Source organism: Haematobia irritans, chromosome 4 (genome assembly GCF_050003625.1).
Source record: "Haematobia irritans isolate KBUSLIRL chromosome 4, ASM5000362v1, whole genome shotgun sequence".
NCBI classification, from domain to species: Eukaryota; Metazoa; Arthropoda; class Insecta; order Diptera; family Muscidae; genus Haematobia; species Haematobia irritans.
In genome coordinates, this window is record NC_134400.1 from 80157313 (window position 1) to 80209594 (window position 52282).

The 52282-nt window shown below is 35.9% G+C and overlaps 2 protein-coding genes across 2 annotated transcripts; one reads left to right on the top strand and one right to left on the bottom strand.

Annotated features, from left to right (window-relative positions):
* Positions 1-2263: 2263 nt before the first annotated feature.
* On the bottom strand, positions 2264-5547 carry LOC142234305 (uncharacterized). The gene is given in 5 exon segments (XM_075305405.1): positions 2264-2811; positions 2879-3044; positions 3103-3474; positions 3538-4102; positions 5287-5547. Coding segments are annotated over 5 exon segments (1578 nt in total). The 5' UTR covers positions 5319-5547; the 3' UTR covers positions 2264-2368.
* A 16325-nt stretch (positions 5548-21872) lies between these two features.
* Positions 21873-41218, top strand: Fie (Fire exit). The gene is given in 5 exon segments (XM_075308691.1): positions 21873-22205; positions 22275-22484; positions 22486-22660; positions 39772-39908; positions 40545-41218. Coding segments are annotated over 5 exon segments (732 nt in total). The 5' UTR covers positions 21873-22085; the 3' UTR covers positions 40635-41218.
* Positions 41219-52282: the final 11064 nt, after the last annotated feature.

The window sequence follows — 52282 nt, forward strand, 5'->3', positions numbered from 1 at the left end:
TTTACAAAGTTATGGACTTTCTCCTTACAAAGCTCATGTCCAACTGGTTGATTATCTTAATTGTGTTTGTGATTTTGTATTAGATTTCTGTAAATCTGTGCACAGTGGTCTGTGTCGGTTTTGAAGTTCATGAGTTCGTCAGTGGGAGTATTTATTATATGCAGCATTTCCAACTAAATTTTTGACCCCGGCGGCGGCGGCTTGACGGCTAAGCCGATAAAAAATTGTCTGTTCGGCGGCGCAAAATTATCTATTAAAACATCAATTTGAAGTTTTCCGAATTGTAATGAGATTAGTTGTACAACCAATCTTGCAATCAAATTTACATGTCATTGAAATTTTTTAAGCTAAATTTTTGTAAACCTATTATAGCAACTTGATACTAATAGATTGAAAGTGGAAAGTTTAAAATTTTGGCAAAAACTATAACAAATATTATTAAATTTTTCTGATATAAATCAATATTTTAGATTAATTGGCGGATAAATTTGAGTCGACATATTCCGCGGCGGCGTCGACTGCTAAAAACGGGTCGGCGACGGCTAAAATCGACGGCGCGACTCGGCGGCTTCATTCTCTGCTCCAATGTATATCTCCGCTTAGTATTCTCTTCCATCGTCAGTATTTCAACATTTTTGAAATTTGGTATGTGTCCTGTGGTTGTGCGATGTGATGCAAGGGCTGTTTTTTTGTTCTAAGGGCTTGTCTTTTATCTTTTGGTCAGATTTGTGGGCAGAAAGTCTCGTTTTTAATTTGTTCCTGGTGTGCCACACAGAGCTAAAAGACCACATAAAATACCCTATAAATCAGAACAAAGTTTAAAAGATTTCTCTATACTTTTTCTCCAAGAAGAGCTCCGTCTAAATTTTAGAGAGAATTCCTTTTCAATAAAATTTAGTAGATAACCCGTAAAAATAAGAAGAAACCTTATTAATATTAAGAAGGTGACTGGTAGATATTAGAAGGAAACCTTTTAAATAAAATTAAGAAGATTCCTTGTAGAAATATGAAGGAATTCTTCTTCATAAAATTAAGACGGTTACTAGTAGAAATTAGAAGCAATTCTTATTAATAAAATGAAGACGGATACTAGTAGAAATTAGAAGGCATTCTACTTATTATTTTTGTTTTAAATCATTGTTTTTATTAATTCATTCAATTGTTACAATATGTACTTATGATATTTATACATTAATTATAACTACATAATACAATAAAAAATAAAGGTCATGTTTTCCATATTTTTTTGGCTCTTATAACTTTTAATCCATTATTTAAGAGGTAAAAATGTATGGGCGGTCCATCTAAGGAATCAAAGTTGATAACTGTGTAATTTTGTGTCTCAGAACCAACTAAATATGATTGAAATCTCTCCGAAAAATGTATACATACATGATTTTTAACTACAATACTGACATTATTCTCTTTGATTAAAAAATCACATATTTCATAAATAAAAAAATTCTCGTTAGTCACTGAAACAATGTGTCCAATTTTAAATGATTTTCCCCTGAAAATAACGCTGTTTGTTCTGGTATATGAATTAAAATCGGATAAATTTAATGATGTAACATAAGAATTATCTTTTTCAATAGGAAGTATGTTTTCAAAAACAAAATCGGGTTGAAAAAAGGTATTGTTTAAAATTGAGTTAGCAAATCTTATTGATGATTTTATTCCTAGGGATAGAGGAACATTTACTCTGGACGTTGTACTTCGTGCATATTTTTTATGTATTTGGTGTTCTGCCTCAAATCTAAACGACCATAGGTATCTCAGTGGTCCTAATTTCTTAATAATAGTGGGGTAATGTACAAGGTTATGATGTTTAGGTTTCAAAGTATCATTAAACAAACTTTGATATAGTTTGTTGTGCTCTTCAATCAATAGTTGAAGCTTAATTAATGCGTCATCATCAAAATTTGGTAATAATAGACAATCAATTATTTTAATGAAAAGGATTAAAAACTTATAAACAGAATCATTTGGTTCGACAAGATCGCCAATCATAAGTAGTACAAAATGGGAAAAAGTTTTCATTTGCTTAGCGCTCATTTTAAAATTAGAGCTTTTTATATGATTTTTTGTTACAGCGGGACAAACATTACCAATTTCTGTTTCGCCATATTGAAACATTTGCTTGCGATAATGTTTTATGTTTTCCTAAGTGTTTCTGAAATCTATATATGTTATGAAATATTTGATTACAGTTTTGTTCATTGCAAACAAATTTTGATATGGGTGGAAGTCCATGGTGTTTTTTTTAAATGGGTTATAAGTAAAACCGATGTTAAGTGGCATTTATGACACAAATAGCAAGCAAATTTGGGCATTTTTAACAATCTTAAAACAAAAAGCAAAAATCTAATTATTTGTCTAATTTGCTAAGCAAATTTGATACGGAAGGAAAATCTTCAGACTTCAGTTCAAAAAAATATTGCTCTAAAAATACCCACACTTGCTTGCTATTATGGGAATAACCAATTTGAAATACATAACTTAACTTAATTATAACGTCGACACATTTCATTAAAGTGGAGCACTTCCATTTGAGCCCGTCGCAGTACACATAAAAAGCTGACATATTTGAAATATCTTCACCTACCGCAATAATGTGAGGCTGCAATGACTGTTTTCTGCTCGCGTACTCTTGAATGTTAGTTTCAATTGTCGGCATAACATCGTTCGGTGTAGTTACAAGCATTATAAACTCTGATTGGGCGTCAGCAATTGTTGGTTTATGGGTTTTGGTCAGACGTTGTGGTTGAAGAACAGCATGGAGCAGCAACAAAACAACAGCATATATAGAATCTGAAAAAATTATAAAAAAGAAATTATTTATTATTACATACATTTTAGAAATTCTGATTTTTTATACCATTTGATAAATTTTTTTCACCAAGTTTCGAAAGTAAAAGCTCTCGACTGGCTTGGTCTTTAACTTCTGTTGCTAAGACAGGGAGTATTTTTTTCTTGAAGCTGTCCAACTTCAAAAATAGCCGGTTGCCCATACCTGGATGCATTCTATCAAAATCAATGTCAACCTATTAGAAATAAATATATATTAATATTCAAATAAAAAATTATTTATTTATATCTTACCAATTCATAGCCCTGAAAATCATTGTAGCGTGGCCAATCTGCCAGTAAATTCGAAAGAGAGCCCTTATATTTGCTTCTTAAACACCATGTATCCAACCAAAATTGTTTAACTTTTTCCCAAGGAGTGCAGTTATTAGCAAGCCAACATTTTTTTCGAATGCATCACCTAAATAAATGATATCGTACAAGTTAAATATTGTCAAAAGGACAAAGTAATACGACTGATAAGCACATACCATCAACATCATCTACATCAGATTCTTGTGTAGTTGGAAAAGTTTTGTTTTCTAATTTGATGGTGTTGGCCCAACGCGAGAACAATTTTCCGCTGGGATTCTTTTTCCCTTTTTTTCTCTCCATAAAGTAGAATTCCTAAATTAAAATAATAGATTAGAATTATTTTTTTAGTTATTGTTATCAAATTCAAGAACTTACTGGGGTTTCTTTAGGAAATACTTTGGAAATTTCATTCGCCCACCGCCTCATTTCGGAATATTGCATTTTACGATCAGAAGCAATATAATTATCCACAATACAATGAGTTAAAGATGTTTGATTTCTGCTATCCAAGCAGCCATTCTTTTCTTGGTAAGTCAACACAAGTTGTCCTTTCACTGTTTTTTTCAACAACTCAACAAGATTGTAAGAGGTCGAATTTTCAGAAGAAGCAGATTGGCATGGAGTGCATTCTCTTGATTTAGAAATTGACACATCTTGTGACAGTTTTTCAAGCCAATTGAGAATTCTGGAGTTCACCGATAAAGTGTCTTGGTCACAAATGAATGGAATGTTTTTTTGTTTCCGCCACTCCCTCAAACCTGCCTTAAACTTTATACGCTCTCCGAAATATTTCTCATCCACTTTATCAAAAAACAAGTCAACATCTTCAATTTCGGTTTTCTCGAGCACGAAATAGGAATTAATTCCACGCTCTATCAAAGTTGATATTATTTCATTCAACAAGCCCCAAGATTTAAAAAGTTCCACTACTTCATCCATCCTTGATTGAGAAGAAATAAATAAATAAAAAAATAAATAAAACTTTGAAGAAATTTTCTATAGAAATAAAATGTTAACAAAATTTTCTATAGAAATAAAATTTTGACAAAATTTTCTATAGAAATAAAATTTTGATAAAAATATCTACAGAAATAAAATGTTGACAAAATTTTCTATAGAAATAAAATTTTAACAAAAATATCTACAGAAATAAAATGTTGACAAAATTTTCTATAGAAATAAAATTTTGACAAAAATATCTACAGAAATAAAATGTTGACAAAATTTTCTATAGAAATAAAATTTTAACAAAATTTTCTATAGAAATAAAATTTTTACAAAATTTTCTATACAAATAAAATTGTTACTAAATTTTCTATAAAAAGAAAATTTTCTATGGTAATGACATTTTGACAAAATTTTCTACAGAAATAAAATTTTGACAAAGTTTTCTACAAAATCAAAATTTTGTTAAAAATATCTACAGAAATACAATTTTTAACAAATTTTCTATAGAAATAAAATCGATACACTGAAAAATAGTGCACCCACCAGGAAGAATACTTTCTGATCATTTTAAAAAGTTTTGAAAATCTTTAGAAAATGTTAACTTAACAGTGTTACAAACGCTGGTATCACGCCGATATCATAAAAATAAGTAAATATTTGTCAACAAATTCAATTCAATTATCGGATGAAATTTGTTTCTCTTGGGGCCTCCGGAGGTCAAATCTGAGAATCGGTTTATATATGGATCTGAGGATCGGTTTATACGCTCACGCACACTCACAATAGAAAAATTTTACTCACGCACGAAAAAAAATCAAGGCGCTCACGCACCCTCACGAAGGAATTAATTTTCCAAAACTCACTCACGAAAATTTTCTTGGCCCTCACACAAACAACAGAGAATTGTTACAAATGCACGCAAAATTTTGTGAGGAATTTACGCAAATTCACGTCTGCCAAATTATATAAATTCATTCGTTTAGTACACAACAATTGTTAATAGTGAAGAAATTTTAACATTTATTTAACATAAACTCCTTTCAAGAATTACTTAGCCTCTGTGTCTTTGACTTAAAAAATGCACACAAAAAAACTGTATACTGACACAAAAGCAACAACGTGCATACATATGTATGTATAAGGCGCAGGTCGTGACGAAAAAACATTTGTGCTTACCTAGAAACTTTGTCACAAGCCAACGCTGGCATATATGTATATGCACATTTGTTTAAATATGTATTAACTTTCTTTAAACTGTACACTTATGTAATTATGTTTTACAATTTCACTTTTTAACGCCTCAAATTCTTTTTTATGTATATTAATTTGATAAAATTCACTTACATTTTACAACACGAGGAACTAACACAAATCGAAGCACTTCATTTCACAGCTCAAAGTTGACTGATTGAATGTTCTCTTCTTACTAGTTTAGAATTAAAATTGGCTGATGCAAAAATAAACTACCGTTATTTTGATGTATGTATACGCATTTTAGTAGAAGAAGAGCGAATAAGAAGTTTTCTCCTTATTGTTAGTCGATCTCCTTTTCAATAAAATTAAGATGACACTTACAAAAATAAGAAGTTTAGCATCTTAATAATAAGAAGGTGATAATCTGTTACAAAAAAGAAGTTTTTCATCTGATTATGCTCATATTAAGACGAAAGAAACATATTTTTAAAAGAACAAGAGCAAATGAGAAGTTATCTTCTTATATTTAGCCGATTTTCTTTTCAATGAATTTTAGATGAAATTCAAGATAAAAATGAGAAGATTTTCTAGTAAACATTTCGTCAATCTTGTCCCCTGTCGCTCTCCTTTGTCACCAAGTTTTTTTAAAAGTCAATCTCCTTATTTTTAGGTGACATTTTTGGCTCTGTGCAATATAAGCCATTGGACATGGATTGTTTTCGTCCCCATCGCATTTTATTTTATATACTACATTCGATTTGTCTTCCATTTTTATCTTAGTTTTAGTTTTGCTGAAAAGGTCATATATCGTTTTGTTACACTTTTGGGCCAGTTTGTACTTGTCCTTGTTGTATATGTTTGATTCTTCAAATCTTTCCGAGAACGCGAGAACAGCAACATCTCAATAAAAAAAGTAATGAAAAACAAGTATATACGGCCGTAAGTTCGGCCAGGCCGAAGCTTATGTACCCTCCACCATGGATTGCGTAGAAACTTCTACTGAAGCCGATGGCAAGGTATCTTAAAACTTCCTAACAACGTAATATATACCACATAGTCCATACGTGGTATATATTAAACTACAAAAGGGTCGATGAAATACGTATATAATTAAGTTTAAAGTTTCTATAGAAATAAAATTTTGACAAAATAAAATTTTGACATTTTCTATAGAAGTAAAATTTTGACAAAATTTTCTATAGAAATAAAATTTGGAAAAAAATTTCTATAGCAATAAAATTTTGACAACATTTTCTATCGAAATAACATTTTGACAATGTTTTCTATAAAAATAAAATTTTGGTAGATTATTTTTGGCTCGAGTGGCAACCATGATTATGAACCGATATGGACCAATTTTTGTGTGATTGGGGATCGGCTATATATAACTATAGACCGATATGGACAAAATCTTGCATGGTTGTTAAAGACCATATACTAACACCACGTACCAATTTCAACCGGAACGGATGTATTTTGCTCCTCTAAAAGGCTCCGGAGGTCAAACCTGGGGATCGGCTTATATGGGGGGCTATATATAATTATGGGTCGATGTGGACCAATTTTTGCATGGTCATTAGAGAACATATACCAACACCATGTACCAAATTTCAGCCGGATCGGATGAAATTTGCTTCTCTTAGCGTCTCCGCAAGCCAAATCGAGGGATCGGTTTATATCGGGGCTATATATAATTATGGACCGATGTGGACCAATTTTTGCACGGTTGCTAGAGACCATATACTAACACCATGTACCAAATTTCAGCCTGATCGGATGAAATTTGCTTCTCTTAGAGCAATCGCAAGCCAAATTTGGGGGTCCGTTTATATGGAGGCTATACGTAAAAGTGGACCGATGTGGACCAATTTTTGCACGGTTGTTAGAGACCATATAATAACACCATGTACCAAATTTCAGCTGGATCGGATGAAATTTGCTTCTCTTAGAGCAATCGCAAGCCAAATTTGGGGTCCCTTTATATGGGGGCTATACGTAAAAGTGGACCGATATGGCCCATTTGCAATACCATCCGACCTACATCAATAACAACCACTTGTGCCAAGTTTCAAGTCGATAGCTTGTTTTGATCGGAAGTTAGCGTGATTTCAACAGACAGACGGACGGACATGCTCAGATCGACTCAGAATTTCACCACGACCCAGAATATATATACTGTATGGGGTCTTAGAGCAATATTTCGATGTGTTACAAAAGGAATGACAAAGTTAATATAACCCCATCCTATGGTGGAGGGTATAACTAGAACACCAGCATTTTTCATTAGTCCATGACCTCAAGCCAAACGAATAATCCCAAAATTGTAAATTTTCAAAGGTCAACTAACAAAACTAAACGAAAAAAATTAATAAAAGTTTGCCTCTTACACAGAAAAAAAGTAAACTGTTTTATAAGGAGAATGGATAACGTCGTACGAAAATTGAATTAAATTATACTCCACATTTTGAGATTTCCACAAAACATTGTTAAAATCAGCAAAGTTTAATGCCCTGGTGTACTTTTTAACTACAAGCCTCTCATATGTTGGAAGACACAAGTACACACAAAAAAATAAAATATGAATTTGTACATAAATTGGTACACTTTTAATAATTTATGGACACTTTCATAAAATAGATGTACGTTTACGTAATATATTTTTGCGTAAATATTTGTTATTATAAATTATTATCTTTTTAATAATGTGCATGAACTCTTTCATACAATTTATGAAACTTTACATAATATATCCAAAATACTGGTTTTCTCTTAGCATGAGAGAGCCACTATATAGTGTTACTCATACAAACAATACAAGCATTCTATACGAGACAAAAAAGACAAATATAGCGTTTTTTAAGTTTACACGTGTCTTTACTGTGTTTGGTTTGTTCAGTCCAGTTTGATTCGCCGTCGTGATCGGAAGATTATTTATTACTGGAAAGGTTGATGAAATAAAGCAACTTTAACCACGCTTCAATTGCTCATGTTTATAATTAAATTAAAATAATATAAAATTATGTTTTCTTGCTTGCTGGGCTTTAACGGATTTTAATAAATGGGCCTATTATGTTTGCAATTACGACAAATGAAATGAAAAGTTGCATTTGATGTATGACGTTTTAATGTCTATTATGAAAAAGTACATATTTTTTCAGTATCGAAATGTATGTATACTCCATTTATAATATAAAAAATTTCATTAAAATTATGTATTCATCCGTACTCATTCAAAACCAGTATTTTTTTAAATTATGAACCGTCTTCATACAATTTATGACTGAATTCATTTGGAAAATTTTTAAGAACACTATTCATAAAATAAATGTATTATTTTTTTTGTGTATATACAGCAATAAGTTCGGCCGGGCCGAATATTAAATACCCACCACCATGAATCAAATTTATTAGTTTCCTTTGAAAACTCTTCGTCGTAGCGGGTTACTTGATAATATATAGAATTTCATGGGGAGCTATACCAAAACATGGACCGATACACACTATTTTCTGCACACATTTTTACGGTTTAAAATACTTCTAGATTTCCAATTTCAGGAAAACTTAATAAATACTACGGATTCTAGAAGTCCCAGAAGTAAAATCGGGAGATCGGTCTATATGGGGACTATACCGAAATATGGACCGATACTCACCATTTTTGGTAAGTATCGTATCCAATTTCAGACAAATTGAAAAAAAAAATCAGTTTCTAGAAGCTCAAGAAGTAAAGTCGAGAGATCGGTTTATGTAGAGGCTATACCAAAACATGGGACGACACGCGTCATTTTCGGCACACCTCTTTGTGGTTGGATAAAAACTATGGATTCTAAAGGCTCAAGAAGTTAAATCGGGAGATCGGTCTACATGGGGCCTATATCAAAACATGGACTGATAATCACCATTTTTAACATACTGTTACGAATTCGATATTTCTAGATTATTAGTTTCCGTTAATTTAAAATTTCAAATTGTAACGATTAGATTACATCATCATTTTGTCAAAATCATCTCTTTATTTTCTAGTACTTTCCTAAACATCTTTTGTGTTCTTAGTTTCTCAATCATACATTGTAAAGTAACCCCTTTTGTTTTGTTATCTTCATTGCTTATTGTTATTGTTGTAGTAATATGAGCATAATCATCTGCAGATAAATTACGAGATACTTGATGGTTGAGCATAATCCGATATGCATGTGCGACATCTGTCACATACTAGTAGATTATTCTAGATGGTTGTAGGCAAGACTATGAAGATAACGCGATATCTAGATTGTTCTAGATGGTTGTAGGCCAGACCAGCGAGAATCGTTAAGAATATCGTTATACAGTACTGTTTAAAGAGTTGACAGAGGGAGCTGTCAAGTCAGTTGTAAGCTAAAATTCAAACAGTACACATCGTTGAGCAAATAAGTGAAACCTGTCAGATAAGCAAATAAATTGTAGATTGTCGTTATTTGAAAAGAACTGTGATTTCATTATCGGGTTATTAAAGACGCCTCTATACGAGTATAAAAACGTAACAATACCTTTTAACGGTCTTAAAATACCTCTCGATTTCTAATTTCAATCAAATTGGATAAAAACTACGGATTCTAGAAGCCCAAGAAGTAAAAGCGGGAGATCGGTCTATACAAAAACATGGACCGATAATCACCATTTTGTATGATTCTAAAATACCTCTATATTTGTAATTTCAGGCAAATTGGATAGAATCTACGGTTTCTATAAGCCCAACACCCCGAATCGGAAGGTCCGATATAGCCCATCTTCGAACTTGATCTGCCTGCATACAAAAAACGAACGTGTGCTAAATTTCAGGACGATAGCGCCATTATTGAAGGCTGTAGCGTGATTACAACAGGCAGTCGGAATCGGAAATCGATATTTCGATGTATTACAAATAGAATGACAAACTTATTATTAAAAAAATGAACTAAATGTAAAGAACAAAATCATTGGCGCCAAATCATGGCCATTTTAACCATACAGTAGTTTATTCTTACTATTTTTGGGAATCGTACGAAAATAATTTTTCAGCTTTAGTTCACATTGAACCCAGCAAAAAAAGGAGCACTATTTTCAGCAGGTTTGTAAGGGAGAGAGGCAATACCAACTGCTTATAAAACAACCGAATCAGCGCTAATTTTTGTGGGCAATGTCCCGATTTATAGAAGCTTCAGCGCTGATATAATTGCTCATTTCAATAACAATATTGCCTAGAAGTGATACTGCATGAATTGGTTGCAATAACGTAAACGAATGATCATAAACTTATTTGATTACTCGTATACGTTATTGCTACCGATACATGCAGTGTGGATGCACTGCCTACTTTATTGTATACCAAAAAGCGCAACTAAATTTTACTGCTGAAATATTTTTTGCTGGGAACTTATGTATACTTATGTATATGTCATTAAACTTTATACCCACGTTTAGTTCATAAAATGTTAGAGACATACTTAAAAAAGGAAAATTTCATTGGGCTGTAGAAAATTACAAAAAAATCATAATTTCATTTATTTTCTATTCACTTAAAAAAATTGAACGATAAATCATTTAATGTTGCTGGCAATTACATTCTAACTACAATCACAAGTTTATTATAAGCTTACAATTAAGCTGTTTATTGCTACCAAAGCTTTCGCAGGATATTACCAAAGTGCGCATGAGGGGATAAAAAAAGCATTCATAGTTGCAATTTGCTTAGGTTATCGTGGTGGCCTGTTGTCTGGAACGTTTTTATACCCTTCACCACTACTGTGGTACAGGGTATAATAAGTTTGTGCATTTGTATGTAACGCCAAGAAGGAAAAAAAGTCAGAGACCCATCGTTCAGTATACCGATCGTCTTAGAATTGAATTCTGAGTCGATTTAGATATGTCCGTCTGCCTGTCTGTCCGTCCGTCTGTCTGTCTGTTTGTTGATGTATTTTTATGTGCAAAGTACAGGTTGCAGTTTAAATCCGATTATCCTCAAATTTGACATAGGGTCGTTTTTCGGGACAAAGACAATTGCTATTGATTTTGGCAAAGGTCGGTTCAGATTAAGATATAGCTGTCATATATATTTATCACCGATCTGCTCATAATTAGCGTGTTTATCAACCGACCTTCTTCAAATTCCGTACATCCGAATATTTACCATGAACTTAATCTAGGCATATCTCCTATAATAATAATTTTATTGTTTAGCGTCCACTTAAAAAATAATATTTATGGAGTGGTATGTCCAAATTTTTATTGGGTAAATGAATGGACTGTTATAAAATATTGATATTTCCCGAAAGGTAAAGACTCGTATGATTCAACCTGTTCAAAACATTTACAACTACCTATCAATCTGTAATATTTTCTTTTTAAGGGCATTATTTTTTTTTTATTTTTTACCTGTAATAGTTATAAGGACCTATAAAAGGATAGGTTAAATGTACAAAAAGGACACTGTTGGAATATCGTTAAGTTCATTGCCCAATTTGGTCATAAACGTATCGCCATAGGCCTTTTTGCTCTATTTTTAGAATAATTCGATAAAATGAAAAATATCGATGATTTTAAAGTTGGGATATCACAAAAATGAATTTCGGAAGAGTACATATCAACCATAAGCATCAGATGAAGAGATTTAGAAGCCAGAGTGCGATTACACAAAAACGTCAAATGGCATGGATATAGTATCAACTATTAAAATTTATCGTTAAAAGTTACAGGTGAAAACTCTTATTTTTAAATAATTTTGTAAATAACTAACTCTTATTCCCTTAAATCTTTAAAATTGACATAATAGGCAAATACATTATATATGGAGAAAGTTTCGATTACTCTAATAATTTTTTGCGTACGTTAGTTAAAACGGGAAAAAACTAGGTTAGGTTAGGTTAAAGTGGCAGCCCGATTAAATTTCAGGCTCACTTAGCCTATTCAGTCCATTGTGATACCACATTTAACTAAAAGTACCTATTACCATTAGCGTAGCTAGACAACTTTCCTAGGGGGGCTATAGCCCCCCTAGCTTAAAATTTATAGACTGAACTAATAGGTTCAATTATTGTTTTATTTCATAAAAATTAATAAAAAAATAGACATCAAAATAATATATAATAAAGCAACTAAAAGTAGTTCCACACTTTTCCCAGCAAAAAAATTGGGATTTGTTTTAAAGGCACAACTTTAAAAGCACTTCCAAAAATGTCCTCACAGAGAAGTTAATTATATTAACTACACAGGACGTTTTTTACTTCAGTTTTTTCATATTTTAATGCGTAATTTTTGTTTTCTTTTTTCAAATAGTTTAAAAAAAGAGTAAGAATAAATAAAATGGTAAAAATTATTCAAATTTTGCCACAAAAATGCTAAATCCATTATAGAAAAATCGATAATTTTTGAAAATATTCAAACAAATATAAAAATTATTATAAATTGATGTTTCGTGAAGCTCGAGGTCTTTATAAATATTTATATAATTCTAACAAAAGGTCGACCAAAAATCAAATAAAAAACGAATAAATAAAAATTATTTATTTCGGAAATTATCACACGATTTTTTAATTCACATTCGAAACACTGAATTCGGATCACACCGTAAGAAGTGATGCAAGTTTATTGCAACGGCTGTTGAAACGGTGGACATTCGTTCTATGACGAGTTCCTATTACATTCATCGCTTCTCCGCCAATTTTTCACCACTTCCGGACCCAAAAAGATCATTTTCACTTCTTTTTTGGCGACGCTTTTTTGCAGCATTGTTAAGATATTAATTTATGAAAGAATAGTTTTAATACCAATTACTATTTTTTAATTAAGATGACTAAACCAGACTAAACAACATAATAAAGGAGCTTTAGTTATTCAATTAAACCATAAGTTCAATTCAAGCTCTATTTCATAAATATCAGACTTCAAACATTGCCATCGGCAACTGCTACCACAACCCAAGTAATTCGATTGTGCATGAAAGTCTTTAGCGGAAGTTTGTGCGGTTGTATATACCTGTTTAATTTTTATAAAAATGTAAAATCGTAAATAGGTTTTCAAATTCTGGGGGGTCTAAGCCCCCTCCCCAGAGGCCTTCCTACGCTTATGCCTATTACATATGGGCACTTCTAGTCTTAACCACTGAAACTTCTCCATTATTTACTTTTGTGGAACCAACCAGATTGCTCCAAAAACATTAACAAACTGCTTAAGTTAACGTTTTCCAGGTCAGCCAGTAATCTAAAGCTATATGCTCCTAAAATTCGCCTACGCCTTACACAAAAAGCAGGACACTCACACAAGAGGTGTTTAATTGATTCCTTTTCCTCCACATCATGACAGCTTATACAATAGTCATTATACTTCACACCTATAGTTTTTGCAAATTCGCCTATCAGGCAGCGACCCGTTATAGCAGATATCAGGAGTGCTATCTGACGCCTTGAGAACACTAGCATATCTAGTGTACGGTTTAAGTTTAAATGGGGCCATATTTGCTTGGTGTCGTTACAACCCTTGCAATTTTCCCATCGAATATTGGCCATCATAACAGCCTTCTCACGCAGTAAGAGCTTGCAGGTGGCCAGAGGCATACCAACAGATTCTAGTTCCCCTGGAATATGTAAGGTAGTTCCTAGCCTTGCTAACAAATCTGCTTCGCAGTTCCCCGGTATGTTCCTATGGCCAGGCACCCATATTAGGTGAATATTGTACTGCTCAGCCATCTCGTTGAGAGATTTGCGGCAGTCTATGGCCGTTTTCGAGTTAAGGAACACAGAGTCCAAGGATTTTATTGCAGGTTGACTGTCTGAGTATATATTAATGCCAATATTTGTTGGAACATTACTTCTCAGCCAATTCACCACCTCTCTTATTGCCAATATTTCAGCCTGAAAAACACTACAGTGATTAGGTAATCTTTTCGCTATTCGAATTTCCAGATCTTTAGAAAATACTCCGAACCCCACTTGTCCATTCAATTTGGAGCCATCAGTGCCCCCGGGGTCTGTGTACACCACGCCTCACTGTTGGGAATTAGAGTTTCAAACTTTTTGTCGAAAAGTGGTTTTGCCAGGGTGTAATCCACTACGTTAGGCACATCTGGCATTACTTTGAGGACCGAACTATGACCGTACATTTTTTCCGACCACAGCGATAGCTCGCGCAACCGCACAGCCGTTGTTGCAGCTGACTGTTTGGCCAAAATGTCTAAAGGCAATAGATGTAGCATGACATTAAGGGAGTCTGTTCCTGTCTTACTAAATGCGCCTGAGATACATAAGCTCGCCATACGCTTAACTTTATCTAAACAAGTCGGTTTCTGAAGTGCCGGCCACCAGACTACAACACCATATAGCATTATAGGTCTAACCACTGCCGTGTATAGCCAATGCACAATTTTTGGTCTTAGTCCCCACATTTTCCCTATTGCCTTTTTGCACGAGTACAAAGCTACCGTGGCTTTTCTCGCCCTCTCTTCAATATTAAGCCTAAAATTCAGCTTCCTCTCCAAAATAACGCCAATGTATTTTGCACACTCACCAAAGGGAATTTCAGTACCCCCTAAGGAAATGGGCCTAACCGTGGGAGTTTTGCGATCTTTGCAGTACATGACTATTTCTGTCTTTGGTGGATTTACACCAAGACCATTATCTTTCGCCCATTTCTCAGTCATCCGGAGAGCTCTCTGTATAATATCTCTGATTGTGGATGGGAATTTCCCCTGACTGCTAGCGCCACATCATCTGCGTATGCCACCACTTTTATCCTTTCTTTTTCTAGAGAAACCAGAAGGTTGTTTATAGCAACATTCCAAAGAAGAGGTGATAGAAATCATCCTTGGGGAGTGCCTCTGTTCACATACCTTTGTATGTTTGCTTGCCCTAGTGTGGCTGAAATACGTCTCTTCATTAGAAGTTCGTCTAACAGCCTAAGTATACCTGGATCAACATTCAGAGTTGTCAGTCCATTTAATATCGAGCTCGGATGGACATTATTGAACGCCCCTTCGATGTCTAGAAACGCCACGATTGTGTATTCTTTGACAGATAGTGAGCTTTCAATAAAGCTGACCAGTTCATGCAATGCGGTCTCAGTAGACCTGCCCTTCGAGTATGCATGCTGTCGTTTCGAGAGCAAACTTGAATCCACGCTAGTTCTAAGATACATGTCTATCATCCTCTCCAGGGTCTTAAGTAGGAATGAGGATAAGCTGATTGGTCGGAAATCCTTCGCACTCGAGTGAGAGGCTTTTCCTGCTTTAGGTATGAAGACAACTTTTGTTTCCCTCCACTTTTCTAGAATATATGCTAAGTTTACACATTGTTTATATATCACCGTCAACCAGGGGATAATTCTTTCAGCCACTGCCTGTAACTCCGCCGGAGTAATTCCATCAGGTCCGGGGGATTTGAATGGTCCAAAGCTATTTAAAGCCCATTTTATTCTAGATTCCGACACAATTTCCTCGATAGGAAATGATCGCTGAGCCTCTGTTACACCGCCGGAACATGGTTCAACCGTCTGATTTCCAGGGAAGTGTGTGTCCAAAAGTACCTCCAACGTCTCCTCACTGGACGTTGTCCAATTTCCCTCCGATGTTTTAATGAAACCTGGAGCGGTGTTAGTGGATGCTAGTACCTTCCGTAGTCTGGAAGCCTCTGACGTATTTTCAATACTGCTACAGTAATCATCCCAAGAGTTTTGTTGAGACCTTCTCAGTTCTCGTTTATATTCTCTCAGATTCATCTTGTAAGTGTCCCAATCCTCCGGAGCTCTTGTGGACTTTGCTTTGTTAAAGAGCTTCCTGCAGGATTTCCTCATATTACTTAACTCCGTATTCCACCATGGCGGCCGATTTTTTTCCCTTGGCTTTCCTCTAGGGCATGCAGCTTTCAGTGAAATGTTGAAGTAATCCCTTAGTAATCCGCTCCACTGCGTGTTCGATATCTTGCACAGTGCTCATATTTGTCTCCGGCACTTCCGGTATCATCAAATTGAACGATTCCCTATACCTATTCCAATCAGCTTTCCTAACATTTGGCGGAAATATGGTCTTTGAAGTACGAACAGCCAATCTGAAACTGATGTAGCGATGATCTAAGAAGCTATGTTCCCTCAAAACTTGCCACTCAGATATCTTATCATTCAGTTCCGGAGAGGTCAACGTTACGTCCAAAACCTCTTGTCTGTTCCTGGTGACGAAGGTTGATGCATCTCCCTTATTGCAAACTAGTACGCAAAATTAGTACGCAAAATAAACTCTATTAGCGACTCTCCCCTTGCATTAGTATCACTACTTCCCCAAATACTATGATGTGCATTCGCATCGCATCCCATAATGAGTTTCGTCTTTGTTTTTAGTGACTCCTCAACTAAGGTCTTAACGGCACAGGGTGACATCTCCCTATCATGTCCCATGTAGACCGAAGATACCCAATATTTGCATGTGGATATCTCTAGACTGGCTAAGACAGTGACTGCATTGCTCAATAAAGGAAGCAGAAACAAGTTTAGTTCGTTTTTAGCAATTATGCATGCTCGATTTATATCGTTACCGGTATTATGCAAAAGTTTGAAACCCGGAGTGCTTAATTCACAGATCTTGTTCTTATATATGTATGGTTCTTGAATAAGAACTATATCTATGTCTCCTTTCATCAGGAGAACTTTTAAGGCAGCACAAGCGGCCTTACAATGGTGAAGATTTATCTGGAGGAACCGTAGAACCATCCAAATTTTCAACCACCGTCACATCAGCCGCTTCAATTGAGTCATCAAGGGCTTCCTCTTCACAGATCTCGGTGACTCTCGCAACAATCCGCGGTTCAGCTTTGGTGAGGCTTGAGCCTGTACAAACTTCCCGCATATGATTTTCGCCATAGTCTGCAGATTTTATGTCTCCTTCGGCTTCGCTAGGAGATTTTTTCACTGCTGACTCTACCGGAGGCTTGTCCGTTTCGGAATCCTTTGGCTGATCGCTTTTGTATACCTTCATATGGATATCATGAAAGCCATAACTTACGCGTCCTTGGGTCTGGGCTAGATGTCGCAGCGACTCTATGTTTAATATAAACACCGCATGTCGTCTTGGTCCATCCACCTCATCCAAACGACCAACCTTCCAATCGGCGGTTGGAAGATCTGGGTTACATTCTTTTAGTCTCTCTAGTATTGACTCAGGATCAGGAGGGTTTGCCGGTATCCATGCATGTGCTCTAGGTTTAGCCGGTATGTCTTTTTTATCGACTAACTCCAAAGCGGCTCCTTCCCAAACTTCACCAATTAGCATCAATGCAGCTTTAAAGCAATCCATAGACCTCTGGTCTGCAAAAGCTATTAACTTATATCGTCCTTGATACCATCCACCATCTTGCCGTCGAGGACTTGGTCCGGGAAACTTTTTTCGCACCTCTGAGTAGACACCAGACATCGCGTTCTCAATTTCCCCCCATTTTTGCCTTGGAATCATACCGTCCAATGCTCCTTTATTAATAATAGCCATCACAAGGCTGTCTTTTGCAACTGAGGCAAACGATCTTTGATCCCGTTTAGAGGATGGCAGCTCATCCGGTGATCGTTCCCTTTTTTCAGCTTCAAGAATTCCTTGAGCCCATTTTAAGGAATCGCTTTGCTTAGCCGACAACGTGCTTGGGTCGACTGATCCTAATTTCTTTAGGATAAACAAAGCATTTCTTCGTTCCTTGAATCTCTTTCGAGAGGGATTGCCTCCTTTTGATGTCGTCACCTTAGAAAAGGTTCGACTTGCCAAAGTGTCACCGCCAGTCGACCCGTCTAGGTCGACTAATTGGGCCTGACTCTTGGTCGCTGCCCAAATTTATAACTTCAGTCGTTACCCGTCCACTGGGCCCTGAAGTTAGCAACCCAGTGGATGACTTTGAATTTCGCTGCATGGTGGTTTATTATTTCCACCACACGTGAAATTCGTAATAAGTACTTATTACGATGAAATACTCCGCTATTAGAAAACACGTCCGTTCAGTTCGACGGTTGAATAAATAAAAACTAACTAAAAACTAAACAAAAATTAAGTAAAAAGTTTTACTAAATTCGTACTTCTCACCAAATAGTTAATTATTTCTTTAAATTTTACTACAAATTCGTCCATCATGAACTTCGTATGTCACTAAAGACATTCTTGCAATTTTGAACTTCAAGTTTTTCCTTCAAACTACAAAATTTTCTTTAACAAGGGAAAAAAACTTAGTTATGTCTAATAAATTTTCTTGTCGATTTGTCGAAAAATATTTACTTATTTTTATGACATCGGCGTGATGCCAACGTTTGTTATACTGTTTAGTTAAAATTTTCTAAAAATATTAAACATTTTCTAAAATTAACTAAATGTTTTCTTCCTGGTGAGATCGCTGTTTTTTTATACCCTTCACCACTACTGTGGTACAGGGTATAATAAGTTTGTGCATTTGTATGTAACGCCAAGAAATAGTGGTCATAGACCCATCTTTTAGTATACCGATCGGCTTAGAATTAAATTCTGAGTCGATTTAGCGATGTCCGTCTGTCTGCCTGTCTGTCCGTTCGTCTGTCTGTATATGTAATTTTGTGCACAAAGTACAGCTCGCAATTTAAGTCCGATTGTCCTCAAATTTGGCATAGGGCCGTTTCTTGGGACAGAGACAATCGCTATTGGTTTTGGAAAAAATCGGTTCAGATTTAGATATAGCTGCCATATATATTTATCCCCGATTTGGTCATAGTTAGCGTGTTTATCAACCGATTTTCTTGAAATGCCGTACATCCAAATATTTTATGAATATCGAAAATCTTGCAAAATATCAGCCAAATCGGTTCAGATTTAGATATAGCTCCCATATATATCTTTCGTCCGATTTAGACTCATATGACCACAGAGGCCAAAGTTTACTATCGATCTTCGTGAAATTTTGCACAGATGGTAGAATTGACATTCTACCAATGCTTGGTAAATTTGATTGAAATCGGTTCAAATTTAGATATAGCTCCCATATATATCTTTCGTCCGATTTGAACTTATATGGCCACAAAAGTCAGAGTTTTGCCGTGATTTGTTTCAAATTTTGCACAAGGGGTACGTTTAATAGCATCGTTAAGTGTGTCAAATTTTGTTAAAATCGGTTCAGATTTAGATATAGCTCACATATATATCTTTCGCCCGATTTGGACTTATATGGTCTCAAAAGCCAGAGTTTTGCCCTGGCTTACTTCAAATTTTGCACAAGCGGTACTTTTAATGATACTATTGTATGTGCCAAATATGGTCAAAATCGATTCAGATTTAGATATAGCTTCCATATATATATTTCGTCCGATTTAAACTTATATGGCCTCAAAATCCAGGAGTTTGCCGTGATTTGCTTCAAATTTCGCACAAGGAGTACGTTTAGTAGTAATTGTACCAAATTTGGTTGAAATCGGTTCAGATTTAGATATGGCTCCCATATATATCTTCCGTCCGATTTGCACTCATATGACCAAAGTTATACCCCCATTTGCGTGAAATTTCGCATAGATAGCAGAATTATTATTCTAACTATACATGTCAAATTTAGTCAAAATCGGTTCAGATTATAAAGCTTTTAGAAGTAAGTATAGCTTGTAGAAGTAAAAAAATTGTCTCCTTTATATAGCTTCCAGCAAATGTGAAGTAGTTGAGATGGTAACACAAAATTTGGCCTACATAGGGGTGAAGGGTATAATATAGTCGGCCCCGCCCGACTTTAGACTTTACTTACTTGTTTTAGTGTACGGTTTATTTTCAACAGGGAAGGTGGTTACAAATGCTTTGAACAACACTGCATATCTTTCGCCCGATATGGATTTCATTGGTCCTAGAGGCCAGAATATATTTATGCCTTTATTTCCTTCAAATTTTGCACAAAGAGTACAATGGATGGTCAAGTATTCTAAATTTCGTTGAAATCGATTCAGATTTACATATATCTCCCATATGTATCTTTCGCCCGATTTACATTCATATAATTACCGGAGACCAAATAGACTTGGAAATAGCTCCCATATATATACACCTGATTTGGGGAAATATGATAGAAAATTGCATATTTTAATATCGCAGCTGTAACATATGCCACAAACAAATTTAGCTTCAAACATATATATTTTCAGAATTGGTCCAAACAATATATTTCTTGTATTGTTAAAACATATTATGTTTCACCTCAGGCATACACTGGTAGAATATATATATATATATATATATATATATATATATATATATATATATATATATATATATATATATATATATATATATATATATATATATATATATATATATATATATATATATATATATATATATATATATATATATATATATATATATATATATATATATATATATATATATATATATATATATATATATATATATATATATATATATATATATATATATATATATATATATATATATATATATATATATATATAATTATGGACCGATGTGGACCAATTTTTGCATGGTTGTTAGAGACCATATACTAACACCATGTATCAAATTTCAGCCGGATTGGATTAAATTTGCTTCTCTTAGAGGCCTCGCAAGACAAATCGGGGGATCGGTTTATATGGGGGCTATATATAATTATGGACCGATGTGGACCAATTTGTGCATGGTTGTTAGAGACCATATACTAACACCATGTACCGAATTTCAGCCGGATCGGATGAAATTTGCTTCTCTTAGAGGCCTTGCAAGCCAAATTTGGGGGTCCGTTTATATGGGGGCTATACGTAAAAGTGGACCGATATGGCCCATTTGCAATACCATCCGACCTACATCAATAACAACTACTTGTGCCAAGTTTCAAGTCGATAGCTTGTTTCGTTCGGAAGTTAGCGTGATTTCAACAGACGGACGGACGGACATGCTCAGATCGACTCAGAATTTCACCACGACCCAGAATATATACTTTATGGGATCTTAGAGCAATATTTCGATGTGTTACAAACGGAATGACAAAGTTAATATACCCCCCATCCTATGGTGGAGGGTATAAAAATCAAACTGCGATCCGCGGAACGATGGAGCGTAAATTGAAAATAAAACTAAATGACAAAAGGAACGATGAGAACGAAAGAGATGGAACTAGGGACAATCGTTCCTTTTAGTGAACCGTTCATTGGAACTAGTTCGTTCCGGAACGACACAAGACTAGCTGCCACTTTAACCTAACATCATGTACTGAAGCTGAATCGGGTGAAATTTGCTCTTCAAAGATGTTCCGGAATTACAATTTCCTACTGATCCGATATTAACCGAATAGTTTTCAAAGAATCTTAAATACCATGGTGGTGGGTATTTAAGATTCGGCCCGGCCAAACCTTTACCGTGTATTTTTTTTAAGTTAACAGCTGTTATTTGCCCACCCCTCATACACGCAACAACCCTGTACATTACGTATACGTGTTTATATATTCCAACGACAAATGATTCAATTGTGGCAACAAAAAAGCTTTTTTTGTGGCAATGTCAAAGCTTTTATTGTTTTGCCTATGATTGGGGGTGTTTTTCGCTATACGTATTCGTTTGCATTGGTATTGAGGTATGTGTGTTTTTGTGTTCTTTTATTACTCACGTGCAGTTAACGCAACTTTGGTCGCAAAGCCAATACGGCAAATCAAGAAAGAGGTATAAATTCGCCTCTCTATTGATTAAACAACCACATCATAGGAGTCTAGGTGTTTTTCCACGACACACGCAATTTGCAAGGGCTGTTAAGTAATAATCGGTTGGAAAATTATATCAAGGATCCACATCCAGGAAAATGTTGCTCCCCCAACAAACGCAACCAGGATGTGTGGAGCGTCTGGTGAACTTATTAAAGTCCCCAATACGACCGAAGCATATCCGATTGTCGGCTGTTCTAATTTGCATTAATCAATTCGTAAGTGTTTCTCATACTTCCGAAGTTTGTTAGCATTTTCGATTGTCATGGGACGACCCTCAATTTCAGTTCATTGCCATCATCCTCCTGTTCATTGTTATCCTCGCCTACATTCACATTGAGGAGGCAAATTCGAGGGCTATAGCCGATATGGAGGACCAAAGGGACAATGCCTATTACAGCTTATCGGATTTAATTTTAAATCGCTTACGCTTCCACTTGGCCAGTGATGTGACCATGACGTCACGCGTTTTCGCATCTATTCTCGTGTGTTGCTCCATCTGTGTACCTGCTAAGTGCCGTTGGCCTTCTAATTGGAATCTATAAGAGCCGTGAGGAATTTGTGCTACTTTGGTTGGTGTTGCAGTTGCTGTTCTTTGTGGCCGGATGCGTATTCATGTTCTGGGCGTCCGGATGTGAATTTGTAGAGCATACCATCGGAAAAGTTTGCTTTTGTAAGTTGTCATTTGCTACCATATGTTACCATTTTCAAAATCGTTGATATCTGAAGTCCATAGTATGCTAAAGTCGATTTTTTGTCACGAAATATTCTTTAATTAGGACTTCAAATAAATTGTTTTTATTCCCTATTGCTACACCCTCACCGAACGTAGAGAGTGTGTCATAGTGATACGATCAAATATGTGTAGACGGAGGCATTTTGTCTTTTTTAAATTGTGAAAAAGTGGCTTTCGAATTTTCTAAAGGTTCACTTTTTATGGTTTTTAGACTCGACTTCTATACGAACGAAAAAGACTGTTTTTCATATGTTTCGGTGTAAAACTATATGTTTGGAATTCAAATTGTTTAACACACTACTTTTAAGTGCAAGCATATAATGTTCATAAACTAGCATAACATTTTTGTGACATATACAAGTATGTTAATATGTAACAACATATTATGTTTGTGACATAAAATGTTTGTAAATATAATATGCTTAGGTTAGGTTAGGTTATGTGGCAGCCCGATGTATCAGGCTCACTTAGACTATTCAGTCCATTGTGATACCACAGTGGTGAACTTCTCTCTTATCACTGAGTGCTGCCCGATTCCATGTTAAGCTCAATGACAAGGGACCTCCTTTTTATAGCCGAGTCCGAACGGCGTTCCACATTCCAGTGAAACCACTTAGAGAAGCTTTGAAACCCTCAGAAATGTCACCAGCATTACTGAGGTGGGATAATCCACCGCTGAAAAACTTGTTGGTGTTCGGTCGTAGCAGGAATCGAACCCACGACCTTGTGTATGCAAGGCGGGCATGCTAACCATTGCACCACGGTGGCTCCGGATTGCTTGGATGCAAACATATATTCATTTAGAAATAGCCTATAAACATATATGTGTTTAAAACGACAGACCTAGAGAGTATGCGTCAAGTAAAATAATTATGTACACTTGATGAGAGGCAACTTTTGTATTTTGTATTTTTTGCAATTCAGAAGATCAAAATACATAAGAATAGTCGACTCTCATCAAATGTACATTTTCAGTGTAAACTAGTGTTATCAACTAGAGGTGTGCACGTGACACGAACTTGTCGTGACTCATGAAAATTTTCGTGATTCGTGCGTGAGTCGTGAGTCACGCTCATGACAACAGCGTGAGTCACGAAAATAATATCTTCGTGAGTGTGCGTGAGTAACGAAATACACTCACGAAAATATTCCTGCTCACCAATATAAAACGCTTAAGACTTAAATTCAATTACAATTTTAGTGACACCTGGGATGTTAAGACTTTAATAACACTCTCGATTTTAATAATGCTCATGTTTTCAGACACTTCGGCAAGGTAAATTAATCATAAAATTATTATTATATTATATTTTTCGTGAGTCACGACGTTTTCGTGCGTGAGTGTGCATGAGTATGATTTTTCAGTCGTGAGTGTGCGTGAGCGTGAGTAAACTATCTATTATCAACCCCTATAGGGGAGTATACTAATAAGAACAATTTAAAGCGCGACTGGTTAACCAAGCTGATATCGAAAATGTCGTTTTCGTACGAGGTAGTCAGTCTTCCTACAAAACAGTTCTTTTTTCTGCGTACATACGCAACAACCATCCTATCTTTATGAAAGACTCAGATTCGTGAGAACTAATCGAGGGACTAGATTGAACCCAATGCGACACTCTATGCTAATTTCTGAGCGACTCTTTTTAATAAATTCTGTAAGTCTTTGGAATGCTCTTCCCCGTGACTTACAAATAAAAAGCAATGCAGAACAGACCTTTTACCCCCCTGCTCTGGGTTTATACGTAGTTCTTATTGGTAATATATTTAGTTGGAAAAAATCATGACAAAACATGGTTCAAAAGTTCAAAATTTTGCGTTTTGCGAATTCGTAACCCAGAACATGGGTTACGAACATGATTTATATCGCATAAATTTAAAAATTATTTTAATTGTAAATTTTTCTTTTCGATTTAAATATATTCAAAAATAATTATTATCAACATTCACATATTTTAATATCAATTTTTTTTTCTTCATCTCAAATTTGTTTATTTATTTACTTTTGTTTCAATTATCGTAAATATTAGTTCAATATTTCTAAAATTTGTAACTTACTTATGCCAATTAGAAAAGAAAAAATAGATTCCTTAGGGACAACATTTTAGACAACAGAAATTTTTCATACAAAGTATTTTCTTTTAGACCAAAAAAGCCCAAATTTATGATATGCGATTCAACGATTGTCTCCAATTCTTTTTCTTTGCCTACAAAGAAAATTCTTTAGCGTCAAAAGAAAACTTTGCTTGTCTAAAACTTCGTTCCTCAGAAAAGAAAACTCTTCTTTCAGTGTATATAACCGTTTAAATTATGACCACGATAACGATTAACTGAATGAGCATTTTATAGCGGTCATAATTTTTTAGTCATATAATCATTTAAATATTTAATCATAACTACACCTCGTCGATTTCTCCGTCATATCCTAAATTGCCTTGCTACGCTAGATTACGACAACGACGCAGTACTAATAATAGCTTCCAACGAGTCAGACGAACCCTTCTCTTTTCTTAAAGATGAATCATTGCCCCAATTTAAGTACAAATGAACAAACTGTACCAAATTTAGGCTTACAATAGACAGGATTCTTCTGACTGATACCAAAATTGTGAACAACAGAAACCTCTCGAACATAGAAATAGATGCTCACTTAGAACGACCAAATGCCATTGTAACGGATGCATTCACCAAATATGTTCCAAGATCCAAATCCAACACTGTTAGAAAAATAGGTTTTTCATATGTTCCGATGTACACAAAATGTGTTTCGGGCACAATTTTAAAACACAATATATTTAAGTGCAAACATGTAATGTTCCTAAACTAACACTAAATGTTTGGGTTAGGTTAGGTTAAAGTGGCAGCCCGATTAAGATTCAGGCTCACTTAGACTATTCAGTCCATTGTGATACCACATTAACTAAAAGTACCTATTACATATGGGCACTTCTAGTTTTAACCGCTGAACCTTCTTGATTATTTTTCTTTGTTGAACCAACCAGATTGTTCCAAAAACATTAGCAGACTGCTTAAGTTAACGTTTTCCAGATCCGCCATTAATCTGAAGCTATATGCTCCTAAAATTTGCTTACGCTTTACACAAAATGCAGGACACTCACATAAGAGGTGTTTAATTGATTCTTTTTCCTCCGCATCATGACAGCTCATACAATAGTCATTATACTTCGAATATTGTGCTGCTCAGCCATCTCATTGAGAGATTTGCGGCAGTCGATGGCCGTTTTCGAGTTGAGGAACACAGAGTCCAAGGATTTTATTGCAGGTTGACTGTATGAGTATATATTAATGCCCACATTTTTTGGAACATTACTTCTCAGCCAATTCGCCACCTCTCTTATTGCTAATATTTCAGCCTGAAAAACACTACAGTGATTAGGTAATCTTTTCGCTATTCGAAGTTCCAGATTATTAGAATATACTCCGAACCCCACTTGTCCATCCAATTTGGAGCCATCAGTGTAGAAATCTATATATTCTTTATTCCCGGGGTCTGTGTGCACCACGCCTCACTGTTGGGGATTAGAGTCTCAAACTTTTTGTCGAAAAGTGGTCTCGCCAAAGTGTAATCCACTACGTTAGGCACATCTGGCATTATTTTGAGGACAGAACTGTGACCGTAACTTTTTTCCGACCACAGCGATAGCTCGCGCAACCGCACAGCCGTTGTTGCAGCTGACTCTTTGGCCAAAATCTCTAAAGGCAATAGATGCAGTATGACATTAAGGGAATTTGTTCCTGTCTTGCTGAATGCGCCTGAGATACACAAGCACGCCATACGCTGAACTTTGTCTAAATTTGTCGGCTGGTGAAGTGCCGGCCACCAGACTACAACACCATATAGCATTATAGGTCTAACCACTGCCGTGTATAGCCCATGCACAATTTTTCCTATTGCCTTTTTGCACGAGTACAAAGCTACAGTTGCCTTTCTCGCCCTTTCTTCAATATTAAGCTTAAAGTTCAGCTTCCTGTCCAAAATAACGCCAAGGTATTTTGCACAATCACCAAAGGGAATTTCAAAAAAAAAATATATATATATTATGTTTGGGGCATGCATGTTTCATCAAAATCATATGTGTGAATGCAAACATATATAAATTTACACATTTCGACTAAACATACATATGTTGTGATATTTTATTCAAAGCGACAGAGAGAGTAACATATAGAGAAAGAAATAGAGATGGAAACCGGGAGAGTTGACAAAAGATATCAACATAACACAGCGAAAGAATCAAAAAAGAACAATTTCTGTGAAACCGCTTGTATGTTGTTTCGGAAAACTGTTTTATGATAAGGCCAAAAATTTGATATGCTTAAGTCTAAATATTATTTAATTTGAATAAAGAGAATAGACATTCGGAACCAAGAGAATAGACATTTAAAAAACAAACAGCATATGTTTTCGCCTTGAGAGCAGCATTTTATGTATGTGTGGACATGTGTTTTGTTTATCATTTTGGCATTATGGGCACAATTTTTTTCTTGGTTCGTTAAAAGAAATAATAAGAAAAAAATAATAAGTAGTCCACGCGGAGTTGACGGACTCCTTTAAATATAAAAGCGGGCATTAAGTTCGAGTTTTGCAGCTAAAACAATTTAAAAAGTTTATTTTCTTTCAAATGAATTATTAGAGAAAAAAATTAGAGCGATGGTGTTAAATGCTAGTAAAAAAATGTTCACGCCTAAATAAATTTATGTTTATATTATAAAATTATTAATGTATTTTTTTTTGTTTTTGATCTCAGCTTAAAGCCATGCATTGACTAAACTACAAGTGTAGTTTAACCAAAAGAGGAAAAGTATGCTTGTCAAATTTATTTGGGCAAAGCCCTATAGACTGCAAGATGGTTGGATGTACAGCTGTTTCGGAATTACCACATTCCTCATCAGCATCCTCTACTTGGGAGCCACCGTGGTGCAATGGTTAGCATGCCCGCCTTGCATACACAAGGTCGTGGGTTCGATTCCTGCTACGACCAAACACCAAAAAGTTTTTCAGCGGTGGATTATCCCACCTCAGTAATGCTGGTGACGTTTCTGAGGGTTTCAAAGCTTCTCTAAGTGGTTTCACTGCAATGTGGAACGCCGTTCGGACTCGGCTATAAAAAGGAGGTCCCTTGTCATTGAGCTTAACATGGAATCGGGCAGCACTCAGTGATAAGTGAGAAGTTCACCAATGTGGTATCACAATGGACTGAATAGTCTAAGTGAGCCTGATACATCGGGCTGCCACCTAACCTAACCTAACCTAACATCCTCTACTTGCAGCAAAACTATCAACCAATTATCAGAATAAATTCGGGTAATTCACTCAACCCAAAGTGAATTACACTTGAACCTTCCGAAAAAGGGATTTGATAGTCGGCTACTACCTAAACAAATTTGCAAGCATATCTCTTTTCCTTTGTCAAACTCAAATCATCGATTTTAATATAGTTGACTGGTTTTGTTTTTGAGCGAAAGAGATATGCTTGCAAATTTGTTTAGGTAGTAGCCGACTATCAAACCCCTTTTTCGGCAAGGATTATATTAACTACTTTTTATTCTACTTTATCTAAAAATTTCAATGAGAGGAAAAATACTTCACTTTATAATAAAAGGGGAATAATCTGTAGGTAGCCATCATACGAATCAGTAATGTCGTTAAGTTAATTTTTACTACAAATTTTTTTTTCATACAAAATTTTTTCTTAGTAAATTGTCCACATTTCGTAGTAAGATTTTTATATTGCCCATGTATTTTTATAATAGAATCAACGATGCATTAACTACTGTGTTGGAAATTTATTTAAGGAAAAATCCTTCCCATTTCGTAGTTAGTGAACTAAAAATCATTTACTGAATTTTTATAAGTTTTCCTTTAGCTAAGTTAATTTTCGTTGTGGTTACGAAAAATGAACTATATTACAGTAAATTTGTTGAACTATGTGAAAGTTAAAATGGTCCTTAAATTTACAAGACACTTTTTTTCTGTGTAGAGGCTCCGCAAACCAAATCGGGGGATCGGATTATATGGGGGCTATATGTAATTATGGACCGATATGGACCAATTTTTGCATGGTTGTTAGAGACCATATACTAACACCATGTACCAAATTTCAGTCGGATCGGATGAAATTTGCTTCTCTTAGAGCGATCGCAAGCCAAATTTGGGGGTCCGTTTATATGGGGGCTATACGTAAAAGTGGACCGATATGGCCCATTTGCAATACCATCCGACCTACATCAATAACAACTACTTGTGCCAAGTTTCAAGTCGATAGCTTGTTTCGTTCGGAAGTTAGCGTCATTTCAACAGACGGACGGAAGGACATGCTCAGATCGACTCAGAATTTCACCACGACCCAGAATATATATACTTTATGGGATCTTAGAGCAATATTTCGATGTGTTACAAACGGAATGACAAAGTTAATATACCCCCATCCTATGGTGGAGGGTATAAAAACGCCGATTAAATACGTATATAATTAAGTTTAAAGTTTCTATAGAAATAAAATTTTGACAAAATAAAATGTTGACAACATTTTCTATAGAAATAAAATTTTGACAAAATTTTCTATAGAAATAAAATTTTGACAAAATTTTCTATAGAAATAAAATTTTGACAAAATTTTCTATAGGAATAAAATTTTGACAAAAATTTCTATAGAAATAAAATTTTGACAAAATTTTCTATAGAAATAAAATTTTGACAAAATTTTCTATAGAAATAAAATTTTGACAAAATTTTCTATAAAAATAAAATTTTGGTAGATTATTTTTGGCTCGAGTGGCAACCATGATTATGAACCGATATGGACCAATTTTTGTGTGATTGGGGATCGGCTATATATAACTGTAGACCGATATGGACCAATTTTGGCATGGTTATTAGCGGCCTTATACTAACACCACGTTGCAAATTTCAACCGGATCGGATGAATTTTGCTCCTCCAAGAGGCTCCGGAGATAAAACCTGGGGAACGGTTTATATGGGGGCTATATATAATTATTGATCGATATGGAACAATTCTTGCGTGTTTGTTAGAGACCACATTCTAACACCATGTTCCAAATTTCAATCGGATCGGATGACTTTTGCTCCTCTAAGAGGCTCCGGAGGTCAAATCTGGGGATCGCTTAATATGGGGGCTATATATAATTATGGGCCGATGTAGACCAATTTTTGCATGGTCATTAGAGAACATATACCAACACCACGAACCAAATTTCAGCCGGATCGGATTAAATTTGCTTCTCTTAGAGGCTCCGCAAGCCAAATCGGGGGATCGGTTTATATGGGGGCTATATATAATTATGGACCGATGTGGACCAATTTTTGCACGGTTGTTAGAGACCATATCGTAACACCATGTACCAAATTTCAGCCGGATCGGATGAAATTTGCTTCTCTTAGAGCAATCGCAAGCCAAATTTGGGAGTCCGTTTATATGGGGGCTATACGTAAAAGTGGACCGATATGGCCCATTTGCAATGCCATCCGACCTACATCAATAACAACTACTTGTGCCAAGTTTCAAGTCGATAGCTTGTTTCGTTCGGAAGTTAGCGTGATTTCAACAGACGGACGGACGGACATGCTCAGATCGACTCAGAATTTCACCACGACCCAGAATATGTATACTTTATGGGGTCTTTGAGCAATATTTCGATGTGTTACATACGGAATGACAAAGTTAATATACCCCCATCCTATGGTGGAGGGTATAAAAAGTGTTCGGTCCGAGCAGGGATTGAACCCACGACCCTTTGCATGCAAGGCAGACATGCTAACCACTGCTCCACCTGGCAAACAAATGTATGTTTCTTTTAAATAATGTTATGTTTGCATGGGCTCGTGGGTGCTGCAAACTATGCTATATAAATGTAACTTATAACGACAATTATCTACTGGTGACCATAACAGCTACGTAGCCCAGTGGATAGTGTGTTGGCTTACAAACTGTATGGTCCTCGGTTCGATTCTCCGTACAGGCGAAAGGTAAACAATTATAAAAGTGAATAATTTCTTCAACATTATTTGTATTACAGAAAAAGGTGCCAAAATATTACGAGTATGTTAGGGAATGAGCACAATCGTCTTTGGGAAAAATTCTTCCAAGCATATAATATTTTTGGGCTCAAAATGCTTCGAAACATATAATATGTTCACATAAAACAAACATATTAATGTTTCGGCAGTATCCAATAATATATGTGCTTCCTGCAAAATATGTTTGGAACATATGTTAAAGAAGGGATTTTTTTTTTGAGGCTGAAGGATAGTATACATAATTATCTGAACCCCATTATTAGAAAATTACACAAAGAGAAAAGCTTGATACTGAGCAGAATTAAGAAACACAATAGACTAGAAATTGAGATTACGCCACATGAATTACAGTTTCTCAAAAACAAATTAAAACTTGTCAAGAAACTTCTTCTTGACAATTTTACTATATCTGCAAATAAATATTTTCAGGAAAAGCTAAAAAGTGTCGAGTCAAGGGACCAATCTCAAATTTTCAAAGAAGCGAAGAAACAATTCCGACAACTCAACAACTTCCAATTGAAGTCTATTGAAATTGACTATTCATATTTGCATCTTTTAGATAGGGCGGGTGTTGATCCACTCAATCTACAACTGGACACGACTTCTAATAAATATGTAATAGGCAACAAAATCCAAATATTAGACATTATAGGCTCATACTTGGAATATATTCACTCTGCCAAGACTTTAGATCATAGTAACATTGTTCATAAATTCGTAATGGGCGGTTATTCTCATTTTTTGGAAACAAAATATGCATATCAAAGCAATAGCAACAGCCTTACCCTATTTACCGACAGTAAAAGGTCAAATCAACTCGACACAGATGCAGCAGGTGATTAGTTCATAACACAAGATGAAATAATTTATATACTCGTATTCTCGAAGCTGAGGGGAAAACTATCATCTGGAATAGACAACATACCAAATATTGTTCTTAAGAACCTACCACGATCCCTTATATTGGAATATTGCACCCTATTTAATAACATGTTTAACAATTGTTACTTTCCAACCATGTGGAAACTAGCTAACATAAAGTAATAACATTACCAACCAAGAAGAACAAAGATACTTGTAGCCCAGAACACTTTCGCCCCATTAGTTTATTGCCAAATATTAGTAAAATTTTTGAAATTGGTGTCAACAAATTCATTACCAAATTCTGTGAGAGAAAAGATGTAGTCACAGAGAAACAATTCGGGTTCAAGCATAACCACTCAACACTCATTCCATTAATCTGCTGACCTTAGATATCAACTGGAATATGAACAAGAAAAATGCAATCGGAGCATGCCTTGTTGATTTCCCTAAATCATTTGATATCATATGGATACAAGGATTAATATATAAGCTACTGGTTTATAATTTCCCCATACATATTGTAATTTTGCTACATAATATGCTAACTGGAAAACGATTTATTGTATGCCATAAAGATTGCACTAGCTCTAAAGAATTTAATATTACGAATGGATTACAACAACGTACTGTAAATGCTCCAATATTGTTTAATCTTTACATACATGACATACTAGAACATACTGATAAAATAATTGCATTCGCCGATGATAAATATTATAATATACCACGCCGACGATAGAATAGAGGATATTAACTCAAATCTTCAAGAGAAATTCGATGCAATCGAGAAATATGCAACGGATTGGAATATGCGAATCAATGTCGACAAATGTGAGACCATTCTTTTTAGGCCCCCAGTTAATAAATGCAACTAAAGGGTGATTCTTTTGAGGTTAGGATTTTCATGCATTAGTATTTGACAGATCACGTGGGATTTCAGACATGGTGTCAAAGAGAAAGATGCTCAGTATGCTTTGACATTTCATCATGAATAGCCGAACGATCTGCCACAACGTCGAATTTTCAGTGAATGGGCCCTAGAAAAGTTGGCAGAAAATCCGCTTTTTTATCGACAAATTTTGTTCCGCGATGAGGCTCATTTCTGGTTGAATGGCTACGTAAATAAGCAAAATTGCCGCATTTGGAGTGAAGAGCAACCAGAAGCCGTTCAAGAACTGCCCATGCATCCCGAAAAATGCACTGTTTGGTGTGGTTTGTACGCTGGTGGAATCATTGGACCGTATTTTTTCAAAGATGCTGTTGGACGCAACGTTACGGTGAATGGCGATCGCTATCGTTCGATGCTAACAAACTTTTTGTTGCCAAAAATGGAAGAACTGAACTTGGTTGACATGTGGTTTCAACAAGATGGCGCTACATGCCACACAGCTCGCGATTCTATGGTCATTTTGAGGGAAAACTTCGGAGAACAATTCATCTCAAGAAATGGACCGGTAAGTTGGCCACCAAGATCATGCGATTTGACGCCTTTAGACTATTTTTTGTGGGGCTACGTCAAGTCTAAAGTCTACAGAAATAAGCCAGCAACTATTCCAGCTTTGGAAGACAACATTTCCGAAGAAATTCGGGCTATTCCGGCCGAAATGCTCGAAAAAGTTGCCCAAAATTGGACTTTCCGAATGGACCACCTAAGACGCAGCCGCGGTCAACATTTAAATGAAATTATCTTCAAAAAGTAAATGTCATGGACCAATCTAACGTTTCAAATAAAGAACCGATGAGATTTTGCAAATTTTATGCGTTTTTTTTTTTTAAAAAAGTTATCAAGCTCTTAACAAATCACCCTTTACAATATTAGAAAAAAAATGGAGAAACTTCTCAATTTATTCATCGCTTCAAAACAATGTCATACCTAACAAAAATGTAGTAAAAAATCTAGGCGCATATTTAGATAAATTCCTATATTTTGACGACCATGTAAACACACAATTATTAAAGGCCAGAAATGCATTTTTCTTGTCTAAATCACTATTCTATTCCAAGCAAATTTACCCCAAATTAAAAATTGGTTTCACAAAATATATTCGTAACAAATTGCTGTATGACTCCTCCGAGATTATACGAATTGATAATTTTATAATAAAATTAATAAGAAACCATATTGCAACAAGTATATACGGCCGTAAGTTCGGCAAGGCCGAATCTTATGTACCCTCCACCATGGATTGCGTAGAAATTTCTACGAAAGACTGTCATCCACAATCGAATTACTTGGGTTGTGGTATCTTAAAACTTCTTAACATCGTTTTCTAAATTGTGAGTTAGTCCATACGTGGTATTGAAATATGGGGGTCGCTTATATGGGGGCTATATACAATTATGAACTTGATATGGGTCAATTTTTGTGTGATTGGGGATCGGTTTATCTGAGGGCTATATATAACTATAGACCGATATGGACGTAGTTAGGCATGGTTGTTAACCGCCATATACTAGCACAATGTACCAAATTTCAACTGACTCTGATGAACCAAAACCAAATCTCGGGATCGGTTACCACGTACCAAATTTCATCCAGATCGGATGAATTTTGCTTCTCCAAAAGGCACTGGAGGTCAAATCTGGGGATCGGTTTATAGGGGAGCTACATATAATTATGGACTGATATGAACCAATTCCTGCCTGGTTGTTGGATACCATATGCTAACATCACGTACCAAATTTCAACCGAATCGGATGAATTTTGCTCTTCCAAGGGGCTCCGGAGGTCAAATCTGTGGATAGGTTTATATTGGGCCTATATATAATTATGGACCGATTTCGACCATATATTGACACCACGTACCAAATTTCAACTGAATCAGATGAATTTTTGTCTTCCAAGAGGCTCCGGAGGTCAAATCTGGTGATCGGTTTATACGGGGGCTATATATAATTATGGACCGATGTGGACAAATTTTTGCATGGTCATTAGAGACCATATACTAACACCATGTACCAAATTTCAGCCGGATCGGCTGGGGATTGGTTTATATGGGGGCTGTATAATTATGGACCGATGAGGACCAATTTTTGCATGGTTCTTAGAGACCATATACTAACACCATGTACCAAATTTCAGACGGATCGGATGAAATTTGCTTCTCTTAGAGGCTCCGCAAGCCAAATCGGGGGATCGGTTTATATGGGGGCTATATATAATTATGGACCGATGTAGACCAACTTTTGCATGGTTGTTAGAGACCAGATACGAACACCATGTACCAAATTTCAGCCGGATCGCATGAAATTTCCTTCTCTTAGGGGATCCGCAAGCCAAATTTGGGGGTCCGTTTATATGGGGACTATACTTAAAAGTGGACCGAGCTATATAATTATGGACCGATGTGGACCAATTTTTGCATGGTTGTTAGAGACCATATACTAACACCATGTACCAAATTTCAGACGGATCGGATGAAATTTGCTTCTCTTAGGGGCTCCGCAAGCCAAATCGGGCGATCGGTTTATATGGGGGCTATATATAATTATGAACCGATGTGGACCAATTTTTGCATGGTTGTTAGAGACCATATACGAACACCATGTACCAAATTTCAGGCGGATCGGATGAAATTTGCTTCTCTTAGAGGCTCCGCAAGCCAAATCGGGGGATCGGTTTATATGGGGGCTATACGTCCCATCCTATGATGGAGGGTATACAAATTATGAATTGTAATACAAATAACTTATTAATGGCACCTTACTATGTAACATAAACATAAGCGTAGGAAGGCCTCTGTGGAGGGGGCTTAGACCCCCCCAGAAAAATTTTAGCCCCCCAGAATTTGAAAACCTATTTACGACTATTCTTTCATAAATTAATATCTTAATTTTGGCTACGCAAAAAAGAAGTGAAAATGTTCTTTTTGGGTCCGGAAGTGGTGCAAAATTGACGGAGAAGCGATGAATGTAATATGAAATTGTCATAGAACGAATGTCCACCGTTTCAACAGCCGTTGCAAGGACTTTGCATCACTTCTTAAGGTGTGATCCGAATTCAGTGTTTTGAATGTGAATTAAAAAATTTTGTTATATTTTCCCAAATAATTATTTTTTATATTCTTTTATGATTTTTAATGCATTCTAACACTTGTTTGAAACGTTTTCCCTCGAATATTTTCAAAAATTCTATAAAAATTTCTATAATGAATTTAGCATTTTTGTGGCAAAATTTGCACGCAGAGAAGAAACATGATTGTCACAATCATATTCGAAGAGCAAAATAATATGATAGGAACTATTTTTGCGGCGACCATATAACATTTTAACCTGCAACCATGTTGGCTCAGTGAACATGGTTCTAAGAAAAATACAATTGTCCTCATCTAAAATGTTATTATATTGATAAAAAGAATTTTGTTTCCATTAAAAGACAATGGTCACGATCTAAAATGTTATGTTATTCGTCAAAAATGTTTTTCTTCTAGTTAAAAGAACATGGTCACAACCTAAAATGTTTTGATTTTTATGAAAAAACTATTTTCGTCGTCGAAAAAAGGACGCCACTTGAGAAAAGAAAACACAAAATCAACTTTATTTATTTGTTTTTATTTATTTATAAACTAATTCATTGCTTATTTCTATTTATAATGTCGTGCAAGCAAACATCACATACTTTTACACACTCTAGTTTGGTTCAATTTCAACAATAAGTAATCATTCCATATTTACTTCGTGCCCATCAAATGTACAAACGCAGACATCGCGTAACTGCAAATAAAAATAAATTATACCATATATCAAAATGCAGAACAAAAACCAGGTACATTTTTTTCAACTACACTTTCCTTTTTTGTATTCACATAAAACCACGTGCCATTTGTGAATAAATAAATTAACACAAAACACAATAATTCCGTATTCTCCGTCCATTCCAAGAAACAATCAACACACGACTGACGCGCAAAATGAAAATCGTGTGTACCTGCTCAATGTTTTTATAAAATTCTTGTCGCTGCAAAAAATTAAAAAATTAAATGGTCACGAAAACAATGTACATGGTCTTTATGGCCATGTAATGGTTGTATACATGTCTATACGTAAACTATAAAAATACTTTTTTCTCTGCAAAAAAGTAAAAAAAAGTGAATGGTCAGGTACATGATTTTCCTGACCATATAATGGTCTCCAATTCTATCATTTAAATGATAGAACATGTTTGCGGTATTTGATAACCATTCAAATGCTTATTGTCAACATATATTTTTCTCCGCTCGAAAATTATTTTTACAAAGACAAAATACATGGTTTTCGCGACAATTACATACTCTAAATAAGCATTAAATGGATGCGGCAACCATGTCCAAACATGTTTTTTCTGTGCGTGTGAATAATTTGTACCATTTTATTTATTCATACTTTTTTTTAAAGAAAACAAAAAATTACGCATTAAAATATGAAAAAAATGAAGTAATAAAACTTCCTGTGTAGTTAAAATAATTAACTTCTTTGTGAGGACATTTTTGGAAGTGCTTTTAAAGTTGTGCCTTTAGAACAACTCCCAATTTTTTACTGGGAAAAGTGTGGAACTACTTTTAGTTGCTTTATTATAAATTAATTGTCGAGTTATTTTGATGTATATATTGTTATTCATTTTTATGAAATAAAACATTAATTGAACCTATAAGTTGATTCTATAAATTTTCAGCTAGGGGGGCTATAGCCCCCCCTAGGAAAATTGTCTAGCTACGCTAATGAACATAAATGATGAATATGTATGCAAAACCCTGATAACAGGGTATGTGCCACCCAGCGTTGCCAATTTAGCTTTTTTCCCGCTAGATTTGGCTTTTTTTGAAGACATTTAGCGGGAAAAAAATGCATTTAGCTTTTAGCTTTTTTTCATGACCCTTTTAGCTATTTTTGTTTTTTTTTTTTATTTTCGAAATGTTTCTATTGAAATATGGATAAATCGGCGTTTTTATCTAAGCCTTGCTGCAAGTATAAGGGTTTCCACATATTTCAAAGCTCAGTTGAAACATTAATAATGATTCCAGCCATTATGCGGGCATTTTTGTAGCAAATACACCTTGTTGTAAAGTTTTTTCATTATATACATAAAAGTTATCGTAAACTTTAAATCTACTATTACCATACAAATTTGTTAGATAAACTGTCAGTAAATTATTGGGAATATTATCATTTGACTCGTTTATCCTTTTTATGTTATTATAATATTCTAAAGTTATTACGATATTACTAAATTAAAATAGTAGATGTGAATAGCTTTGTGCACTGAAAAAATATTGTCGTCTCCTTAAAATACGAACGCGAATTTTGGTTATAATAGCATTTGTGAATTTCTTTTATATAAACTGTTTTCCTTGTCCAAAAGACGATAAAGTCGTTTTGTCCTTATAATTAAGTGATTCAACTTAAAAATGGGTATGTTTTCATGAAATAAGGAAGAATTAATGAAATAGTCTTTAAATGTGAGGAGTTTTTGCATCTTAACCACAAACCAAAATAGCGTTCAAAAATAAAAGATGTTTTTCAACACTTTATTTTAAAAACATATATATACAATAATTTCTACTTGAAGTCGAGTCTAAACTTGGAAATTTAAGTTGGCGTTAGCACGTTTTTAAAGCACTTTGATAGCTCATGAAGAAAAGGAAAATGTTTTTACTGGGAAATGTAAACTATAGGTATTTTCTACAATTTAAATAAAAGTAATGTATTTCGAATTTTTCACAATTTCAAATCCAAACTAAAATTTTATTTAAAAAAATGACAAATCATTTTTTTACCAAATCCAAAGCATGCTTAGATCATTTAATATTATAAAATAACAAGTAAATAAAATAGAGGTGTTGGGAAGGTAGCTCCCACAAAACGAAGGACTTCCAGTAAAAAATTTGTGATAGTAATCAAAATGTATCGAATACGCAAACAGAGCTAATATGCCTTAGATATTGTTACAGTCTCACAGAAGTGGAATTAAAATGAAAATAATATGCATTGTAAGTGAAATAAAGCCTTTAAGTTTGTTAAATTTCAATCAAAAATGTGACTTTTGATACAAAAAAATTTAGCTTTTTTTCTAGCTATTTTTTTAGCATTTTTTAGCTTTTTTTAGCTATTTTTTGGGGCAAATCTAGCGGCTTTTGGTGAAACAATTCTGGCAACGCTGGTGCCACCTGAGGCATTTATTTATCTTGATAGTTAAGGATTTATACAGCACCCGAATAGTATTCCCATCTTCTACCACCTTTGTAGAAGAACAAATAAAAAGGCAGTCGATTGCAACCTAATTTCTAATAACGATGTTAGATTCGACATGAGTATATCCACAAAAGACGCATGTGAAACAAGAGCAATCAATTCAAACAAATATTGGTGGATTGATTTCTAAACTTTCATATACGTTTTTAATTTTGTGACAAATCTTCTATTATTAAACAATATAATGTTCTTCAAAAAGTTTTCATTTTCAAGGATTTTCTATGTAATTTGCATATATATTCTTTGAATATTATATTCTGAAAAGGTGTATAACAATGAGATGATAGATTATTGTACTGAGAGCTCGTTGTAGGGACTATGTAATAGTCCCTAATGATAAACAGATATGGAAAATCTATTTTGTTTATTTGTAGATATAATAATATTCAATGATTAAAAATAAACAATAAAAAAATCATAGATACACCCAGAAAATGATAACTTCAAACTTGTTTCTAGAGCAACATTTCATTTTCTCGGAAATTAGATATCTGATTTCGGCAAGCATTTTATATATGGCGAGACAACAACATTTATATGTCAAATATTTAAAAACGAAATTTTCATATTTCTCTCTTAATATTGTTCTAATTATTCCTTTCTGATATTCATATTGAGTAGATTTGTCAACAAGATTTTATAAAAAAAATATAAAATATTGTTGTACTAGATTTCCAAAAACAATAAATAAATAAAAAATTTCCATGTCCCCCATGAAAAAATTGCTCTTGAAACTTGTTGGTGATGACCACATTCCTTCTCTGCGTGTATACCATCATCATCAAACATGGATATGCCTTGTTCGCAAGAATATCGACTTATTACTTTATGGATTTAAGATATTGATAGGAATATATGTATACACGTACAGACATTACCCCATCTCTCTTTTACCCAACAGTTTTGATGTCAGCTGCGATATTACTAAGCGATGCATCGATGTGGTACATCATTTATTGCTATTACCACAGCATACGGCTAATGAATAAATTGCGGGAAATAGCAACTGTGGCCATACCATGTCCTCCGCCAGGATCGGTAAGTTTTCCTCACCGGTACAACATATTGATCAGATAGTTAAGTCTAAGAACTCCTCTAGTGGAGGAGGAGTTCGTTGTCTTCTACCAAATTGCCATTCTAAAGTTATTGCTAGAGATCTTAAAGCCAAAGATTTTGAAAAGTAGAGACGTAATCGCATTTAAAAAGCATAATCATCAACACAGAAAAAATCATTGTTTCTAATAACGAAATTAAATGATTCAAATAATTTTTAATTGTAATTTCTTAAATCACAAAAATGATATTTAATAACAAGGAAACACAAACGACGATTTAAAAAAATAATTGATCCAATTAAAACATTAATTTATACAATTAAATTTGGCGATCGATTTATGTTTTGATTAAATTATTCTAGAATCAATAAAGTTTTTAATTCACTTTGTTTAATTACATTAAAATTTTAATTGGACAATTATTGGTAATCTGTGCAGAAATTCTCAAAGCTTAATTTTTAGTAGCTAAAGTTGTCCTTGTGGTGAAAGCTACACATCCGTTGTGCTAGTTTCGCAATTCGTACTAAAATTTGATTTCAGAGCAAAGTATGCGGTTTTGTGTACTATTAACCTAAATTATAGATAGCGGCATATGAAAGTATTTTTTCTTTTGTTACAGGTGCCGTTCCATTTCCGACGCGAAAACATGTACATTGGCAGCAATGGCTATAAACATATCCTGTCCGAAGCCCCTGATGGCAACTACTGATTTGCATACCATACCAAACACGCCGTATGATGCAACGCGACTATAATTAACTTCAATTAATACAATTAGGACAGAATATTTCTTATTTAGAGAATGGGTTGCCAACATCAGCAAGACAAAGTAAAGTCAGTTTAGAGATTATGAGAAACACCGTTGGCAACCCTCAATTGTAGCAACTTTGCGTAAACTGAAATATGGTGTGATATTTGAATTAAGTCAACTCAAAAACAAACAAAACAATTATTAATTAGATAGTAATAGTAGTTGATTGTACAATACTGAAATCATATAGAGACAAACATACATGTACGCCTACACGCAATAGTATAGGTGCGTAGGTATGTGTATATGTTCATTGCTGTATACGTATGGGATTATGCAACAAAGATTACGAACCTACAGATGAGTACTAATAATACAGGCAAGAATCCTTTTGATTTATCCTTCCAGTGGTTTACGATGATTCAGTAGATTTCTAGTCAACGCACTTAGCAATTACACATCCAATGTGAATGTATCGAATAAATATCAAACGAATATCTCTCTCCAATAAATCAATACTCGTGAGAATACGAACAAACAAATAGTTTTTAATTTATTAAAATAGTATAAACTAACACTAAAGTCGGTTCTAAGCCGACTATATGGATACCCCTCAGCAAATTTTGCGAAATTTTCGTCCTTGACTGAGTTGTCACAGAAGACTTTGTGCCATATTTGTTGAAACTACAGCACAATTTTTTATACCTTCCACCATTGGATATTAACTTTGTCATTCCGTTGGTAATACATCGAAATATTAGTCTAAGACCCCGTCTGTTGACGTCATGCTAACTTCCGAACGAAACAAGGTATGGACTTGAAACTTTGCCCAAGTAGTTGTTATTGATGTAGGTCGGATGGCATTGCAAATGAGTCATATCGAACCACTTTTACGTATAACGCCCAAATTAACCGACCAACAGATTTGGCTTGCGGAGCCTCTCAAAGAAGAAATTTTTGGTTCGGTTGAAATTTCGTACGTGGTTTAAATATATGGCCTCTCACTACCACGCAAAAAATGGTCCATATCGGCCTAAAATTATATATAGCCCCCATCTAAGCCGACCCCCAGATTTTACCTCCGGAGCCTCTTGGAGGAGCACATTTCATTGGTACTAATCACGCAAAAATTGGTCGATATCGGTTCTTAGTTAGGTTAGGTGGCTGCCCGATGTATCAGGCTCACTTAGACGATTCAGTCCATTGTGATACCACAGTGGTGAACTTCTCTCTTATCACTGAGTGCTGCCCGATTCCATGTTAAGCTCAATGACAAGGGACCACGTTCCACATTGCAGTGAAACCACTTAGAGCAGCTTTGAAATACTCAGAAATGTCACCAGCATTACTGAGGTGGAATAATCCTCCGCTGAAAAACTTTTTGACCATCAAAGAGAATACTTTACGTTGAGAATATATTACGTTGAGGTGGAAATGTTGTCCGATGCAAGAAAAAGAACTCTGGTTAGGTTAGGTTAGGTTAGGTTAGGTTAGGTTAGGTTGTAGAGGGTGACATCAATGTTCTTGTATTGATGCCCACTTAGACCAGTATAGATCCATTGTGATCCCTCGATGTGATTTTTCAATCTTTCCCCTTCCGATGCGGCCGCTTTGTCCCAGAAACTTCCACCTGCTCGTTCTCTTTGAAAGAAATCTCAGAATAACCAACCAGAGGCCCTGATGAATGCAAGTATGTTCCTTAAGCTGCACTCCCGCAGATCAGTGAGAGCCTGAAAGAAAAAGGAGCCCAGTATCTTGTTTCTTCTAAAGGATAAAGCTGGGCACTGACACAGGAAGTGGTACGAGTCCTCCGTAACTTCCGGGTCCAGGCACCATCTACAGATATCATCGTCTTTAAGTCCTATTCTTACCATGTGTTTCCCTCTCTGTTCATCGACAACAAAATTTCACAATTCCTACGTTTCTTTTCATCCCATATCAACTTGGTTTGCTCGCAACCATCCGAAGAGACCCAGCGTCTTCGCCATTGCTCATCATATTTAACCTCTATCCTGTAATGATAATGAAGATAGTTGAGGAAAAACGTCCGCTAGGACTCTCATTTCCTATTATCCCATAGTGCCCAAGTACCCAGCACAGAGTTATATTATGCTGTTCAGTGAGAACCTTGAGTTCTCGACGACAGCGGCTGACTACCCTAGACCTTATGTCAGCACTGCACAATGCCTTCATAGCTGCCTGACTGTCGATGAAGAAGCCGATATCGCTTCTGAATAACGGCCTCATCAACAGCGACTCAGCAGCCTTTGTGATCGCAGAAAAAGAACTCTGGTTGGTGAAAATAGTGCCCCTCAGTCAATGTATTGCCTTGGTAGTGCTAATTCTTATGTGCAAGTGTAGCGATCCTCTTTATAAATCTTTTTCTTCCGGTCGTTTTAAAAAACTTATTTTTCAGTCTTCTGTACAAATCTCATGTTTTTTCCTCTTTTCAAACTCTTGTTTCCACTGTTTCTAATATATTTTTCAAAGCTAGTTTTTTTTTTTAAATAATTAAAAAAAAATAATCAATTAAAAGTATTGTTACGAATTTGATAATTATAGATATAAGTTTATTTAAATTAGTTTCCGTTAATTTAAAATTTCAAATTGTAACGATAAAACTTCGCTATCACTTGTTGGAATCATCTATTCATTTTCTAGTATTTTCCTGAATTTCTTTTATGTTCTTTTGTTTGCTTACCGAAATGTTAGTTCTTACTCTCTCATAGAATAGCAACCCCTTTGCTTTGTTATTCTGCATTCTCATTTCATCTCATTGTCTATTGTCATTGTTGTTGTAGTAATGCGAGCATATATCTATGTGAGTGTGTATGTGTTTGGCAGCCACCAGACGAATAACTTAATGGTCGTAGATCCTTCTAGCATTGTCTAAGAATGTTCTGGCGTTGCCAGAATATTGTGGTGCTACCAGAATGTTCTCGTATTGCCACACCGTCATATATAAAAGCGCTCGCATGCTGCTAACGAGTCAGTCTTAATTAAAGCGTCAAACGAATAACTTCAGTGTGAACGAATTGTAAAGTGTGAAGTCATAGTAAATAAATTGTAGATTGTCGTTATTTAGAAGAACTGTGTTTTAATTGTCGGGTAATTAAAAACGCCTAAATATAAAAACGTAACAATTGGTGTCGGAAGTGAAATAACGAAAAAAAAAATCTACAATGAAGTTTAATGAGCTTCGTGTGGAAGACTTAAAAAAGGAATTGAGCAAACTGGACCTGCCGACAACAGGCAATAAGGCCCAGCTTCAAAAGCGTCTACTGGAAGAGTTTGAACGGCGTAATATGGACATTGCGACGCATGAGTTTGATTATAAGGAGGACATTGACGAATCAATACTCGTCAATACCAGCAGTGTAGAAAATCCATCTGTGGCTTCAAGTGTTGTGGATTACACCTCAATGCTCAATGTTTTAAGCAAAATGATGGAAGAAAACTCTAGAAAAATCATGGATGAGAATTCTAGAAAAATGGAAGAAAATTCTAGAAAAATGGAAGAAAATTCTAGAAAAATGGAAGAAAATTCTAGAAAAATGGAAGAAAATTCTAGAAAATTGCTGAAAGAAAATGCCCTACAAATGGAAGCAAATTCTAGAAAAATGGAAGAAAATTCTAGAAAATTGGAAGAAAAATTCGACGAAAATTCTAGAATGGTCAACGAAAAATTACAACAAATTTCTGAAGGCATGGAGAATCGTGTGGACCATATAGAAAATCAAATTGTGGAATTGGATAAGAAATTTGTGGTTCACGATGAAAAATTTCTACACCTTGAGAAAAAAATGTCAGAGCTGGAAATTAAAGGTGGTCTAGTGCGCGTCATCGAGGGCTCAAAAATCAAAACTCCTGTTTTCGATGGCTCAACGTCATTTGATGTCTTCAAATTCCAATTCGAAATGGTTGCTTGTAGAAATTTGTGGAATGACGATGATAAAGCAATTGAACTTCTATTGGCATTAAAGGGCAATGCTGCTGATGTGATACAAAGCATTCCCGCTGCTTCTAGAAATAACTATAATGAAGTAATAGCGGCACTTCAACGCAAGTATGGTGGAGAGCACAAGCAGGACATCTTCAGAATGGAATTGAGAGGAAGAATCCAGAAATCGAATGAAACCCTACAAGATTTCGCAACAGAAGTTGAGCGGCTAGTGCTTTTGACATACCCAGGTGAGAGTCATCCTCTTGTGGACCGCATCAAGATTGAAACCTTCGTCAATGGAATTCGAGACCCAGATATAAAATGTGCAACATATGCGTCACAAAAGGCTACATTCGCTGAAACAGTAACATTCGCACTTGCACAGGAGACTGCGAGATTGCTAGCGCGGCCTCAAATTCACAAGGTACGTAAAGTAGAGACAGAGTGTGATGAATCAAAGTCCGTTATTGAGTCGATAAAAGAGGCCATGAAGTAGGCAATGCAAGAAATGAAGCAAGAGGCAAATAAATCCCGGATCAAATGCTATAACTGTGATAAGCCGGGACATCTAGCTCGAGAATGCAAAGCACGACGCAAACGGTCAAGGTCCACATCACCATATCCATTAAACAATAGCCATAAGAAGGTGACCCCACAGTCAAGTGAGTCACCTTTAAACTAAATCGAGCTAGTTCAGCGGGGCAAGAGCTGGCTCCCACAGACGATGGGCCCACCATCTCCATAGCAATAGTTCAACAGAAAAATAACAATTTAACTATTGCGGGTGTTATTAATGGCGACAAGCGTACTTTGACGTTGGATACTGGTGCATCAAAGTCTATCATTAGATCTGATTTAGTAAAAGGAAAAGTTACACCACTGATTGGAGTCAAGCTACGCACGGCTACAGGGGAACCCGCAACCGTATATGGAAAGGTCGCCGTAAAATTAACTATTGCTAACAAATCCGTTACTTATGATTTCATTGTGGCCGATATAGTAGACGAAGTTATAATTGGAGCGGATTTCATGATTGCTTTTGGCCTCAATCTGGATATGAAGCGTCGTGTAATGACATGGTGCGATGCCGAAATAACGGTAAACGTGGGATACGACGAGAATACACCTGTCAGACGTTTGACAACGAGCCAGTCAGAGTCTATACCACCGAATGCCGAAGCAATTATATGGGTTTCTATGAATGGAGATTGTGAAGTCGGCCAATTGTGGGTTGTTGAACCAGCAGAAAACAAAAGCAACAACATCTTGATAGCAAATGCCCTGGTAACAACGAACGAAGAGAGACTAATACCAGTTCGTGTCTTGAACTTGTCTGACAATCATGAGCAAATTGTAAAATTTTCTGACATTGGCAAATGTACACCAGCCGAGGCAATAGTCAATTTGGAAGGCAACTCATCAAAGACACATGGAGCAGTGAGAAAACATCTAGAAGGGTATTTCGAGGCTTGGACACGTCATCTATCGCCGTCAGAGAGAAATAAAGCCAAGCAATTGTTGTGGAAAAACGCCTCTGCTTTTGCTTCTGAAAAGGGAAATCAAGGAAGAACATCTGTAGTGAAACATGAAATTAAAACCGCAGAAGAAAGGCCCATAAAACAGGCACCACGAAGTGTTCCCCTGGCAAAAAGAGACGAAGTTCAAAAGCTCATAAAGGAAATGGCGGAGAGCGGAGTGATCGAGCCATCATCAAGTCCTTGGTGTTCCCCAGTTGTGCTGGTCAAAAAGAAAGATGGAAGTACCCGATTCTGCGTGGACTACAGAAAACTGAATGATGTCACCAAAAAGGACAGTTATCCGCTTCCACGCATTGATGACACGTTGGACACACTAGCCGGAACAACATGGTTTTCTACGCTTGATTTGCAGAGTGGATATTGGCAAGTAGAGATCGCCGAGAAAGACAAGGAAAAGACGGCTTTTGGCGTTAATGGCGGTCTCTGGCAATTCAATGTAATGCCGTTCGGGCTCTGCAACGCTCCGGCTACCTTCGAAAGATTGATGGAGCGGGTACTGAAGGGGTTGCACTGGAAGTCGTGCTTGATATACTTGGACGACATCATAGTGATGGGCAAAACATTTGACGAGCACCTTAAGAACTTGAAAGACGTTATCCAGCAATTGTCAGCCGCTGGTCTACGCCTTAACGCAAAGAAATGCTCCCTTTTCCAGCGGGAAGTTAAATACCTGGGTCATCATGTGACTGCAGAGGGCATATCCACCGATGAAGACAAAATCCAAGCTGTCAGAGATTGGCCACGACCCCAAAATCTCCACGAATTAAGAAGTTTCCTTGGGTTATGTACATATTATCGACGATTCGTCCCAAACTTCGCCAGCATCGCCGCTAGTCTCCATAAATTGACGCAAAAAGGTCAGAAGTTCCAGTGGAGCGACAAACAGGAGGATTCATTCCAACATTTAAAAGAACTTTTATGTTCAGCTCCTGTTCTAGCGTATCCTATTCCGGGCGAAAAATTTGTTTTGGATACAGATGCTAGCGCGCATGGTATTGGAGGTGTGCTATCCCAACAGATAGACGGCAAGGAGAAGGTCATCGGATATTTCAGCCGAACGTTGTCCAAGCCCGAAAAGAACTACTGTGTAACGCGACGAGAGCTGCTAGCCGTCATAGAGGGTGTAAAACATTATCATAAATATTTGTATGGACAACACTTTTTGCTCAGGACTGATCACTCAGCTCTACGATGGTTGCTCCAATTCAAGAATCCGGAAGCTCAACTGGCACGTTGGATCGAGAGGCTCCAAAGCTATAATTTCAGTATCGAGCATAGAAAAGGTGGAAAACACGGTAACGCTGACGCTTTGTCACGTCGACCTTGCAGTATAGAATGCAAGCACTGCTCGAAAGCTGAACATAAGGAAGAGATTGTTGATATTCGGCTGTTACACATCGAATCTGGAGTGGACTGGCCAACAGAACTGCGTAAAGATCCCATTTTGAACAAAATTATTTCGGCAAAGGAAGAGAACAAGAAGCCCAGTAAGAAAGACATCGCAGCCGAAAGTCCACTTATGAAATCATACTGGGCTCAATGGGATAGTTTAGTTCTAGTCAATGGATCCCTGCAACGTAAATGGGAAAGCGAAGATGGCAAGAGCAGCCGAAATTTGATCATCGTTCCAGATTCCAAAATAAGAGACGTTTTGGCGGAGTTCCATAATGGTCCCAGTGGAGGTCATCTGGGAATAACCAAAACCGCCGAGAAAGTGAAGCAACGATTCTACTGGGTTGGATGCCAGAAATCAATTGCTGAATGGGTAGCCAATTGCGAGAAGTGCATGAAGGCGAAAGGTCCAACAAGGAAAAGTAGAGGTCCTATGCAAGAATATAGACCAGGAGCCCCGTTTGAAAGAATAGCAATGGACGTGGCAGGCCCTTTCCCAGTAAGTGATTCTGGAAACCGTTATGTCCTTGTTTTCATGGATTACTTCAGCAAATGGCCGGAGGTGTATGCAATTCCAAACCAAGAGGCAAAAACGATTGTGGATGTGGTCAACAAAAACTGGATATGTCGCTACGGTGTGCCGTCCGAGATTCACTCAGACCAGGGAAGAAATTTTGAATCGGCCATATTCAAAGAGATGTGTGAATCCCTTGGTATCAAGAAAACGAGGACTACGCCATTACATCCACAATCCGATGGCATGGTAGAAAGGTTTAATCGCACTCTGGAGGAACATCTTCGAAAAGTAGTGGACAACGGCCAGAGGGACTGGGACGAGCATATACCAAAGTTTTTGCTGTCGTATAGATCTGCCATTCATGATTCCACCTCGCGAACACCGGCCAATGTTCTATTCGGAACTGAGTTGAAGTTGCCTGGAGATCTGATATTCGGCGCTAAACCTAATGAGCTCGCCATGGAAGAAAACAGAAACGACATCCCAAACACTTTCGGTGAAGTTCACGAATCAGTGCGCAACAAAATAAGAATGGTCAGCAACAGAATGAAGGCGAGATACGATCGTGCTGTAAATACTGAGGGCTTCCAAGAAGAAGAATTGGTTCTGCTATTTAACCCGCAACGAAAGAAAGGATTGTGTCCTAAACTGCAAACACAGTGGGAAGGCCCATACAAAGTCATCAAGAAGATCAATGATGTTGTATACCGGATTCAGAAGGACGACAGCCCTAGATCAAAGATGAAAGTTGTACATCTGGAACGATTGGCTCCTTACGGAACAGGTTCTGTGCCTGTTCGGGACGAACAGGCTTAAGCGGGAGGCAGTGTTACGAATTTGATAATTATAGATATAAGTTTATTTAAATTAGTTTCCGTTAATTTAAAATTTCAAATTGTAACGATAAAACTTCGCTATCACTTGTTGGAATCATCTATTCATTTTCTAGTATTTTCCTGAATTTCTTTTATGTTCTTTTGTTTGCTTACCGAAATGTTAGTTCTTACTCTCTCATAGAATAGCAACCCCTTTGCTTTGTTATTCTGCATTCTCATTTCATCTCATTGTCTATTGTCATTGTTGTTGTAGTAATGCGAGCATATATCTATGTGAGTGTGTATGTGTTTGGCAGCCACCAGACGAATAACTTAATGGTCGTAGATCCTTCTAGCATTGTCTAAGAATGTTCTGGCGTTGCCAGAATATTGTGGTGCTACCAGAATGTTCTCGTATTGCCACACCGTCATATATAAAAGCGCTCGCATGCTGCTAACGAGTCAGTCTTAATTAAAGCGTCAAACGAATAACTTCAGTGTGAACGAATTGTAAAGTGTGAAGCCATAGTAAATAAATTGTAGATTGTCGTTATTTAGAAGAACTGTGTTTTAATTGTCGGGTAATTAAAAACGCCTAAATATAAAAACGTAACAGTATCTTATTTCATTTACATTTGTAAAAAGCGGCAGGTTTTGAAGAAGAATTCAAAACTTAATCGAACAAGAACTATATTGTAGAAATGTTGCTTTATGTATACGTTTTGTGAAAGAGCACGAAATATTGGCCACTGAGCCTAAACCGAATGAAAATCGGATACAATTTGTTGAAATGGCAACAGTTTCAAAACTGAAATACAGTGAAGCCTCCGAATTTGGCCATATTTAGGAGGTGTCCACTTATAAGAGGTTAATTTTAATGTGTTAATATATCAAACGTTCCCAGACAACTGTCCACATTTGGGAGGTGTCCAAGATTGATTGAGCTAGGGTTAAATATTGAAATGTTGAACTCTTCCAATATTCAAATATGTTACCGTTACGTAGCATAAATGCATGTAGGCATGATTTCTTCCCATATGAAGGATATTTAATTAAAAACTTACATGGTCAGATCATATTCTTTGCGCAGTCGGAAATGTTCACGGAATGCTACGTAATCTATGGGCCGTTCGGACAAGTACGTCTCAATCCATTCGAATGTTGTTAGAAAAAAAAAAAACGTATCTAATTCCAACAAGTAAGGAAAGTCTAAAGTCGGGCGGGGCCGACTATATTATACCCTGCACCACTTTGTAGATCTAAATTGTCGATACCATATCACATCCGTCAAATGTGTTGGGGCTATATATAAAGGTTTGTCCCAAATACATACATTTAAATATCACTCGATCTGGACAGAATTTGATAGACTTCTACAAAATCTATAGACTCAAAATTTAAGTCGGCTAATGCACTAGGGTGGAACACAATGTTAGTAAAAAATAAATATGGGAAACATTTAAATCTGGAGCAATTTTAAGAAAACTTCGCAAAAGTTTATTTATGATTTATCGCTCGATATATATGCATTATAAGTTTAGGAAAATTAGAGTAATTTATACAACTTTTCGACTAAGCAGTGGTGATTTTACAAGGAAAATGTTGGTATTTTGACCATTTTTGTCGAAATCAGAAAAACATATATATGGGAGCTATATCTAAATCTGAACCGATTTCAACCAAATTTGGCACGCATAGCTACAATGCTAATTATACTCCCTGTGCAAAATTTCAACTAAATCGGAGTTAAAAATTGGCCTCTGTGGTCATTTGAGTGTAAATCGGGCGAAAGCTATATATGGGAGCTATATCTAAATCTGAACCGATTTCAACCAAATTTGACACGCATAGCTATAATGCTAATTCTACTCCCTGTGCAAAATTTCAACTAAATCGGAGCAAAAAATTGGCCTCTGTGGTCATATGAGTGTAAATCGGGCGAAAGCTATATATGGGAGCTATATCTAAATCTGAACCGATTTCAACCAAATTTGGCACGCACAGCTACAATGCTAATTATACTCCCTGTGCAAAATTTCAACTAAATCGGAGTTAAAAATTGGCCTCTGTGGTCATTTGAGTGTAAATCGGGCGAAAGCTATATATGGGAGCTATATCTAAATCTGAACCGATTTCAACCAAATTTGACACGCATAGCTATAATGCTAATTCTACTCCCTGTGCAAAATTTCAACTAAATCGGAGCAAAAAATTGGCCTCTGTGGGCAAATGAGTGTAAATCGGGCGAAAGCTATATATGGGAGCTATATCTAAATCTGAACCGATTTGGCTAATATTTTGCAAGTTTTTCGAGACTCATAAAATATTCGGATGTACGGAATTTGAGGAAGATCGGTTGATATACACGCCAATTATGACCAGATCGGTGAAAAATATATATGGCAGCTATATCTAAATCTGAACCGATTTTTTCCAAAATCAATAGGGATCGTCTTTGAGCCGAAACAGGACCCTATACCAAATTTTAGGACAATCGGACTAAAACTGCGTGCTGTACTTTGCACACAAAAATACATCAACAGACAGACAGACAGACGGACATCGCTAAATCGACTCAGAATTTAATTCTAAGACGATCGGTATACTAAACGATGGGTCTCAGACTTTTCCTTCTTGGCGTTACATACAAATGCACAAACTTATTATACCCTGTACCACAGTAGTGGTGAAGTGGTGAATAAATATGGGAAACATTTAAATCTGGAGCAATTTTAAGAAAACTTCGCAAAAGTTTATTTATGATTTATCGCTCGATATATATGCATTATAAGTTTAGGAAAATTAGAGTAATTTATACAACTTTTCGACTAAGCAGTGGTGATTTTACAAGGAAAATGTTGGTATTTTGACCATTTTTGTCGAAATCAGAAAAACATATATATGGGAGCTATATCTAAATCTGAACCGATTTCAACCAAATTTGGCACGCATAGCTGCAATGCTAATTATACTCCCTGTGCAAAATTTCAACTAAATCGGAGTTAAAAATTGGCCTCTGTGGTCATTTGAGTGTAAATCGGGCGAAAGCTATATATGGGAGCTATATCTAAATCTGAACCGATTTCAACCAAATTTGACACGCATAGCTATAATGCTAATTCTACTCCCTGTGCAAAATTTCAACTAAATCGGAGCAAAAAATTGGCCTCTGTGGTCATATGAGTGTAAATCGGGCGAAAGCTATATATGGGAGCTATATCTAAATCTGAACCGATTTCAACCAAATTTGACACGCATAGCTATAATGCTAATTCTACTCCCTGTGCAAAATTTCAACTAAATCGGAGCAAAAAATTGGCCTCTGTGGGCAAATGAGTGTAAATCGGGCGAAAGCTATATATGGGAGCTATATCTAAATCTGAACCGATTTGGCTAATATT